Raw genomic sequence first — 70,842 nt, forward strand, 5'->3', positions numbered from 1 at the left:
GGACAACTTGGGTGTGCCGATGCATGCATGCATGTAGAAGTTGCCAGAGTAGTTTATAGTACTTGAGTCATGGTTACTGGTATGTTTGCCAGTATCTGCAGAACCATCTGTATGTACAAGTGGTGGATCCGAGGCTGTCAGGAGAGAGCATTTCCAAGCATTTCGAGTATGCGTGTACTCCAGAGTGATTACACGTTATGCATACACATCTAATAGTGTGTGTGTGTATGTGTGCGCGCACACACACATACATAGGTCATGCACACAAACATGCATCAGACCCTAGCATGCACATGTGCAGACACATGGTGAAGGCTGAGCTTAATATGTAACTGAGGTGTGTATTATGTCCAGGTTGTTTCTGATACTGGCTAAGTATCTGTGTCGGGTGGCATTGGTGAGGATTTATCGGCTTCTTTTCTGTGTGTTTACACACACACACACACATACACACACACACACACACACACGTTTGTGTGGATTTTCTCTGGATATTAGTGCTAATGGGAACAGGCAACTGTGTCTTAACCCTCATTTCTCTCCTCTGAAGACAATGACTCTTTCCTCATTCCACTGACCCTCAGGCAGACAGAGAGAGAGAGAGAGAGAGAGAGAGAGAGAGAGAGAGAGAGAGAGAGAGAGAGAGAGAGAGAGAGAGAGAGAGAGAGAGAGAGAACCCCCCACTGGATGGTCTCAGCCCCCAACACAGGTAGAGAGATTCCATTTAGACAACAAGCAGATACTAGAAGAAGAGAACCCAGGAGCCTGTAATTAGCTTCTTTCCATTCCTTCTGCTCTCTTCCTCTAGCTGCTAATATTCCACTGGGCAGTAGGAGCATCTGGCTAACAGCTGCCATAAGATGCAGTCAGAATTTTAATGTAGATACGCCATCCTAGACAAGTCAGTGAACTGTATCGACTGTATTTCTCTTTCTGAGAAGTGGGAAGAATAATAATGATCTCACCTGCACCTGTCGTCCTTCCCATAGACATTCACCCATTAGACACTTAGGAAGCTATCAAGGTATGCAGAGACTCGTTATTAATATTACATAAATTTATAATTTCTAATGATAATAAATGAAATACTAATAACATATCTCATATAAAGCATTATATGTTATATAACATAAAATAGATAATGATATAAAGAGATGTGTTAATGAGTTCAATGTTTATTCAACAAAATTTAAAAATTAAATTACAATTATTTATTTATGGTGTTTACATGTGTGTGGAAGACAGTGGGTCTCAGGCTGGACATGCCTAGATGGTAGGCATGAGACCATGAGAGCCAACTCACCCTCCTGTGTGGTCTCCATGAAAGGGTACCAATTTCTTCTGAAGTATTAACTTCAGAGGCATAGTTTTAGTCTGTCTTGAGCCATAGCTTCCTGTCACTTGGAAAGAACCTGCTTGTGACAAGAGACAGTGGCATTCCCACCTAAGAAGAATTGGACGGTACAGAGAGCTGTGACTACTTTATTAAAGCCTTTGTTCTGATACTTGTAATAGTTGTGATAAAAGTCCCATTCTCTTATTCTTTATCTTTAAACTAGCTTCAATGAGTTCCTGTCAGCCACTATAGAGGGAGACCCACCTCAGTATCCTCTCAAGCCTAGCTCAAGCCTTCCTCTTGTAGACAGTTCCTTTAACACAGGATTGTATGGACAAAAAGCTTTATTTGAATTATTCACTGATAAATTATTAGCTGACCTGAGACTGGGTCCCCACAATCTCTCCGTGCTTCTCTTCCGATCTCTAATGATGTTGTGTTCATAGTCTGACATGTTGTAGGGGGAGCAACACATCATAGACATTAGCCACAGTGTGAATCAGTCTCCAGCCTGCTCACCTGAAACATCACCGTCTAAAGCCCTTCTCAGTTGCCCCGCCCATTGGCTAGAGTCATGTACTGATTTGTGTGCCTCTTGCTTACATTGGGTAGGTAGGTCTAGGCTGCATTTAAGTCTTTAGTTAGACTCACTAAGGAGGAAAGTTCCTGCAAAAGAATTTAGGCCAACATCCCCATTCCATGCACAATGCCAGAAAGCATGGACTGTTAGAGGCTTTGATAGTTGTGGAGCGGAAATAAAATCCAACATCTTTTGACTTACACCCATAGCTAAAACATGGTCCCCTCTCTTTGCCCTTTCAACCCCTCTCTTACTCCACTCTTGGCACGAAAGTGTCTACAAACCATCATTGAATCATTGCAAAAGTTAGCAGCCAAGAACCAAGGACTCAGATGTTTATTTTCAGTACAGTGCTTAGTGAAGTTCTCCAGAATGAGGTCATTCTAGATGGGGTGTCAATAATGAAGCAAGGTTGGGGAGACAGCTGTTGTGGACATGCTGCCACTCTATGGGCTTCTGAGTTGGTGGGCCTGGGGACTTGTGCCCAAGGTTGTGATGTTATTTGATGGAACAGATCAAGTTAAAAGACCATGAGGTTGAAGCACACACTAGCTACTTAACGTTACTTAGGATGAAACAAGACAGTCAGCCAGCCCCAAAGGAAGTGTGAAGATTTAAACTACACATAAATTTTGTTATGAACATAGCAGTTCTGTTTCCAGGAATTTGTTCTGGAAGTATTTTGTATGTGTTCAGACCTGTTTGAACTAATAAAGAACTTTAAACACTTAGGTAGCACGTTAAATAAATCAGTACACACTTGTACAAACAAAAGTTCACAAAAGCAAAACCCAGAAGGGAACACAAAAGATTCCATATGATTGTGTTGGCGCATACCTTTGCCTCAGCACTCAGGAGGTTGAAACAGGAGGATCGTGAGTTTGAGTACAGCCTGGGCTATCAAATGTTGTTTAAGAAAAATTACTCATGGCCCGGCGGTGGTCGTGCACACCTTTAATCCCAGCACTTGGGAGGCAGAGGCAGGCGGATCTCTGTGAGTTCGAGGCCAGCCTGGTCTACAAGAGCTAGCTCCAGGACAGGCTCCAAAGCTACAGAGAAACCCTGTCTCGAGAAACAGAAAAAAAAATACTCACAAAATGAACCTTATTCCCTAGGGAGAGGAGCTGGAAAACTGGAGACAGGCACATTTATTTTCCACTGCGTGTCTTAGAACGATGTGCACTTGAAAGCCGTGGGAGGGTTTCACTAATTTAGCACCATGCTTTCTGATAAAGTAGAAATAAAGCCCCGCGTGGCAGTTCTTGCAGAGTTTTCCTTTGCTATTATGGATGGGCTGGATCTGTGGGTGTGGCCGGGAGTTCAGAAAATTAGCAGTGAACTCCCTACAATGACACACTTTATTTAGGGAAATAGTGGAAATGGAAGTTTGTTCTTCCATGCCATAGCAGAAAGGAATGAGGCACAGTGATGGGTCTTTCCTAGGTTACCTTAGTGACCCCTTGACCCTGGGCACAAGTTTCTCTACTAGTGCATGGACAGAGTAGTTTCTGTGGGAAGGGGAAGAAGAAACAGAGGGAGTCTCTAGAGCAGAGTGGTTTCAGGAAAGCTGAAGCTTTAAAGGGGCTGGAACTCCGGCAGAAATGAAATTAGACCAAAATAAACACCACATGCAAGTCTTCAACAGGAAGTGGCCAGAAAAGCTCCAATCAGATTCCAGATGTAATTTGCAGGGTTGTGACTGGAGAAATTCATTTTTGAATCAGATAAAAGAAAGGAAGGAAGGAATAAAGAAGGAAGGAAGAAAAGAAAGAAGGAAGGAAAGAAAGAAAGAAGGAAGGAAGGAAGGAAAGAAAGAAAGAAAGAAGGAAAGAAAAAGAAAGAGAGAGAGAGAGAGAGAGAGAGAGAGAGAGAGAGAGAGAGAGAGAGAGAGAAGAAAAGACCTTTGAGACGGCTTCTCAAATGCATGGCTCAGAAACCAAAAAGCTGAGCATCACTAACTCACGCCTGTAGTCCCAGCACCTGTGAGGATGATACAGGAAGACTGCTAGGAGTTTGGGGCAAGCCTGGGCTACACAGAGGTGGCCCAGTGAGACCAGGTCACAAAACTGAACAGACACATTGCTTGAAGGAGGGCCTCAGATTGCTTCGCAGATCAAGCTCCGAGGTATGGGCAGGACTCGCCACAGGACTGCCAGTGTAACCATGGGAGAGAATAGGGAGAGTAAAGTCTCCATCTCTGCCCTGTGGCTTGGAGAAAAGAGCAGAAACCGCAGATAAGGAAGTGGGATGTGAATGAGCTGTAGACTCGACCTGAGCTCTGCTTGAGGCTGTGTGTATCTGGAGGAGGTCTGTGCACTTAAGTAGCACTCAGAAGAGACGTCTGCATGTTAGGTCTACTCTCCTCACACCTGGCAGATGTATCTGCCCACAGCCAACTACATACGTGTGCATACTCATCTCTTTAGTGATTTCTAACTTCCATGCCATGGGGACGGAGAACCGAACTTGGGACCTGGGATGGGTGCAAAGTGCCACATGTGTGAGTTATACGGTAAAAGGAAAACAAGTTCTTATTTTTTTTAAAGGTCAAAAGAAAAACCAGTTTAAAAACCAGAGTCTTGCTATGTAGCCCTGTCTGACCTTGAGCCTGAGCAATATGTGATTCTACTGAACACCAGCTGGTCCATTTCATTAATGACATTACGCAGAGTAGACCTAAGGTGGTAGCAAGTAGCCTCCCTGTTTTAGTAAAAATCGTGTGAATCAGAGAACCAAACTTGCTGACATTTCTGATGTTCTAATACTCTGCAGCGTATCGCCAGAGCCATCTCACAGCAGAAAGCAAGCTACTATTCCTCCTTACCTACCATGGTGGTGAAGCACAATGATTGATAGCCTTTGGCCCTTCGGAGTGGTATTTAGCCAACCCATTTACCAAGTAATCCATAATCCAGAGACCAGAGCGTCAAAGGCTTTGAAGCAAGTCTAGCTTCAGTGCTAGCTGCTCTGCCCTCTGGAGCTTTAGACCCAGCAGGTCCGATGATGTGCGAATGAACAAATAGAGATTCTGTATAGAGCCTTGGCAAATGCCAACCGAGGAATTAAAACCTCCAGAGCTTTGGAGAGAGAATCCACACTCTGAGAAATAGCTCATGGTCTACTGTCAAGTCTTGTGAAGACCAAGCCCTTTACCATGGGACTGGATGCAATTTGATCCAACTGGTCATAAACTGGATTAGTGGACACAAAACGAAGGTGACAGGGATGAAGATGTGCTGGCTTCCTTGTGCCACTGAACCAATAGCCAAAGAGCAGGGGCACTTTACTGGCTGCAGTGCCTTTGATTACTGTGTTATCTACTTTTCTATTGCTGTGGCAAAACACCATAACCAAGACAGCTTATAGAAAGAAGGGTTAAGGGGCTAGAGAGACTGCTCAGTAGGCTGCTCTTCCAGAGGTCCTGAGTTCAATTCCCAGCAACCACATGGTGGATCATAACCACCTCTAGTGGAATCTGATGACCTCTTCCGGCATAAAGTTGTATATTCAGATAGATTACTCATATACATAAAATACATAAATAAATCTTTATTAAAGAAAAAAAAGGAAGGGTTCATTCGGGTTTACAGTTCCAGAGACATAGATGTCTGATACCATCACAGTAGGGAAGCCTGCCAGGAAGCAGGCTTGTCAGCCCGGCAACTCACATGAAGTGGAAAGAAGAATATTCAAAATGGCACAAATCTGTGAGCACTTAAAACCTGCCCCAATGACATACGTCCTCCAGCAAAACCACCCCTCCTAACCCTCACCAAACAGGGCTACTGGAGACCAATCATTCAATTGCCAGAGGCTATGGGAGACATTTCTCACACTATCAGCCACAGTTATACTGCTCCACAAAGGAAGCAAGGAAGACTATGTGTAGGATATAAGTGGATAAAGACTTCTCAGAGTGTCTATGTGCAGTAGGAAATGATGGCTAGAAATAGTAATTCTTGAGCTGGGTATGGTGACACACACTTAACCTATAACCCCAGCACTTAGCAGGCAGACAGGAAGGTTAAGAGTTTGAATAAAACCTTTGCAAGGAGAACTTGCCAGCCCAAAGTAAAACAATTATAGAACCAAAACAAAGTCCTTGCCAATCTGAATGTCTTTTCATTTTTATACCTAACTGTTCTAGCTAGTTCCTCTGAGCATGATGTTGAGTAGCTACCTTTGCCATTCTCTCTTCTTATGGGAAAGGTTTTCTCTTATCCCTTATTATCGTGTTAGCTAAGGTTATTCATAAATGCTCATCATGAAGTTAAGGAAATTTACTACTTCTAGTTTTGGGATATTTTTCATTAAACAGTGTTGAATTTTTCTCAAATACTTTCCCTTTGCCTACTGAGCTAATCATATGTTTTATTTCTTTTATCAATATGTTAAATTACACTGATTTTCACCTTGAACCACTCTCGCATTCTCAGAATAAATTCTACTTGCTCATAGAGTATAATCTTTATTATGTAGCAAGATTCAGTTTGCTGGTATTCTTTTGAGGTATCTTATGGTCATGTTCTTAAAGAACATTGGTCTGATATTTTCTTGTAATATATGTTGGCTATATTAACTTGCATTCTTTCTTCTTTCACATTTTTTTATTTTGTAAAAGATGGGTCTTCTTTTAATATTTGGCAGAATTATCAGATGATAGTCAAGCAATCCTGTCCTGAACTTTTTTCTATTGGGATTCTTTGATTTACTATTTTGGTTCACATGTGTTCATAACCTGGTTTGAATGAAATATCCCCCACAGTCTCAGACAATTGACCATTTAGTCTCTAGTTGATGGTGCTCTTTGGGGAGGTTTAGGGAGAACGGTATTTGTTTGAGGAGGTATGTCATTGGAGGTGGGCTTTGAAAGCTAAAAGACTTGATCTATCTTGAGTTCACTCTGTTTCCTGCTTGCAGTTTAAGGTGTGTATGTACTCTCAGCTTCTGCTGCTCCTGCTGCTATCTCTGCTTGCTGCCACACTTTCCTGATACTACAAGTTCTTATTCCTCTGGATCTACAAGCCCATGAACCCTTCCTTCTATAAGTTGCCTTGGTTTTGGTGTTTTATTCACAGCAGCTACAGAAAAGTTACCAATGCATTCTCAAATATTCATGTATTGGAGGCTTGGTTCTCAGTGGGGGAATTTTTAACAGGTGGGGACTTAGGAAGAAGTCACCGATGGCCCCTCCTTACCATGTCCTTGATTTCTCTCTCACTGCATGACCATCCCCCTTAACACATGGTCTACCACTGTGCTACTATCTGCAATAGGGCCCTCACCAAGGCTGCCAAAGCTATGCCACACACTCCTGAAAAATCTGATAAATGCTCTCTATTTGTTAAAGTTTGCTCAGATTTTTTACTTTTTCTTGAATCAGTTTTGGGAATATAAGTCCTGCAGGAGAATTTCCCCATTTCTTTTAGGTTATCAAATGTGTTGTTTATAATTATTGTTCATAGCATTTGTGGAAGCATTTAAAATTTTTTCAAGGTTCATAATAATGTCCTCTTAATTCCCGACTTTGGGGTTTTTATGACTATGATATGCTAGATAAAGGTATGCCATTTTTATTGATCTCATGTGTGTGTTACATGCACATGAGTATGTAGGTGCATGCACCCATGGCTGTACATGTCAAGGCCTGCCTGAGGAGGACATAGAGTGTTTTTGTCTATCACTCTTTGTCTTATTAGGTCTTTTACTGAACCAGAAGTTTGCTGCTTTGGTGAGGCTGGCTGGTCAGTAAGCTCTCGGGATCCACCTGTCTCCAATCCCTAGTACTAGGCTTACAGGCAGGTGCACCCGTGGTGACCTTTTCATAAGGGTCATGGGGATTTGAACTCAGGTCCTTACACTTGCAAAGCATGTGCTCATACCCACAGAGTCATCTCCTTAGCTCCTTATCGATCTTTTCAAAGGACCAACTCTTGGGTTATTCATTTTTCTCTATTTTGCTTACTTCTGCCATTATCTTTTTTCTTCCTTCTTGCTTTGATTAGTTTCATTTCTGAAGGTGCAAGTCCAGGTTATAAGCTGGGTGAGGGGGGGAGGGTGAGGTGGTTTAGTTGTGTGCAGTCCTGACCACCCAAGTTCAATGTGATTCCAGGAACCCAAGTGAAGGTGGAACTGACTTCGCAAAGTTGTCCTCTGACATGAACACATGTGCCATGTCACATGTGCATGCACAAGCTCACACATCATATATACACACGATAAGAATGAACACATAAAGCTTAAAGTGTGTAAAGTAAAATATGGGAAATCAGGTTCTTAAAATGTAGGTAGGGCTTTTGCTAGAAAGTCATAATACATAGAGTTGGAATATTTCCACTCAAACTGATGGTTTATCAAAAAAATCCCCAAATATCACAAACCAACTGCCTAGTTCTTATTATAGCTAGGAAAATGTCTTTAAATTGCTGGTGCCACAAAGACATAATAATTAAGCAAATGAAATATGACTTCTTTGGGAGGAAACATGAAAAGGTTCTACAGGGAAAATTTCTAGAAGAGCTTCATTTTATAGAGGAGAAAACCGAGGTCCAGAATAAGTAATAGTTGCCCCAAACCACAAAACCAAATTGGAATAAAAATTTACCCATTACTCATTCAGAATATTGGGAACCAAACAGCTGAGTTGGGTCTCTGGATGGTTTGCGGTGGGAAGTAGCCTCCAACACAGAGAATGTGTGGCCTCAGGAAGTGGAAGGGGGAAAACTGAGCATTTAGCAGCTGGAGCAACAAGATGGAGATCTTTTTCCTTTGGCTGTTGGCTGCATTTTCTGGCACCTTCTCAGCCTAATTAGCAAAACTGATTAATGGAAGATTTAGGCATATCCTGGTACTTTAGCCTGCCCAGCATCTTCCATATTTATTCCAGGGAAAGCACTGGGACTGAGTCTCATTAAAAGAAGACCACAGGGACCCACTGAAGTGGCCAGAAAATAAATATCTCAAAGAAAATAAGGGGACTATGATGAAAAGCAGCAAGCAAATCAATGAATGTTGAGCAGGTCAAAATGAGACAATCAATTGGCCAGTCCTCTTTTTTAAAAATTACATTTATTTATTTAATTTGGGGGGCGCGTGTGGGCTGCAGTGAACTTGTGGAGGTCAGAGTCGGTTTTCTTCTTTCACCCCGTGGATCCTAGGGATCAAACTGGTCCTCGGGCTCGATGGCAAGTGTCCTTACCTGCTGAGCCACCTCCCTCCTCTCTTCTACTCCTCTCCACTAGAGTTGTCTTCTTTTTGGTTAACATGTCTATAGCAAGGGAGTCACTAAGCCAAGAATCAAATCTAGCTCTGAATCAGAATAGGACTTGTGATTAATTTGTAGAGCAAAAGGAAGGAACCCTGGGTCTCTTTAGTCTCAGAAGCTAAAAGTACAAAAGACAGCAAATTACAATACAGCTTCATACTGGCATTCAGATTCAGGTAGATGCTGAAAGCCTCAAATTCACCTTTCTCATTGTTTTCTAAGTATTAAAGTCAAGCTTAACACCATCTTTCTATAGCTTAGTGACCAAAAGTGTGTACAATAAATATCTAGAGGCTATGCTTTTTTTAAAAGACTTTTTTAAACTTTTTTTTTATTTATTGTGTATACAGTGTTCTGCCTGCATATGTGCCTGTAGGCCAGAAGAGGGCACCAAATATCATTACAAATGGTTGTGAGCCACCATGTGGTTGCTGAGAATTGAACTCAGGACCTTTGGTAAAGATTTATTCATTAATTATGTATTCAGCATCTGCCTGCATGTATTCCTGCAGGCCAGAAGAGGGCACCAGATCTCAGCATAGATGGTTGTGAGCCACCATGTGGTTGCTGGGAATTGAACTCAGGACCTCTGGAAGAGCAGTCAGTGCTCTTAACCTCTGAGCCATCTCTCAGCCTCCTAGAGGCTATGCTTTTAATTGAATTTTAATCCAGGTATCATGAAGTCTTTACTTTAGAAGTGTATATCTGTTTGTTTTTGATCCCCATCGGCTTATGACTGAATACGAACATGGTCAAGCCCTTAAGCATGGTTTGGAGCTAATTGGCCCCACCAGAATTATATCTGGCAAGTTTGAGACATCAGAAGTCCAGGGTGGGAATTATAAATTTAAGTTAATAACCTTTGTCTTTTTAAAGAAAGAGATTTATTACTTTTGGAATTACATATGAATTTGTATGTATGTATATTATAAATTATGTCTACATGTGTGTGTGTGCGTGCCCATGAGTAGCAAATGCCTGCGTGGAGGCCAGAGGCTTGGCTCCTCTGGAACTGAAGTTGCAGATGGTTGTGAGTCTCCTCGTGTGGGTACTGGGAATTGAACTTAGATCCTCTGTAAGAACAATACACACCCTTAACTGCTGGGTCTTCAGCCCCTAATGACTTTTTTTTTTTTTATCAATGTTTAATGTCACATTTGTGCTATCTCAGCATGTTCGCTTCCTCCCAAACCTGCAGGCAGTGACACCTACTGGTTATAAGCTATGATATCTGGCTGAGCTACTTATGTATGGAAAAGATCAGAAAAGAACATATACGACTGATCTGTGCCAATACACATATTATTATGGGAAATTTATTTGCTACTGGTTTTTAAAACTTTTTCTTTTTAATGTGGAGGTGTTCTGTGCATGTGTGAATGCCTCATGTATGTAGGCCATCTTGTTTGTAATTTATTCTCTGGTCACTCAAAACGGTTGAGCGGTCTCAGCAAAAGGCACACAAGGAGAGGTGTGATGTGAAGAAGTCAGGGTGAACGAGCAAGGGTCGGGACAGCCATCTAGGCCAGGGCACACTGGTCCATAGCAACTGCCTGCGTAGGAATGGGGTCCCTGCATCTTCCTGCAGAACTGTTAACTAGAATCTCAGTGAGCCACAGGAAGCCTCAGCGGGCTTGCTGACTTGGAGCACGGAAGTAATCAAGGACACAGACTGACTAATGTATCAGGGTATTTATCAGTATTATAGTGCGTACAGCATGGGAGACAAGGGAAGAGACACCGAGACTAATCCCAAAGGGTGCACTTAGAAGCAAGTGTTACATAAGGCATTCCGCCTTCTACAGCATTACCTCATAATCTGTAATGCTATTGGGAAGTTGATTAGTCTCCCAATAACAACCCTCATGGAGAAGGAAAGGGTTGCTGTCAGTTTGTTCTTAATTGTGGGAGAGCCTCTCTTTCTCCTTGGCTCAGTTTCTAGCTTATCATACCATAGTCATTGTTCTGGTGTTTATTTATTTTTTTAAAATAATATGTATTTAGTTTCAGTTATGTGTATGTACGAGTACATGTGTTGTGAGTCCAGGTACCTCTGGGAGTCAGAAGCACTGGCTACCCCTGAAGCTAGAGTTATAGGCAATTGTAAACTACCTGATGCGGGTACTGGGAACTGAACTCAGGTCCTGTGTAAGAGCAGTACATATTCTAGGTGGGCGGTGGTGGCGCATGCCTCTAATCCCAGCAATCAGGAGGCAGAGGCAGGCAGATCTCTGTGAGTTCGAGGCCAGCCTGGTCTAGTTCCAGGACAAGCTCCAAAGCTACAGAGAAACCCTGGCTCGAAAAACAAACAAACAAACAAAAAACAAAAACAAAACAAAAAAAGTAGTACATAGTCTTAACAACTGGGCCATATCTTCAACATCCTTATTTATTTTTATTTTATGTGTGTGCGCACGTGCATGCGTGTATGTGTGTCTGCTTGTCTGTACATGTAGCATGTGTGTGTAGGTGTTCAGGACGCCCAGAAGAGGGCATCCGATCCTCTGTAATTGCGCTTACAGGTGCTCTGAGCTGCCCAGTGCTGGTGCTGGGGATAGAACCAGGCCCTGTGCAAGAGCAGCAAATGCACTTAAGAGCTGAGCTATCTCTCCCGCTTCTTATTTTTCTTTGTAAGTAATTTATTTCTTTACTTGGTTTTGAGAAAGGGTCTCATGAAGCTGGTCTTGAAGTTACAGTGTAGTTATGTATTTGATAAAAAAGTTACATATGTACAAATCTTTTGTACCAGCCAGGCTGTGGTACTTAACCTCCTCTGCTGTTTGTACTCCTTATTTTCATACCAGATTTTCATACACCTTACTAAAAGTAGCCAAAGGTTTTCAACACAAAACTCAGTTTATCGAAAAGGAAAAATTTACACCTTTAATATTACAATGGTATTAAGAATATATTAAAATTTATATATTTTTAAAAATTATGGCTAGGTGTGGTGACATACACCTTTAATCCAAGCACTTGGGAGGTAGAGGCAGGTAGATCTCTGTGAGTTTGAAGCAAGCTTGGTCTACACCAAGAGTTCCAGGCCAGCCAGGGTTACATAGTGAGACCCTGTCTCAAAAGAGGCAAATAAAAAAGGAGCCAGGCAGTGGTGCCACATACCCTGAATCCCAGCACTTGGGAGGCAGAGGCATGTGGATCTCTATGAGTTCGAGGCCAGCCTGGTGCACAGAGTGACTTTAAGGACAGCCAGGGCTGCACAGAGAACCCTGTCTCAAAACAAAACAAAATTTAAAAAAAGCAAAAACAAAAAACCCAAAGACAGACAAAAACCAACCAAATAACAAAAAACAACCCTCAACTAAAAACAAAAATTAAAAAAAACAAACAAACAAGAAAAACAACACACACACACACACACACACACACACACACACACACGTGCCAGCTCACAGTGCCTCCTGCTACTCTTGGAGCTTCATTTCAATGATGTCTAACAAGTGAGGAAAAAACCCAGAAAGATGGCTGCCTCTGCTTGGGGCAAGGAACAGCAAAGAACTGAACAGAATGCAGGGCTTATATAGAGCATCTTGTGGGAAGGGGGTTGAAACTTTTGGGGGTGAAGCTTTTAAAGATTGGTGGGGCTTCAAAACCAGAGGTTGGGCTTTTTACTCTGTAGGATGGGGGATTGGGTCCCGCAATAAGGGCAGTTAGAGTGTTCTGTGGGTGGAACCTGGCAGCTGGAGGTGCTGGGGGAGGGGCCTGGCCACCAATGTGACTCAAGGGGCTTACAAACAGAGCATCCCTTAGTTTTTGTAGGCAGTGTCTTGGTGACAAGCACATGAGGATCCAACAATGACCACGACATGAGGCACCTCTTTTTCACATGGGCAACCAATTCCGAATTTTCTCCTAGAAAAGAGGAGGCACCATCAGTACACACGGAACCACACATGTCAAGTGCCAGGTTGTGCTTCAGAAAGAAATCTCTGAGGAGACGGGACACGTTCGCCCCTTTCATGGGTAACTGCAAATGTCACAGAACAGGAACTCCTGCGGTTTCTCCCCCTTTTACACATCACAGGAACGTCATCAGCTGGCTGCAGTCATCCCTGTCAGCTGCCTCAGCAAGCTGAATGCCCACCTTCAGAGGACTAGCTCTGAGCCCTTCTAGAACTTGCTGTACAAAGTCCTGGCTCATTTAATCAATTCTAGATGAATCCCATCCTTGAACAAAAAAACAGTTGCTGAAGATGCTTCTGGGCATGAGGCCTAGAACGATTGGGTGCTATCCCGAGCGCACAAGGTTTGCCTAATTATCCAGCTACGGTGTGAGCACCTGGGCTTCTCCTGGGCACACAGATATGCAGATTGATGTGATGCCTGCCAGCAAGGCGCTCTCATGCGATCCAAGTGTTTTCAACTGACCAGATGGTGCTGGTATAGGCTTTGGGCCTACTGAGGTTATGCTGTGCAAATTCACCATGCCATCTTTTGAAACGGTCCTGACAGTTTTGATGGTGAGAGGTCAGCACTTGAAAATATGTTGTTACACAACACTGAGTGCCATTCACCTCCATTGTACAGGTGAAACCAGTGATGACGTGTGCTATCACCCGTTTGCATTCTTTTGACAACAGTATACAAAAGGTTCTCAGTGAATGTGCCAGAAACACCAATGGAATTGGAGTAAAATACATCCCTGAATTTATGTATTATGTAGTATGTATGTATGTATGTATGTATGTATTTTTTTTCGAGACAGGGGTTCTCTGCAGCTTTGGAGCCTGTCCTGGAACTAGCTCTTGTAGACCAAGCTGGTCTCGAACTCACAGAGATCCGCCTGCCTCATGCCTCCCGGAGTGCTGGGATTAAAGGCGTGTGCCACCACCTCCTGGCCTTACATCCCTGAATTTAAACAGAAGCCACATTACAGGTAGTCTGTCACTACATATTATTCTGCACGCATCAAGAAATGTCCCGGGGACTTGTCTGTTCAAAGTGAATCAAGACAGCATGGCATCTAACTCAACGCCAGCCACTTCGCTAGAGACAAATGCTTGGCATAAGTGATTAACCATAGGTCATACCTGGGAGATGTTTGGGCCTAGGCAAAATTATTAGTCCCTGAGTGCTTTGCCCAGCAAATTGTACTTATGACTTGATGTCTTTTCAGTAATGTTACACATGTTATTTGTTAAAATCTGATTATCTTCTAGGAAGGACCCTCTGTGACCATCTCTTCCATCTGTTCTGTTCCAAAGACTTCTGTCAAGAACCATGGAATAAGCTAGTTCCAGGACAGGCTCCCAAGCTACAGAGAAACCCTGTCTCGAAAAACCAAAACCAAACCAAAACAAAACAAAAAAGAACCATGGAATAGATAAAGAAAGCAGTCATCAAATACTCAAAGAAATGGCAGATTTTGACAAGTGGCTCATATTTTTTTGAACTTCATTAACTTTATTTTCATTGATGTAGGTGTGTCTTTTATCTATCTGTGATTTCCATGGTTAATAAAGAAACTGCCTTGGCCCATTTGATAGGCCAGCACTTAGACCGTGGGTGGGAGTAGCACAGGAACAGAATGCTGGGAAGTTAGTTCAGATGCCCCTGCCTTCTCACTCTCTGAGAACAATGCGAATGGAGCCAGCCCGCCCAGGTCATCAGACATGCTGAATCCTTCCCAGTAAGACACCACCTCGTGGTGCTACACACATTACTAATATGGGTTAAAGCAAGAGAGAGTTAGCCAGTAAGAGGCTAGAGCTAATGGGCCAGGCAGTGTTTAAGTGTGAATACAGTTTGTGTGTTGTTATTTCCGGGGCTAAGCAGCCGGGCGGGATGAAAAGCAGGGCCGCTCCTTATCACTACATTTCATGCGCATTGGTTTAATGATGTCAGATTCTCTTGAATTGGAGCTACAGACAGCTGCAAGCTGCCATGTGGGTGCTGGGAATTGAACCCAGGTCCTCTGGAGGAGCAGTCAGTGCTCTTAACCACTGAGCCATCTCACCAGCCCCGTGGCTCATATTTTTAATGAAGATTAAACAGGCATGTAAAGCTACTTGATCCCTGTTCAGTTTTGATTCCAACTAAGCAAGAATTTCAAATAGGTCTTTATGTCTAATGATGCCTGCTCTGTACAAAGGCAGGCTGTGCATTGGTTCAGGGTACCCTTGCTTTCTGGGTATAACATCCTGTCCACACATGAGAACAAAACCGAGAACTTATTATTGACACATCCAGATTAATTTTCATATGAGGACACCCTTAGTTACCATAGGGGGGTTTCACAGCACTTGTCCATATAAGGGACCCTCAAGAAAACGGTCAAACAGAAGCCGAGGCAACAGGCATAAAACAAGCAGCAATTGTTGAGATGCGGCTTAACCCAAGGACAGGGTGTAGAAGGCCAATGGGGGGATGCTGAGCTCCAATGACTCAATCACTGATATGGTGTTGCTAGACCCTCCTCTGGGGACTCTGATTCGTCTAGCTCTGGAGTGGGGGCCCAGAATCTGTATGTTAAATAAGCACATTTTCTAATCTTAGGATGAGAGCAGTGATCTACCATAAGAGACAATCATCATAAGCCCGGGAGCCCTCTTGTGTGCCCTGTACTATGACAGAAACTAAGGGATCTCTGGGAACTGCAGTGCATTCCTGGAATTCCAACCTCCCGCCGCAGACCCCCCACCCCCCCCACCACCCCATCCCACCACCCCCCCCATCCCCCCCCCCCCCCCCACCCACCCACACCCCGTCCCCCAGAAGTGATGGGACATCTGAAGACTGGGGGGCCAGCTTGGGCTACTAACAAAACACTATGACTGTCTTATTGACTTACACCCCCACCCAAACGCAGATTGAGTTCACTGACTCAAGTGGTGCTAGGCAGGTGCTCAACCATGGAACTATAGACCCAGTCCAGGTACTTGCTTCCAAGAAAAGAGTCTGCGCAAAATCATGTATAATGCTCATCTCTGTCAGCCTGGAAAAGGAGACTAGGTGGCAAGAATTTTCAAACCCTCGAAGATGAGCTTGCCTCCCAAGAAGCTTTCTTGTGTTTTAGGACCTCAAGGTGTGTCTGCCTGCTCCTTTGCAGTAATTAGGACAGCAATATTCTAAACACACTTAAACAGGAAGTGTGTCACCACAAGGGACTGCTGATCTGAACGGGTTTGATAATGGTATTGTGGTTGCGGTCAAGTTTTTGTTAGAGATAACAAAACAAGTTTTGCAAAACATCATTTTACAAGTGAAATGATGTCTGGAATTTCCTCTGCAATATGGTACCTCAGCACACTCACAAACACACAAAATGGTGTGGAGAAGTACAGTTGGCTTTCGTTTGGTAACTATGAAGTCAGATGATGGACACACGTCATTCTCACAGGTTTTATGCAGATGGAGTTTTCTGTAACATGACATACAATAACCCCAAAGCATCACCTGAAGACAACTACAGTTCACTTCCAAAGAGGTCTCCTGCCCATCTTCAGAGATCGGAAAAGTGCTGAATGAACGGCAAGGAAAAGCCCCGAGCTCCATTCCCAGTACTCCAAACTGAGCACGATGGGGCATACCTGTACCCCAGCATTCAGAAGGTGGAGGCAGGGGGATCAGGAGTTCAAGATCATACTCAGCTACAGTGTGTCTGAGGCCAGCATATTTATAGATAAATAAAAACATCACAAAATGAAATGTTTTTACACTTTTATGAAGCATTTATTGAGGCAAAAAAAAATCAGTTGAATGTGAATGTTCACATTATAGAAACATATGCGCACATTATGTTCAGCAAACTAAACTTGATTTTTATTGTATTGTATTGTATTGTATTGTATTGTATTGTATTGTATTGTATTGTATTTTTAAAGATAGGGTCTCAGCCTTGCAGTACTGGCACACACCCTTAATCCCAGCACTTGGGAGGCAGAGGCAGGTGGATCTCTGTGAGTTCAAGGCCAGACTGGTCTACAGTTCCAGGACAGCCAGGACTGTTACACGGAGAAACTATGTTTTGAAAACAAAAGACAAACAAAAAAAAAAACAACAGCAACAAAAAAATAGGGTCTTACTGTCCAGCCTTGGCCGGCCTGGAACTGTCCGTACAGACTTATCTACCACCCGAGGGTGTTGGAGAGGCAGAAAATGTAAGCATGGCTATAGCTAAAATCAGTAGCTACGACAGGAGTGGGAAAGTCGTCGCGGTCGAGAGCGTCTGAGGCATCTGCCTGAGAACTTGGCTTTGTCACTTGAAGACTGGGATTTTTAGATCCTCGTGCGGCTGGCAGTACCTATCTTCCGGGTCTGCGGGGCGGCATAATTAGAAGAACACAGGAAATAACTTAATTGCTTAGGCTCTCAAGTGCTAGCGAACTGAGGTCCTGCAGCCCGGCTGCAGTGTTAGGTGAGGTCGAGGATGCTCGGGAGCCAGTTCCAGGGTCCAGCTCTGTTCTAAATTAAGCCAGGAACCCAGGACCTCGGGACCTATCGGGTCTGCTCCCCAGCAGGAATCTAAAGGCATCGACCGCCTCTAGAGGCGCTAGCCCTCTCGCTACAGCGGGCCCAGAGTTTCAGGAACAGGGTGAGGCCGCTCCTGCACGCAGGCGCAGTGATGACTGGCTAAGGGTGAGGGCGGTGGAGGAGCGCGGGGTGGATTGGGGGTGGTCCTCGGGGCTTCAAGATACTTGTGCTTTGGCCTCCCTGGGTTTTAAAGATGTGAACTGTAGGGCCGACGGAATGCCTGGAGTAGAAAAGAAGGTGCAGTGAGGTTTGTATAGTTTCACCTTTCGACATTGGGAGAGCTTAGGTTTTGAGCGTGGCGATGATAAGGCTACGGTAATTGGCATGTTCTACTAGAAACAGCGAGGAAAAGAAAGCTTGCCTACTCCTAAACTGAACTCTGGCAAACGTGGCGCACTCCTTAGATTCATTCCACCGGGCTGAAGAGGCGCACTGGCGACTCTTGCAGAGGAACCCACATGGTGGCCCACGATTAACTCCAGTTGCAGGGAATCCAATTCCTCCTTCTAATTTCTATGGGCAAACACTCGGTGCACAGATACACGTGCAGGCAAAAATCCTCATACTTATGAAATAAATAAGTCTAAAAAAGCCATTAAAATTAGTAGTGCTACTTTCCTCAACAGCTGGCACCTGCCCTTCCCATGACTTACAACATGTGAGGGTGAGTGTTCTAGAATCAAACCATCTTGGAGGAAAGAAAATTTCAGTGTGTGTGTGTGTGTGTGTGTGTGTGTGTGTGTAAACTACCTATGTTGAGGTAGGGATAGAACCATTTTGGCCTTGAGATCTATTTGCAATATAGTGTTGTGTGCTTGTGTGGGCACATGGGCATGGCGTGTGTGTGTAGAGGTCAGAGAACAGCCAGTTCCTCGAGTGCTGCTCACTGGCCTGGTACTTGCACACTTGGCTGGGCTGTCTGGCCATCTGTCTGTCTGCCTCTCCAGGGCGGATATTACAAGGAGCACCTCTGTATCTGGCCAGCCTGCTTTTTTTCACTCTTTTATGTGGGCCCTGGAGCTCAAACTCACATCCTCAGGCCTGCAAGGCAAGCCCTTCTCTGACCGAGTGAATTTCCCAAGCCTGCACTGTAGTTTAGTCTCCATCTGAATACTGACGCCACTTGTAGCCAGGTATTTGGGAATTTGGTTCAGTTGCTTTTCCTCTGCCATGTCTGAGATGCTGACTTGACACTGTATCCTAGAAGTCAGTTTGGAACACATTTGTTGAGTCAGTGTACTCAGATTGTGTTCTCACAGTCCTACTGCGTCAGCATTGTCTCTGCCATGGGTTTATGTGAGGAAGGCTGAGGATCACAACAGTATCAGCTATGAATATGCCAGGAAGCTAACCTTAAGACGTCTTAAAGAACCTTCAGCTCAGTTTTTCTGCTCTTCAAATTACATCAAGCAAAATTACATCAAGTGATGCCTGCTGGGTATGTAGACTATAACTAGATGTCTACGGTATTTTGCAACTCTTACGAGGACCAGAATTAGATGACATACAGTAGTAAGAACAATGTCTTCTATCATAAAAGAAGGGCGTTTTATGTCTAAAAAAATTCATGTTCAGTGAGGTAGGTGTGAAGTAGTTGAGGCTGACCATTCCAAAGCTAAGCATTTTAGATGTAAGGTACAAGGAAATGCACGAAAACCCAAAATTTAACAACCAAGTGAAAAATAGATTTATTATTCAGATTATGGGGGGACACAGATATTTACATGCCTTATAGATTTCCTTCTGGTGATACAGACGAAGGCAGAATATTTGTTGTTATTTGAAACCAAGAAAATCCTAGAAGGCATTAAAATGAATAGAATGCTATAAAAAAACTGCAATTATTGAGTTAAATTACTAGTGATGTCACTCCTGGAGGTTAGGAACTGAGGAGCTCTGGCTGTAGGGCGAGGCCCTGCTTCCACCATGCTGCTGCTGTATAGAAGACCAGAGACTGCACACAGCTTGAGACCTAACTATGGAACAGGTGACTTCTATTTTTTCTTAAATTTGAGACCATCTTGCTTTGTAATCTAGGACAGCTTCAAATTCTTATTCATTGAGACAAAGTCTCACATAGTGTAGGCTGGTCTCAAGCTTGCTATGTAGCTGAGGGTGGCTCTGGCACAATCTCCTGCTAGGATTACAGGTGTGCACCACCACACTCGGCTGACCTTGAACTCTTGGTCCCCCTGACTCCGCCACTCTCAGGTGTTGGCATCACCGGCTTGAGCCACTGTGCCAGGCTCTCAAGGACACTCTTGCGAGGAAGACAGCCACGCTCTTTCCTAATCTAATTAGAATGAACGATGTTTAACCCTAACCCACAACTGTATGCTCTTTCTTGCTCGTTTCATTTCTTGACTGTGGAGAATGATTCTGAGACTTTGGAAAGCTTTATTAATGTCAAACAGCAGAAAGGAAGGACAAGGACTTTCTACCGAGAGTCAGGAAGGAGCTGGAATGAACATGCTGTGTAAGTATCCCATCCTGACTAGTTACTCCTGTCCCAGGAAAGAGGCCATGGGGTCATCTGGCCTCTGCCGTTTCATTCTGTAGGCCTCCATTTCCTCTTCAGTGGGCTCCCGGGTTTCATATATGCTGTTGTATGGCCGCTTCCGCTCATCTATCTGCATGATCTCCTTGACATGAAGAAGGCGGGCCTCCTCTGCATTCAGTGCCTGTAGTGAGAGGTGAAAACAAGCTCTCAAATCTCTATCCCATGGCTTTTGTTTAAAAGAACATGGAAGACTTCTTGGACTATGAAGGGCTCTATCAACCCCACACCGTCTGACTATCAACCCCACACCGTCTGGATACCAACCCGACACCGTCTTGAATACCAACCCCACACCGTCTGGATATTAACCCCACACCGTGTGACTATCAACCCCACACCGTCTGACTATCAACCCCACACCGTGTGAATACCAACCCCACACCGTGTGAATACCAACCCGACACCGTCTGACTATCAACCCCACACCGTGTGAATACCAACCCCACACCGTCTGACTATCAACCCCACACCGTGTGAATACCAACCCGACACCGTCTGACTATCAACCCCACACCGTCTGGATACCAACCCCACACCGTGTGAATACCAACCCCACACCGTCTGACTATCAACCCCACACTGTCTGGATACCAACCCCACACCGTGTGACTATCAACCCCACACCGTGTGACTATCAACCCCACACCGTGTGACTATCAACCCCACACCGTGTGACTATCAACCCCACACCGTGTGACTATCAACCCCACACTGTCTGGATATTAACCCCACACCGTGTGACTATCAACCCCACACCGTGTGACTATCAACCCCACACCGTGTGACTATCAACCCCACACCGTGTGAAAGAACACAGCAGTCAGTCGGCTCCTTTTACTGTGAAACTACAACTAGCTACTATTCGGCTCACTTGATAACTTTCATAGCACAAAATGTGGGATGACAGTTTTTAATCAGTTAAAGAAATTTGGTTGAGGGGCTGGTGATGGGCAAAGGCAGTTGTTGCTAAGCCTGATGGCGTGAGCTCAATCTCCAGAACCCAACAACGGAAGGAGGGGACCAGCTCCTGCCAGTTGTTGTCTGACCTCTGCAGAGGTGCATGTGGACACGCACACACCTGCCACTGCACTTTTAAACATCTGCAGGCAGGATGATAATGTCCCAGACCACAGATGGTGGCTCTTGCTATTTGTCACTTTTGCTTCTTAGACACCACAAAAAGTACCTTTTTCAGTTTCTCATGCTTCCTGTCCTCGTCGTCGCTGTCGGAGCTGCTCTTTCGGTGTTTCTTCTTCTTCTTTTTCTTCTTCTTTTCCTCTTTTAGTTTTTCCTGATGCAGCTGACAAGGAGAATAGAAACACCATATGAACACAGAGCTCTCGCACAAGTTTTAACATCCTATCCCTTGCCCCCCAGGATTTAACAGTCCCGAACAGAGGATTCCAGACCGACCTCCATGAGGGTCTGTGGTTTCTTCGCAGGTTCTTCTCCAGCTGTGTCACTTATAATACACTCCTCTGAATTCTGTGGGGAAGAAATAGCATTTGAGCTGAAGACTACAGTTAGAATTTGATACACAAGAAGATATGTTTTCTGCAGGGGTTTGGCTGTCTTCCACCTTTAAGAACTAGAGGACAAGGGCTGAGATGTAGCTTGGTTGCCAGAGTCCTTAAGTAGCCTGCAAAGCTCTGGCTCTGCCTCCAGAGCCTCTTAGAGCCAGGACTGAGCACTACCTGTAACCTCAGCATCTGGGAAGGTGGGGGCAGTCCAATCACAAATTCAAAGTCACCGTTGGCCAGAGTGGATTCACAGTTAGCTAAGCCTACATGAAACCCCAGCTCACTCACTTGGCATTCTCCTCCACAGAAAGGAAAACAAACTAGAGGATAGTTACTTACAACACTCTCCTTCCCCGCTTCTCCGGTGCAATAGGAGTACTTGAAGAATGAGTGACAACATTTGTATCCCCACCGGCCATCCTTCCAATAAGATCCCCAGATGTGCTGCAGAGAGAGACACAGAAGGTATTTGAAAAGCAGCTTGAAATTAGGGTCTTTCCTTGAGCAGTGGTGGCACATGCCTTTAATCCCAGCATTCAGGAGGCAGAGGCAGGTGGATCTATGTGAGTTCAAGGCCAGCCTGGTCTACAGAGTGAGTTCCAGGACAGCCAGAACTACACAGAGAAGCTCTGTCTTGAAAAACCTAGATAAAGCAGACTGGGAATGAAATGAGGAACTTTCCCATACTGTACTGAGAAGCAGAGGCAGGACTATTCAAGTAAAAGCCAGTCTGGGGCTACATGGTAAGACCATGTCTCAGCTCCCCCCACCCCCAAAAAAAACTATGAAAAAATTTAGTATACTTGATTTCTCTTAAGACAAGGTGTGGGGCATCCTAAGCCTACATTTTTACTGTTAATTAGTGGCTCTTGCTTAAGAGTGCACACACCCTTGTTAGACTCATTATGCTGACAGTTTGTAAGGCCTGTCTGGCTCATTCTGCTCTACACAGTACAGCTACTGTTAGATTTCTGAGCCTTGATGTATAAAAATCAGTTTGACTAGTTTAGGTATACAACAAACGGGGTCGAGGCTGTAGCTCAGTGGTAGAACACGGCTCAGCATGTATGAGACCTGAGTTCAATCCCCAGCACGAGGAAATACATAAACATGCTTTATGATGTAATGAATAATAAAACACCATCACCTACTACACATTCTTGTCAAAAGAGTTAGGTATTATTTAATCTAGACTTTAGACCGACATTTTTGTTTTAAGAAATGTAAGGGCCGGGCATGGTAATGTACACCTTTAATGCCAACACTCAGAGGCAGGCAGATCTGAGTTCAAGGCCAGCCTGGTCTACAGAGCAAGTTCCAGGGCAGCCAGGGCTACATAGAGAAACCCTGTGTCTTGGAGGTTGGGGATGTGTGTATGTGTGGGTAGAAAATCTCCAACAAATAATCAATACAGACTTAATCGAGCTTGACCAAAATACATATGTGTATAGATTTTCAGAGTACGAAAGGGGCCAGTGAGATGACTCGGAGGGTAGCTTGCCTAGGACACAGGCTGATGGGCTTGAGTGGATCCCTGCAAGTCACGTAAAAGTGAAAGGAGACAACCAACTCCACTAACTTAGCGCACACACACCCTGAGTAAAGCCAAATGAATTAAGGAGTTAATGTCGGTTTGAGGCACAACAGGGTAGCAGCACTGTCTAAAATTGTCATGTTTTTAGAGATGTATGATAGAGTGTTTATGAGTGAAATACTCTACCTGCAATTTCTAAATATTTCTGCCAAAAATTAGTAAATGCAGTATGTGTATTTATCTGCATGCTACTGTACATTCAAACCTAGACTAAGTATAAATAGTACAACAAACAAAAATGTTTTGGTTTTACATAAGCATGCAGGTGAATACAATAATATTTTTCATTTTTTTTACTTTTAGAAAAAAATTCATAAAACAAAGCCAAAATGCCAACACCAACAACAAAAAAGGAAAGCATTAGTTGGCCATGATATTATGTGAGGAACAGTATGGAGCTGAACACTGACCGTGTGGTTATTGATCTTCACGTCTTCCTCATACTTGGAGCAGGCGACAGCCCGCTCCTGGCCTTTAATGACTGTTCCATGCCTGGAGTACTCCACATAGTCTTCTGTCTGGGCCAACAGCAGCTCAGCTGGAGGAGCATCCAAGTGTTCTTGGCCACCATACTGAAAGGACAATGGGCATTATTAAATCCATTTTATAACTAAGCTTTTATATCAAATCTTTATGAAAGGGTTTACTTTCAAAGAGAATAAATGAACTTTTTTTTTTAAATAGCTTTCCTGATGAAACAGTGAAGAGCATCACGAATTCTTCCCATTTAAGTCAGGTGTTTCTACTGTTGCTTATCCGGGAATCCAAGTCGGTTTCAAGATGGCCGTGAGCCCCTTCCTTTAGGTCCATGTCTGATGTCCTTTGCCTCGTGGCTTAACTGGTTCTCTCATCAGGAGATGGAGCCAGTTTCTCCATCCCTGAATCTGCATGTGACTGTCACTTTCTTCCACCAATGGGAAGCTCACAATGTGACGAAAGCAAAGGTGTGCTTTGTGCACCGGGCCACACATTTTTTAGCTGTGCCCCAGAACTCTAAGAAAGTATTTTAGACAGCTGGGCTAGGCTGTGGGAAGACAAGACTATGTGAAGCAGTCTTGAGCAGTCAGGGGACCCAGCTGACATGAAGCAGTGTGAGAAATAACAAACATTTATCTTAAGTAGCACATCTTGAGGAGGGGGCCTGACTGCTGCAGAAGTCTATACCAGCTGAGTCAGCAGAAGGACAGGACTATGCCCATGGGTTAAAAAGGACTCTTTGGATGGCATACCATATTGAATGCTTCTTAAGCAAAAAGTAAAGTGGTTTTTTTAGCGGTACCTTTTCCAGGATGCTTTCTTTCTGCTGTTCCTTGAAGTCTTCCTTTTTGACCTTGAAGGACTTATAGAGCAGCTCTAGTTTTGTAGGATCTGCCTGGAGATGTACTTCAGATCCCTTGTCGTAGGCTTCCCAAGCAAACACTAGGGCAATTCAAAGTATCTCAATGAGTTGCTAGCTCACTGCATTTTTTTTTAAAAGCAAGCTTTAAGTAACTGCTAACAGTACTCCTCCTATCTTTTCTTTCTGCTGGCTTTTTCTTAAGAATTGCTTCAAACGTGTGGCAATCCTCCTGTCTCAGTCTCCTATATAGTAGGGTCATAGACATATGCCATCATGCATGTTTTTATAATGCTCAATTTCGGTTTTTTACCTTTATTTATCTGGGTGTGCAAATGTGTGTGATCACTTATGCCACAGAACATATGTCGGGTAAGAGAATAACTTGGTTCTCTCCATCCACCATGGAGACACTGGGGACAGAACTACCTGATGGCAGTCACCCCTAGCCACCTCGCTGGCTCTCAGCCCCAAAGTTCATATAAAATTCCCTGGTATAAAATTAATACTTACATTGTGTTTGAGCCATTGAAATGGTGTCTCCAGTGTATCTAACAAAGTTATCTCCAGCGTAACTCACTCTGTAAGCACAGATTTTAAAAAGTTCTCAGAAATTGTTCCCCATTAAGAAAAACTAATTCACAAAATCAAATTAGAAAGATTAGCGTTCCCTACTCTGAACTCTGTAAAGTTAAATGGATACTTACTCATCTGGATTCTTTCCTGCATTGGCATAGGGATTCTCTCTCATCGCTCTAGTTTTTGGATCATAATAAGCAGAATTTGGATCTAAATTTCTCAAATACTAGAAGAAAAAAACATTTAAAGACTGAATTAACATTTACTTATAACAATAAAGGGCTCAGCAGGGCAGAGGAGTGGGTTCTGAGCAACCCAACATCCATGTATGATTCCAGTACAGTAAAAAGCACATGCTACTGTCCTTTGGAGTGACACTAGTCACGGTAGCCAAACCGCACAGACACTGCACATGCGGAAGAAGGCGTGAAACACGATCTGTCAGCGCTACAGACTGACACGACTTACTTTTGCAATATCTTCACGAATCCTGAGATTCCGAACAGTAATGCGTCTCTTAGAGTCGAAATTCTGCCCAGGCATGTCAATATCATCTGCATATTTGTCTTCATCCTCGTCTTCACTGTTATGATCCTTTTCCTAAAAGGAAGAGTGGGGGAGGGCGGTGAGAAAACTAAGCAGAAAGTCACAGCACGGAGTTCTTGTTTTCCTTCCTCTTAAACAAAGCTTATCTGTGTGACTTAGGGCTACTTATATGACTACAACAACCACAGCCACCAAAACAAGTCAGAAAAGACAAGCGTGTCTTACCATCTGAGAATTGGGTTCCTCTTCTCCCCACTGATGTTTTGGAGAATTCTGCATCAGGAAAGCAGGAAAAACATCCACTTAATTTACTGATCGCTTAGCATTTTACAAACATATAAACGGGTGTAGTATAGGTGAGTGGGACAGTGCAAGCCTAGCGTGCACCAGGCCTTGGGTTTGATCTGTAGCACTGGAGGGCAGGATGGAAGGGAGGCTGCTTCACTTCAACTCAACAAGCTCTCAGACTTCTCACTTGTACTGAGCACATATATTCTGACACAAGTGTGCTATTGTGAACACTTAATTTTATTAGTGTCTACAAAACCAGAAAACAAACACATTTTATTGATCCAGAATGTCTTTCATGTGTATGTGTCTGTGTGTGTACACACACAGGTGTGTGCGTTCTCTTGGAGGTCAAAAGAGAACACTGGCTTGCTTGGAGCTGGGGTCAAAGGCAATTATAAACTGCCAGAGTGGGCACTGGGAACTGAACTCAAGCGCTCTTAACCACTGAGTCACCTCTCCAGCCTCCTGCTATAAAATTACAATCACACAAGGTAACAGAAGTTTAAGATGACCAAAAGCCCAACAAATACCCATTATATTTGTTTTAGTCATTAGCTGCATCATGTTAATTAAAACTGACTAGTTTTCTTTTTATTGATGTAGTATTGGGTCAGTGCATGTCACTCTGTACGTGTGAAGGTCAGAGGACAAGCCCGAGAAGTTAGTAATCTCCTTCTACCTTTATATGGGTTCCGGGCTTAAATCCAAGTTGCCAAGCTTGCACAGCAAGTTCCTTTTCCCATTGAGCATTCTTACTGGCCCCAAACCTCACTAGATTTTTAAAAAATCAAGTCCAAATAGAAAATGCTGTCAGGAAGTGGTATTTTGAAGGTAGAGCCCATAATTTCTCATAGGGAGTGGTACTATTAGGAGATGTGGCTTCGTTGGAGTGGGTATGGCTTTGTTTGCAGTTTCCTACACTCAGGATAGTCTTAGTCGACTTCCTGTTGCCTGCAAGATATAGGACTCTCAGCTATCTTTCTAATACCATGTTTGCCTGCATGCCACCATGCTCCCTGTCATGATAATGGACCAAACCTCTGAAACTGTGAGAGAGTCACCTCAATTAAATGTGTTCTTTATAAGAGTTGCCATGAGGGGCTAGAGAGGTGGCTCAGAGGTTTAGAGCACTGGTTCTTCTAGAGGTCCTGAGTTCAATTCCCAGCAACCATAACAGGTGGCTCACAACCATCTGTAATGAGATCTGGTTCCCTCTTGTGGCCTGCAGGCACACATGCAGACAGAACACTGTATACATAATAAATAAATCTTTAAAAAAAAAGAAAGAGAAAAAGAGTTGCTATGAGCTGTGCACACCTTCAGTCCCAGCACTTGGGAGGCAGAGACAGGCGGATCTCTGTGGGTTCGAGGCCAACCTGGTCTACAGAATGAGTTCCAGGACAGCCAGGGCTGTTACAGAGAAATCCTGTCTGGTGTTTCTTCACAGCAATAGAAACCCTAAGACAGGATGCTTGTAACCTGGGTTCAAACTCCATCACAGCACACATGTAAAGTCAGATAAAAAGAAACCTGGTATTATGAGTTTTTTTTCTGTGATGGTCTTCTATTTTTTTCATATATCACTAAATTATATGGTAGCTAATATTGTTACTGAGGTCTTAATAAATGCTATTTTAAGAGTGAAGGCCTGACACATGCAGTGCACCCCTGCAATCCCAGTGCTTAGGAGATGGAGACAGAAGCTCAGTTCCTCCCTAACCAAAGATGTGGGAAGTAGATTCTTGTTCTACATTTCATTACTTTCCTTTAAAGCAGTGGCTCTCACCCTTCCTGGTGCTGTGACTCTTTAGTACAGTTCCACATGTTTGGTGACCCCAACCATGAAATTATTTTTGTTGCTACTTTACAACTGTAATTTGGCTAATGTTGTGAATTTTAATATAATTATCTGTGTTTTCTGATGGTCTTAGGCGAGCCCTACAAAAGGGTCACTCAACCCCCACGAGGGTCATGACCCACAGGTCTTGAGAACCACTGTTTTAAAGCGTCTGAATATGAGCGTTTTGCCTGAATATCTCGTGTCTTTACTTACAGCTTGTTCCATTAATTTTCCAGAGGCTAACTCTTCTTGCAGTTTCTGAGCTTTCAATGTTCGTTTTGCCTAAAAAAAAAAAAAAAAGGAGACATTTAAATTTTATTTACAACATTTAAAGAGAGTGATTTTAGTGATTTCAGAAATGGTTTCAGACATTAGAGCACCAAGTGAAGGGCTTGTGGACAATTAGACTCTTGTGTGAGTGAGCCCTGATGTAAGAAGACCAGGTGACAGCACTGGTAAACTGCAGAGAGCGAGCCCTGGCAGCAGTGCGAGATGCTGCTGCCTCCAGCTATGGGCTGATTACTCTTGGGCAGGCTCATGTTACTACATATTTCAATGCTCCTGAAAACATGAGATCTAGATCTTTATGAGCAACTGCATGATCTTGCCAGGCATGGTGGCACATGTTCACAATACTAGCCTCTACTAGGTAGAGGCTCAGCACTACCCTTAGGTATATAATTATAGTCATAGGGAGTTCAAAGTCAGCCAGGTTACATATAACCCTTCAAAATAAAAAGCAAAACAAGATAGAAGCTGGCCCCAATAACAAAACTCATGATTTTAAATATAATCTGTAATAACTTAAGAAAAAAGTAGAATAGACTACTATTTTTAAGGAATTTGGCTAAGAAGGGAGAACCATTGTTTAAAAACAAAAACAGGAGCTGGAGAGATGACTCAGAGGTTAAGAGCATTGACTGCTCTTCCAGAGGTCCTGAGTTCAATTTCCAGCAACCACATGATGGCTCACAGCCACCTACGGTGAGTTCTGGTGCCCTCTTCTGATGTGCAGGCATATATGCTGATAGAACACTGTACATAATAAATAAATATTTAAAAAATATATTCTCTCTCTCTCTCACACACACACATCAAATATTTTTAAAAAAAAACAACAACTCAAAAACCTGAAGTTAGATTAAAATGCAGTTTCTGAACAGGTTATCTATTCTTCCATGGTATGTGGAGCACCATAAAGCAGTGTTAGACACACGCTGTGGTTTAGGGGCAAAGACCTCAGATCTTCAAAAAGTCAAAAGCAGCTAAGTCTGGTGCTGCACACCTTTGATCCTGGGACAGGATATTCTTAATCAGGAGACAGAGACAGGTGGATCTCTGAGTTGTAGGCTAGCCTGATCTGCACAGTGAGATCTACGCAAGCCAGGGTTACATAGTAAGACTTTGCCCCCAGATAGATAGATAGATAAATAGAAGATTTGGATGTCAGTCTGTTCTTACATGTCTAGTACCTTTGGTCACACTGGGACTAAAGAATAAAAAACTCAGGAAAGTGATGCCAGGCAGGTGTGGTGGCATTTGTCTTTAATTCCAGCATTTGGGAGACAAACTAACCTGGTATACACAGTAAGTTTCAGGACAGCAAGAACCATATAGAGAGACCCTGTCTCACGGGAAAGAGAGAAACTGCTGCCAAGCAGGGTACCACACTGTCTTCACCACTGAAGTAGACATGCTGCTATAAACATGGTGCCCCGAGACCCGGGAAAGCCTTGCCAGGTTAAAAAGCCTTGGATCTTCCCTAGCAAAGTAGAAAGGCAGTGAACTGGCTCACCAGGTCAACTTTGGCGTATTCCTCAACGATTTTCATGTGCTCTTCTGGGTTGTAACCGTTCCAGCGGTCCCTCTTCCCATCGTAGTCAAACATGAGCTGGGGCTGGATGTGCTCGTCTGGGGCGATGTTAGTGCCTGTGAACTTTGCTCCAACCCGCCTCGGCCTCTGAAAGACAGCAGCGCTTTTCCTAAGAACTTGCCAGCAGAGGGAGATTCCATGCAACTTTTACAGTCAGCTTGGACATACTGTGGGGTTTTAGTCTCTAAATTTAATTATCAGGCAGTCTTTGGGCAGGAAACTTTGACGATGCTGGACTCATTTCATGCAAATTACTTTTTATTTTGCTAAATTAATTTTAGGAAAACAGAAGATCTCTGACAAGGGGAAAACACAAGGCTTGCCAACAGTTTCCCAACATGCTCAGGGCTGATCATACCTCGAAGCAGTCTTTCTTCTTGTGTGTCATGGCCCCACAATTTTCACATGCCCCTTTGCGGTACTTGGTAGTTATAGAATTCTATTAAAGGACAGAGAAAAACAAAACAGACATCTTATTTATCAGTCATTTAGAAATAACTTTGGCTTTCACTATCTTGTGTACTGAATGATTTTATTTGTTAAAAAGAAAACCATGCAGTCTCCATGTTCTAATTTTAAGGATTTCAGTAATATAAAATTCATGTAAGAAGACTGTAACTAACATTGAAAACACTGTGAATTTCAACACCAGGGTCACAGAATTCCTCTCCACTTTAAACAGTCACATTAAAGGTCCCTAAGTTCTTCACACACACTCTCCACCCACAAAAGGACACACAGGCCACCACATACCTCCTTTACACCTCTCTTGTACCATTCCCCGGAGGAACTGAACTGCTTCTGTTTCTCTGGCTGCGGTCTCTGATGCTTTAATGTGGGCCTTTTTGATGGATCAATGTACCATGGAACCGAAGAGATGTACTGAGGAATATGAGGGTTGATATCTCTGTAATAAAATTTAAGTAAGATTGTAAAGCAGAATGTTTGAAAATGACATTTTAATCACAAAGGTAGCGGGCACAGAAGCCAGGAAGAGAAATCTTGCAGCGGGATGGGAGAGGGAAGATGGTTGCTATCTTCACTAACAGAAGAACTAAGGGTAAAGTTATCACAGTGAGGAGCAGTCTAATCAAGATGCTGAGACTCATGATACACTTGAATGGAGACAGAAGGATGATGGGAAGGGGTCAGAGAGCTCCGTCTATTCGAGCTAGGAGTCAAACTACTGTCTACAGCCAAGTGATTAAAATAATCACATAGGCATTATTATTCAGAGATGTGAAAAACTCAAAATGAAAAGATGTAAAAGTAGCTACTCTAGTCTGGGGAGTGAAAAAAGGTAAAAAAGGACAATTGCTATGCGTTATAAGCTCTTTAATATTACGTGATTACTAAACCATATACATATGAGTCTAATAAAACAAGAAAGAAGAATAAAAATTCTGTAACTAGTAAAGGGCAGTTTCCTGCCCAAGCAAAGGCTGAGCCCTGGTGCAGTGGGTATGGAGAAGGCTGAGCCTTGGTGCAGTGGGTATGGACTTGAACAGATCACGTAAGAAGCGACTTACTTTCCCTCTTCATCAACTTCCGCCGGAGCATTGCCCAGTTTTCTCTGCTCTTCTAGCTCCTTCTTCTTCCTCCAGTCTTCTCTGGTCATCTTCTTTGGCTCCTCCAAACTCATCTCCTTTGACCCCGAAAGGGGCGTGGCATTAACTGTATCTACGGCTACCGCCGACATGATGAACTGGCTTCCTCTAAAAAGGGAAGGAACTTTTTACAGCGAAGGAGGCCTTCAGGATATAGCCACGAGACCACTACACTGTGTGCTATTGATATACACTGTGAGTTTCATCAGGGTTTCTCTCTCCTTCCCTTTTTCCTCCCTCTGACTTTTCAAACTTTATGTGGTGGTGTGATCAAAACTGGGTCCTTGCACACACGAAACAGCATTGCCCAGTCTCACACGCTCTTATTCTTTCAAAGTGCCTGTAAAGGAGGGGTTCTTTACATGCTTAAATTACATTTTATTTGTTTTGTGTGTATGTGTGCGGAGGGTGGGGCAGGGATGGTGTATGCCATGACATGTATGGAAAGGTAAGAGGTCAACTAGTAGGAGCTGGATCTTCAATCACCCTGAGGGTCCCAAGGATGAAACTCAGGTCATGAGGCTTGGCAGCAGGTGCCTTTACCTGCTGAGCCATCTCACTGGTTCTAAGTGTCTCTTTCTCTTCCTCAAAGGGCTCTACAAAATGGGCATTGAAATGTACAACTTCAATCCCAGTACTTGGAAAGCAGAGGCCTGTGGATCCCTGGGAATTGGAGGCTAGCCTGTTCTATGTACACAAACTATATAGCTAAGGCTATATAGTGAGACCCCGAACAAAACAAAACAGTTTTTACATATTCTCAGCACCAGTTCTTTCAAAGCTCCAATTTACAAATGGAGAAAGCCATGCATATAAAATTTAAAATGTTGAAGACTTTAATACAGATATTCCTAAATTAGCCCTCCTGTGTGTCTTGAACTTTTCTACCACAGTCAAAAAAATACAGAGCTCATCACTGCTTCCCATCAAGGCCCAATGTCTTAACAATTACTAGTGTTTAGGGGCTGGGGATGAAACCTCCGTTGATAGAGCATTTGCCTAGCACGCAAGGTAGATCCTCAGTTCTGCAAGAACCAGGTGTACACCTGTGATCCAGCAATCTGGAGGTGAATATAGGATCAGAAGCTTTATAGGGAGTTCAAGACCAACCTATGCTACATAAGACCTTGTCAGAAAGAATATATAGATGGGTCGGTCAATATTCAGAAATGCCTAGCCCCCCAACCACATCACCTATATTCATAGGGTCTCTATTTCTACACCCTCTGCCCTCTTCACCCCCAGTCACTCTGACTTTGCTTCTGTTCCCAGCCATGCTAATGAAACCTACCACTACATTAACTCAATTAATATTAACCAATGTGCTAAACATCAACTGGACAGTTTTCAGTTCTGTTTTTTTCCTTTTGTCGTAGATTCTAATTCCTTGGCTTCCACAACATGTCTCTGGTTTCTCCTGTACTCCTTTTCTGTTCTGGACTCCTTTGTAGGCTCATCTATTTTTAGAGACTGACAAATTTATTTAGAGATTGGTTCCTTATGGTGCAGTCAGAGCTCACTCATCACCCTAACCAATACCAGCTTCCAAGGACTCTGGAGGAACAGTATCCCACTGCTGGGGCTCCACATTATTTCTCTGCTACAGAACTTTCACTGGATCTTCAAATCCACATAACCAACTGTGTTATGACATCTCTACCTAGAAGTCTCGGAGGTGCCCGTCCACAGCATGCCTTAAACTCCTGGCCCTCCCTGTGGAACCCAGGCTCCTTTCATTGACAGCTCTTCTATTTCAGCTTACTAAATATTTATGTATTTCAGCTTACTAACAATTATTCTTACTGTCTGAATAGCACTGCTATTTACCTACTCCTTTGATGTTGAATGTTTCCACTTTAGTACATGTTGTGATTTTTTGAGACTTGCCAGTCTCTTCTAATTCTGCCCAATTAATCTTTTTATATACTGCACAGTTTAATTTTTCAAAATACAAATCTGATCACACGCCCCATTGCTCAAGCTCAATATCTCTCCAAAGCAGTATGATCTCAGAGAAAAGTAATGCCAACAACATAAGTAATTCTTTGGTTTTGAGTAACAATATTAAAGAAATAAAAAGGGCCAATGGTGGTAAATGCCCATAACCCAGGAGGACTGTATCTGCAAGGCTACTCTGACACAAACATATACAAAAGGAAACAAATTCCTTTTTATAAAATATTTTTCCTTCTTTTTGTTTTTTGAGACAGGATTTCTCTGTGTAGCTGCGGCTGTCCTAGAACTCACTCTGTAGACCAGGCTAGCCTCAAAGTCACAGAGATCTGCCTGCCTCTGCCTCCCAAGCACTAGGACTAAAGGTGTGTGCCACCACCACCTGGCAAACATCTTAACTAAATATTCCCAACACAGTCTAATTTCAACTTCCAATAACCTAAAAGAAAAAAACCCGACTTAGCTTTAAAAGCTGTTATGGGTTTTAAACATGTTTAGACCAGTTACATTTCCCGTCTCAGCAGTCACTGGCAACTAGCGATTGTCACAGTGAACAGTGAACAGTCAAAGGATGCTGTCAGTCTTACTGTAGGGACCAATACAGCAGCCAAGGTCTAGCACCGGTTTCTAGCCTCACAACTAGCTGACTGACCCATCCTCACACCCCTACATCCCCCACAGATTTTCTAAGCCTTCCTCCTGCGGTCCATGGATATTTACACAACTCTTTGTCAATACTAAATGCTTAATGACTAGAAGTCAATGGTGCTGTTCAAAGCGTTCTCTTCTGTATTTGACCCACAATTTCATTTGTTTGTCCTGAGACAGGATATCCCACAATCTAGGCTGCCCCTGAACTCATTATGCAGCACAGGGTAAACTTCTGATCCTACTGACTCTAGCTCCCGAGTACTGGATTTGTAGGCATGTGCCACCAAAGTGCCTGCTTCTCTGTAGAAGTTTGTCTAAGGGGCAGGAGAGATGGCTCAGGAGCTAAGGGCACCTAATGCTCCCGGAGAGGATCATAGTTCAGCTCCCAGCACCTACATCAGGGGGCTCACAACTGTCTTGTAACTCTAGCTTCACAGGATCCAAGAAGACTGCGCATGTACTTACAAGGGCACATGCCCACACACCTACTTATACACATAATTAAAATAAAATAGAATTTAAAAATAAAAACAGAAGTATTAGAAATCGGTGGTCGCCTAAGTATACTGGGAGGCAAAAGTGGACACTCATAGATCTAATCACCTTCGTTTTGACAATTACCATTTCTTTAATTTACCAGACACACTGTCACCTAATCTTCACAGCAACCCTATTTTATGGCGAGGAAACAAGTCTGCGGAGGCTAATACTGCCAGCCAACAACACATCAGTGAGCGAGACAGGTCTCAAGTCCAAGGCTGACTTTATTGTGGGTTCTTTAAATCATGTTACACACCACAGGCCACTGGAGTGTAGGCCTGACACATTCAGGGTTAAGACAGACCGAAGTACTGTCAGTAGATTACACTGTTTTGCGGAGGGGCCTACAGGTGGGACCGGTGACGACTCAAACTCACTGAATGTAAAATAGACATTCTAATTTTACTCTCGCATCATCCGCTCCCCCCCCCCCCAAGATCATCCCCATTCACGAGAAAACTGAAGCTCAAAGCCTTTCTTTTGGGGACAGAAGCATCTTTTGGGGATTGGGTAAAAGCCGCTCAGGATGTCCGCCCCACTGTGACCAGAACTCTGTGCCCGCTGGACGCGAGGGTGGCGCCTGCGCCCTGGGCGGTAGTCACCCCCCCGCCCCCGGTCCGCGGTCCCACGGCGGCTCGTCACCGCGAGGACGCACTGCAGGGAATGCCCTCTCCTCGGAGTCCCCAGTTCGTCCCCTCAGTCTCGGAACCCTAACTTACCCAGTCCGGCCCAGAGTACGCCAAAACCATCCGCCACGAACGAAGCGAGCCGGTAATGTTTACTTCCGGGTTCCCTGCCTTTTTCCGGCAGACCAGCGATAACTTCCGGAAGAACGGCACATGCGCACTCCCAAGTCCTTGACCAGGGCTATTTTGTTGTTTTTTTTAAAGAAGCAGGCGGTTCACACAAGTAGTTCGTTATGCACCCTGCAGGAAGACGGTGGCAGTGCAGCTTTGTGCCCCGCGCAGGGAACTGTGTTCTACTTCTAGAACAGTAGAATTTTAGCAAAAAATATTTACTGAAAAAAACCAAAAAGGTAAGCGTAATGGCTCACGCCTTTAATCCCTGAGACACAGGCGGATCTTTGAATTCCAGGCCAGTGACATAATAAGATCCTCCCCAAACAAACTTAAATAGTCCCCCATAAAACAGAAACTATTCAACAAACTACTGGAAAACAGGAGATTTTAACGGACCTTTCTCTTTCTTTCTTTCTTTCTTTCTTTCTTTCTTTCTTTCTTTCTTTCTTTCTTCTTTCTTTCCTAATTATTTGGTTTCTTTTAGGTGTATGAGTTTACCTGAGTTTGTTCATCATTAGCATCAGATCCTCTGGAACTGGAAATGTGTACGTATATATCGGGAGCCACCATATAGATGCGGAGTACCCTACCCGGGATCCTTTGCAAGAACAGCAAGCTCTCTTGACTACTGAGTCATTCCCTGGAAATTTTTCTTTGTGCTGCCTTGTGTTTATTTACACTTCCCCCTCACATGAATTTCTCTTCAGATACAGATGAATGTAGCTAAGATCCCCACCTCAGGAGAAGGGTCCGAAGTTATAGATTGTGAAGATTTAATTCGGCAAGTCAAAGCCAAAGAGTGCTTCCTCAGAGGAATTACAGAACTTTCTGGGCAAGAAGGAAGAATTTTTCCTCAGGCTTGCTTGAGTTCTCAAGAAGATTCTAGAGGTACCAAGATAGCAGAGGTCATCTCTGGATGAGTGCTTTTTGTAAAAGGAGAAACATGTATTAGCTAAGAACTCTGTATTCTACAGAGGGTAGTTTACCAACCAATAGGGTACCTTATTCTCCAATAACAAACAGGAATCACAAAGCTCGTCTAGGGACATGGCTATTAAGAAAATGATGGCCTTGCCGGGCGGTGGTGGCGCACGCCTTTAATCCCAGCACTCGGGAGGCAGAGGCAGGCGGATCTCTGTGAGTTCGAGATCAGCCTGGTCTACAAGAGCTAGTTCCAGGACAGGCTCCAAAGCCACAGAGAAACCCTGTCTCGAAAAACCAAAAAAAAAAAAAAAAAAAAAAAAAAAAAAAAAAAAAGAAAGAAAGAAAGAAAATGATGGCCTTTTAAAGACAGGGTGGTTATATAATTTACTCTTGCAGTGGGACCTTGGAAAAGTGGCAATGGTTCCTGTCGGTGAGAAAGGGAGAAAACTTCTCAAGGAATTAGAAAGTGTCCATGCGGAAGCTGTGGGAATTATGGAATTATAGAGATTTCTTTTCAAAAGCAAAACTTTTGTGTGCTGGCGATTTAATAAGAAGCAGCAAAATTTAGAAGGAGATGCAAGGAGAAAACAGATTCGATTAAGGGGATAAAAGGAATAGGGCAGAGAAGGAACAGTAAGGGTGGGGGTGGGGACGGGGGTGTCGTCTTTATTCTCCTCCGCCTGGAGTTAGACTCTTCTTTTTCATGATTGGCATAGTGTTATGCTTTTAACAGGTGTAGAGTAAATACTTGTTGTGCAAATTTAAAGGGAACACAAGGTACATATTCATTAGGACCATCACCTTGCTTGAAAACAGCTTTAAGGAGGTGTAAAAAGATGGATCCCAGTGCAAATTCTTAACTGTACAGGTGAAAGGCAGTACTGTATTTTATAGTGTTACATAGCCCCCGCCCCCCAAAAAAAATTGGGGGGAAAATTTTCAAAATAAACATCCATTCCTTAAATTTTATCAGCACCAAAGTTTTTGCCTATAACATTTGAGAAAAACAAGGTGTATCCTCCACTTCTCTTTGAATATTTCTTTTTGTTTTGGAGACAAGGCCTCTTGGCAGGCTACGGGAGCTGTGTAAACCAGGCTGACCTCGAACTCACAGAGATCCACTTGCCTCAGCTTTCCAAGGGTAGGATTAAAGGTGTTGTGTTGCTATGCCCAGGAAACAAAGGAATCCCTATGTGTCTGGAGAGAGGGGAAGACTCTCAGTGAGATGCAGGATTTGGTTAGTGATTTGAAATTTTGCTTTTTGTTATTGTGCGAGACGGGGCCCCAGCTGTCCTGGAACTTGGTTTGTAGACCAGGCTGGCCTTGAACTCACAGGGATCTGCCTGCGTCTGCCTCCTGAGTGCTGGGATTAAAGGCGTTGCACTATATATATATATATATATATATATATATATATATATATATATATATGCTATTTTTGCTATTTTGTTCCTATGGAACTCACACAGCAGAGTCTCTTGTGGCTCCGTATGGCTTTCACTGTCATTTTGGAAAGAATCCAAATACCCAGCAGGAGGGAATGGGTGAAAATCCTAGGACATATATCCTATTATCATGAAATTTTAGAATGTTCTCAGGAATATACATACAAAACTACTGACATGGGAACTGACCCATCATTGTAGAGAGTGCTCAAACAGACTAAGGAATCTTTACTCCCATTAACTGTAATCAAACACACATAGAAAAAAGGGTGTAGGTAGGAAAAGGTTCCAATGATATTAACAGTGCTTATTTCAACCAGAAGACCTGGGTTCTCAAATGACCTCCATTTGTCTTCAAACCTGTCGAATTTCCACAATACTCAAAAATAAGCAGAAATAACTACTACTCTGGAGACACAGGCAGGTGGATTTCTGTAAGTTCAAGACCAGCCTGGTCTACATAGTGAGTTCCAGGGCAGCCAGGGTCCTCCGCAAGAGCAGCAAGTGCTCTTAATTGCTGAGCCATCTCTCCAGCCTTGGAGACTGTTTTGATATGGGCAGACCCAAACTATCTTCTCGTTGGTTTAGGGCCTCCGACTTTGACCTGAAGATTTAAGGTCTAGAAAAAGCCTCTTGGTTTCTCTAGTTTAAGATTTTGTGCACGTGTGTTCTGGATGAAGTTTGGTCTCTATTGATGCTTTTTAGCCTTTTTAGCCAGTAACTAACGTGTATGCCTGTCTCCTAGAGAATCCACTCTTTCTACTCTGATTTCAGCATTTCTGGGCTAGTGAGTTCCAGACAAACCTGAGCCGCGCAGTAAAAGACTGTCCTTAAACAAGCCAAAAACATAAAAAGTAAGCCTGGACTGGTAGTACAGTAATCCCAGCCCTTGGGAGACCGGAAGCAGGATCATCCACCACATAGTTAGTTCATGGACGGCCTGGGTCACATGAAACCCTGTTATAAAAAAGATTTTAATGTTTAAAGTGATGTTTAAAGATTTTTTTTTTATTGGGCCAGTGTCTTCTCGCAGGTCCACACCGTGGAAAACAAAAAGCCCATCAGTAGTTTTAGATAATGTAAGATCGTAGTTTTTTAATTTTTGGGAGAGAGAGGCAGGGGTATGTTTGTGTGGGGGGGAGGGCGGGGGGAGCGGTGGCTGAAAACTTCGGTTGCTCTTATTGGCTCTCAGACTCCAGGTCCCGCCTCCTCTCAGATGGACCAATTGAGGCGCGAGTTGTGTTTTAAACCGCGGTGTGCGGAATCGTTGGTGGCGCAGTCTTGGGTGAGTCTGGCTGTTAGGGTGTCGCGGGTGAGCTGGGGTGACGGGGGTGGGGTGGGGGGCGGGCAGACTGGAGGCCGAAGCAGGGTCGACCTGAGCCTCACTCGGCCCCGCGTTACTGGACACTCTTGGCGTGCTCGACCCGCGGCGACGCTGTTTTCATTTTCCTTCTTCCCCGCCTCCCTCTCCAGGGTTTCAAACAGCTTGTGGTCTCGAACTTGTTATGTCTCTGAGACCAGTCTTGATTATCTGGTCCTTATGTCTCCTCCCTAGCGCTGAGATTACAGCCCGAAGACAGTTTTGATGGGTGCCAACTTCAGCTGCCTTCTCTTTAGGAGTTTAGTATTTCTGACGCTGACTTGAAGAGTTAAGATCTGGATAAAGCCTGTTTGCTTCACCAGCTTAATTGTATTTTTTTTTTTTTTTTTGTGCACACGTACCCTTAGCCAATCTTGGTCTCTGTTGGTGCTTATCTCTTCATGCCTTCCCCAATCTGATATGTAAGTCTGTCCCCTAGAGTAATCCAGGATGGCTACTCTGTCCCCAATCTGATATGTAAGTCTGTCCCCTAGAGTAATCCAGGATGGCTACTCTGATCTTTGTTGATAAGGATAATGAAGAACCAGGCAGCCGTTTGGCATCCAAGGATGGGTTGAAGCTGGGGTCTGGTGGTAAGTATGGGCTGCCTTTGAATACACAGGTGTTGAGTGGGTAATTGGCGTGGCCTGGAGCCGGTAGCATTTAGTGTGCTTTGTGGCTGATTAGAGTCAGGTTTGTTATATTTTCATGCTTATTATCTTTTTTTCCCTTTTTCCTTCACGTTTTTCGAGACAGGGTTTCTCTATGTAACAGTCCTGACTCCCAAGTGCTGGAATTAAAAGCATGTGCCCCCACCGCCTGACATTATCTCTCTCCCCCCCCCCCCCCCCCCCCCACATGGTTTCTCTGTAGCTTTGGAGCCTGTCCTGTAACTAGCTCTTGTAGACCAGGCTGGTCTCAGATTCACAGAGATCTTCCTTTATTGCCTTAATGAGGTTATTTATGAGTGCGCTGCCGGGTGGTGGTGGCACATGCCTTTAATTCCAGCACTCTGGAGGCAGAGGCAGGCGGATTTCTGTGAGTTCCAGACTAGCCTGGTCTTCAAAAGCTAGTTCCAGGACAGGCTCCTTGTCTTGATAAACCAAAAAAAAAAAAAAAAAAAAAAAAGTGTACTAAACCACTGCCAACAATGAAGCATGGGTTTGTGGGTGAGAATTGGGTTAAGTTGCTGAGATATTTATATGGTCTAATCTTTAAGAACTTGTGTATGTTTGGGGGCATACATATTCCATGGGTGCCTGTGGAGGTCAGAAGACAACCTTTGGGCGTCAGTTCCCCTTACACCGTGTGGAATCTGGGGATTGAACTCAGGTGGTCAGGTATGGCATTTTTACCCACTGAGCCCCTAATATTCTTGTGATTATACTTTTTCTTTTTTAAAAATATTATGTATACAATATTCTGTCAGTGTGTATGCCTGCTGGCCAGAAGAGGGCACCAGACCTCATTACAGATGGTTGTGAGCCACCATGTGGTTGGTGGGAATTGAACTCAGGACCTTTGGAAGAGCAGGCAATGCTCTTAACCTCTGAGCCATCTCTCCAGCCCCCTACTTTTTCTTTTTCAACAGTCAAGGCGTTAGATGGGAAATTGCAGCTCTCAGTGCCTCAAGCTGGCAAAGTGTTTGGTGCTCCAGCTTTGCCTAAAGCCAACAGAAAGGCTTTGGGAACTGTCAACAGGGTTACAGAAAAGCCAGTGAAGACTAATAGGCCGCTCAAACAAAAACAGCCAGCTTCGACTGTAAAGAAGGTGAGTGTGGGATAGAAGATGACATGCGTGTACATGCTTTAGCACTAAAACAGGCTTGCTCTCATTCATATGTATATTGATGTGCGTGAATACTTCATGTGTGTGAGCACCCGAGGAGTCCAGAAGAGGGCGCTGGGTCCTTTGGAACTGGAGGTACAGGCAGTTGTGAGCTTCCTTACTTGGGTGCAAGGAACTGAATCCAGCCCCTTTGGAAAAGCAGCAAGTGCTCTTTTTTTTAAATTGATATTTATTGAGTTCTACATTTTTCTCTGCTCTCCTCCCTGCCTCTCCCCTCCCCCCTTCTACCCTCCCCCAAAGTCCCCATGCTCCCAATTTACTCAGGAGATCTTTTCTTTTTATACTTTCTACTTCCCATGTAGATTAGATCTATGTAAGTCTCTCTTAGTGTCCGTATTGTTGTCTAAGTTCTCTGGGATTGTGATTTGTAGGCTGACTTTCTTTGCTTTATATTTAAAAACTACCTATGTGTGAGTACATGTGATAATTGTCTTTCTGGGTCTGGGTTACCTCGCTCAAAGTGATGTTTTCTAGTTCCATCCATCTTCCTGCAAAATTCAAGCTGTCGTTATTTTTTTCTGCTGTGTAGTACTCCATTGTGTAAATGTACCACATTTTTCTTATCCATTCTTTGATGGAGGGGGATTTAGGTTGTTTCCAGGTTCTGGCTATGACAAACAACGCTGCTATGAACATAGTTGAGCACATGTCTTTGTGGCATGATTGAGCATCTTTGTATATATACCCAAAAGTGGTAATGCTGGGTCTTGAGGAAGGCTATTTCCTCATTTTCTGAGAAATTGCCACACTGACATCCAAAGGGGTTGTACCAACTTCCATTCCCACCAGCGATGCAGAAGTGTTTCCTTTTCCCCACAACCTCTCCAGCATAAGTTGTCATTAGTGTTTTTGATCTTGGTCATTCTTATAGGTATAAGATGGAATCTCAGAGTTGTTTTGATTTGCATTTCTCTGATGACTAAGGATGTTGAACATTTCCTTAAGTGTCTTTCAGCCATTTTAGATTCCTCTGTTGAGAGTTCTCTGTTTAGGTCTGTACTCCATTTTTTTTTATTGGATTATGTGATCTTTTGATGTCCAATTTCTTGAGTTCTTTGTATATTTTGGAGATCAGACCTCTGTCTGATGTGGGGTTAGGGAAGATCTTTTCCCATTCTGTAGGCTGTCATTTTGTCTTGTTGACCGTGTCCTTTGCTTTCCAGAAGCTTTTCAGTTTCAGGAGGTCCCATTTATTAATTGTTTCTCTCAGTGTCTGTGTTGCTGGGGTTATATTTAGGAAGTGGTTCCCTGTGCCAATGTGTTCAAGTGTACTTCCCATTCTCTTGAGGTTATTTTTTAGATCATTTTCTTCTGGTTCAACCATATTTGGTTGTCCAGGTCTTGCTGTTGTAGGGTCTTTAGGCTTTACTGGTGTTGTGTTGCTCTTTGCTGTGTAGCATGTATTCTTACCTTTTCTACTCATCTTTTCCTCTAATAGGTGTGGTTGGGGCTGTCTGAGATTCTGTTGAATCATCTTCTAGGTGCCAGTGAACCCAAAGCTCAGATGGTTGTTGCCCGTGGTACAGTCAGTGTCACCGTTCTAGCTACCCCGTTGGTTATTCCTGTGCCTGGAGGTCGCTCAGTGCTCCTGTGCTTTGCTCTGCTCCCTTGGAGATGACGGTGCTGCCAGCTGATTTTACTGTCGTGCAATGTCCTTGGCCTCTTCATAGCACTTGCTCAGGATTCACCCTGGATCCTTGCTTCTTCCGCAAGTGCTCTCTTAACCACTGAGCCGCCTCAAGCCCCACTGTAGCACGTAAAGATGCTGCGTAAAGATGGACTTCCTAGCTGGCTTTCTTCCGTAGAAGATGCATAGAAGTCCACAAACGGTGAACAGAGGAGAGTTGTGCTGTATACTCGTTCCCGTTGCTTAGCTTCCTTGGGTACAACGTAACTCGTAGAAGTAGCTAAAGCTGCCTTTGCCTCAGCCATCCTTAACAGCATCAGGAAGCAGCTGGTTCAAAGCCACTTAGCAGATGGGTGGAGCACTCAGCTGGGTTTGATGGACACCTGCCCTCTCACACTTGGGAAGCTGAAGCTGGAGGATGGGCTGACTGGAGGCCAGCCTGAGCTACTCCTCAGCCCCCCAATTCTGGCATACCCATAATGAGATCTAGAGCACCTGATTTCTGTTTTGGCCTACTGCTATTGTCTACCTAGTATTCTTCAGATGTTTTGAATGTTTTGCTGCTTCTTAATCCCATGTACTTAATAAACTTGTTAATATTAGCCATGAAAATGATTAAGGTAACAGTGGCAGAAAAACCACACTTTATAAGGTAAAATGACTTCAGCATTTTATGACATGGCTACTATTCTGGGATGCCTCAAGCCTGTCTTCTCTGCTGTTAGGTTTGAACAGCTGAGTAGATTAGTCTTGAGTTAACCCTGCTCAGTGTTGTTGGGAATATATGTGGATAGGTGCTAAAATTTCTGACTTAACTTAAAAAAAAAAAAACCTTAGTTTTTGTATGTGAATGTTTGACTGTATGGTATATAAGTGTACCATGTACCTGAGGAAGACGTAAAGGGACATTGCATCCTTTGAACTGGAGTTACAGATAGTTGTGGGTGCTGGGAACTGAACCTTGGTCCTCTGTAAGAGGAGCAAGCACTCTTAACCACTGAGTCACGTCTCCGGGCGTGTGTGTGTGTGTGTGTATGTGTGTATGGGGAGGGCAGGGCCTGCACATGTGATGGCATGCACGTCAAGGTTGGAGGGTAACTTCCGGGAGTCAGTTCTCTCTTTTGACTGAATCCTGAAAACAAGAATTGTGACTTGTTAGAAGATAGCATGGACCTGATAGGTGTGCAGTGTGACGCCGTCACTTGAGGAGCCTCCAACTTCTTGTTACCATGTAGGCGGCAAACTTTTCACAGCCGCTTATTCTCGTGGGTTCTCTAGGTCGCTGAGAAGCCAGCTAAGATACAAAGCTCTGTTTCTGCTTCTGATGACGCCTATCCAGAAATAGAAAAGTTCTTCCCCTTCAATCCTCTAGGTAAGGTCTTTGGGATGCCCTCGGCTTGAGATTCTCTTACCCTGTGACACCCTGTGACTGTATTGTGCAGCTCCAGGCTCTGAGGCTGTCTGACCTGGGTCACTTTGAGTAAGCCGACTTGCTCAGGTGGAATCACTTGCCAGGATATCGGCTTCGGTCAGGGGGAGAACAGGAGCAAAGATTTGAGGAAAATCAGAAGCTCCAGGTCATTGTTGTGTAAATTCAAGGACAGCTTGGTCTTCACAGTGAGTTCCAGGATAGCCAGGGCTACATAGAGACCCTGTCTCAAAAAGGTGTATTGTTTGATATCACTTCTGATGTCATCAGAAAGGCCAAGTATAGCTGGGCTTGGTGGTGCACGCCGTCAGTCTCTCTTGGCAGAGAGGCAAGTGGAACTCTGAGTTCAAGGCCAGCCAAGGCTCTGTACAGAGATCCTGTTTCAAACAAACAAAAAGAAAAGGCAAGTCTAAAAGCCTAAAGTAATGTAAGAGAAATTTTCAAATTAACGTCATGCTAACTATTGCAGGAGAGTGTTAACTATTCTAACCTTTTTATATTTCTGAATACTGTCATTGGCGACAAAACCTTTCTTGAAGGGCGATAGACTTCTTCATTCCTTGAGGTTCTGAGACAAATACTCTCTTTTCACATGAAAACCGTCTTCCAGGAAAAAACCCTGGCTTGGCCTACAACTCAGATCATGGCAAATCCCTTTTTTCTTCCTTCCTTCCTTTCTTTTTTTTTTAAATAATTTATTCAAATTTATTTTATATGCATTGGTGTGAAGGTATCAGAGCCCCTGGAACTGGAGTTATAGACAGTTGTGATCTGCTATCTGGGTGCTGGGAATTGAACCAGGTCCTCTGGAAGAGCAGCCAGTGCTCTTAACTGCTGAGCCATCTTTCCAGCCCCTGGCGAGTCCCTTTTCTGTGACATCAGTATGGTCACATTTTCTCCTGGTGTGCTGAAGTTCTCATTACAGAATCTTTGACAGAAAATAAGAATTGCTTTGTACCTCAGGGTGGCTTCACACTCATGGTGATGCTCCTTCATTAGCCTCCCAAGTGCTTGGATGATAGTCACGTGCTATCTGCCGTACTTCTATCACAAAGCCTATTAAAGAGACTTCAAGAGCTGTTACAATTATGCATTTTTTTTTTTTTTTTTTTTTTTTTTTTGGTTTTTCAAGACAGGGTTTCTCTGTAGTTTTGGAGCCTGTCCTGGAACTAGCTCTTGTAGACCAGGCTGGTCTGGAACTCAAAACGATCCACCTGCCTCTGCCTCCTGAGTGCTGGGATTAAAGGTGTGCACCACCACCGCCCGGCACAATTATACTTTTTGCTGAGTATGTTTACAGTAATATTGACGTTAAGGCAGTAACTTATTTAACTGAGTATTATTAAATTGGTTCTGTTTTGCGTAGTGGAGAAGAATATTTTGACATAATATACTTCACTGCCATTGCCCTGACCGGGCTGAGGGAGCTTTGTCCTGATGCCCGTTGCTTTCCTTGGTGACAGATTTTGAGAGTTTTGACCTGCCTGAGGAGCACCAGATTGCACATCTCCCCTTGAATGGAGTGCCTCTCATGGTCCTGAGTGAGGAAAGCATGGTCGAGAAGCTGCTGCACCTGGACCCCCCTTCGCCTCTGAAGACACCCTTTCTACCGTGGGAATCTGGTAAGTGAGCGTGCGCTCTCGGAAAGCTGTGAGCTTTGTTACCTGACACTTGCATTGCTGTGGGGACAACAGGCAAGCCTGTGTGTAGCTTCTGTCCCTTGGACTACCGGGGCAAAATTTCAGAATAATAAAACCTTTTTCCTCAGTCATTATGTTTTGATACCAAAAGAAATGGTTCTGGAGTCTGGTCAGCCTTTGGTTATAGCAGAAGATGAAATTTAACGTCCAGCTTCTTAGGCCATGAGTTGAAGTCTGTAGTAACTGTGATGAGGTGAACAATCCAGGTTCCATCCATGGCTAACAGAAGGCCAGACACCTATGTTGCAGTGTAGACCGGCAGCATCTTCTCCCTGCTGAAAGCTTAAGGCCTTAGTTGGAAGTGGTGGTCAGAAGACACCATCAGACCACCCGCTCTGATGACACAGGTGGTTGGTCCTATCTTAGCATTAGACTTAGACTTAACTTACGCTCTAAAGATCATGTATGTAGGTTCATATACTTTTAAGGCGTAGCCTACTTCTTGAGAAAGGTCAGCTTTGAGGCCACTGCCACATTTAAGAAATCTGCACGTTGTGTGATGTAGTACATTAATAAAAACTCAGAGGCAGAGATCTGGGGCTCAGCCTGAAGGTCAGAAAAACAAGCCAGTCAGCCACTGACTCTTGCCTCTACCTCAGTCTGAAATGGCGAACCTGCCTCCAGGAATCTCAGAATGAGACTGTGTGTCTGAGAGCTGTCTCTTCCTGTTTTATAATCCCCTCTAGGGCTGGGATTAAGGCCGTGCACCACTGGGATTAAAGGCATGCACAACCCGATTTCTATGGCAAATTAGTGTGGCTACTGGGAATACAGGTGTGTGTTATCACTGCCTGGTCTGTAAGGCTGACCAGTGGGGCTCTTTTACTCTCTGATCTTCAGGCAAGCTTTATTTACTAAAATACATATGAAAAGTCACTACAGTATGAGATTCATCAGCTAAATGAATTTAGGGTGGAAGTAGCAGCTCATGTTATGGACAGTGGCTACAGGATTGGCGGAAACCTAACGAGAAACCCCTCTCCCTCCAGGTCCACTGCAGTCTCCCTCCAGCCTTTGCTCCACCCTGGATGTAGAACTGCCGCCTGTTTGTTACGATGCCGACATTTAAACTCCTTATTCTTTTATAGTTCTTATGTATGTTGTATAATAAAGTATTTGTGTGTACGTGTGGGGCATGACTTCTTACTAGCTCACGAGTGATATTTCTTGGCATTAGAAGATACCCCTGTTTTCCTGCGAAAGTATCCCCTTCACCGTGTACTTCATTGCCTTTTCATGGCCATTAACTAGTGACAGTTATTAGATCTCTTAATTAGAAGAGCCACTTCCAGCTCATTAAGTATTTATCGTTAGGCATTCTTTACCACCAGTTCTATTTAGTGCTAATGATTTTAGGATTCAGTAGCCAGAGTTTGAAAGGCTCTAAATCTTCTGAGAACGCAGCTTCCTCGGCATCTTCAGTTAGGTACTTCGAAGATCATTGCAGATAATTGACTTACAGTAGGGTTCACTCCCCCCCTATAGGAATCAGTTGTTTATCCAATTGTGGGCATGAGTGTTTGATAAGCATTAATGCATCTGACATCTAAGTATGAGTGGAGCTGGTCGCTTTGCTTTTGAAGGGACTGTGTTTTGTCCACTGGTGCGGTATGCCAGTTTCTGTAGTGTGTGACAATTTTTGCAAAAAGCAGGGGCAGCAGGGGGTGTGTGGGGGGGGATACTAGTCCTGAGGAGGGAGGAGTCTCCTATCTCCGTAGCCATTTGAGGCTGAGTCTGTAGTTAATGGGCCTACTTCTCTGGCCGGGCCCTGACTGCTCAGGCCGCAAACCTGCCGGGGATTCTGTTCCCAGGCGCTGGCTTTGCTGCTGCTTATAAAGGTAGCTTTAACTAAATCTCTGATCTATTTATAAATAAGATTTGAGATTCAAAGGCTAGGTGTCTTCCCAAAGAAAGCATCCCTCTGCTCCACCAAACAAAAGCCTAAAAATAAAAAGATATTCCAGATCCCTCCCTACTTCTGGGGCCTCCCTTCCACCCATCTGCCCTCTGATGGTGTATGATTTACGTTCTGTCAACCAGCTGCCGACAGCCTCCTGGCCCAAGGTTAATTTTATTTAATGCAAATGCAAACTCAGGGTTCACAGGTGATGAGTGTAAAGTCTGAAGCTCCTCCTGGTTGTAGTGATCTCTGAATTACAGTCATGTCTGCATCAGCTCCGTCCTCAGCTTTAACTGGGTTCCAGCTCCTTGCCTTGTGAAATGGCACAGTTCCTCTCTCTGTACTTTGTGTTCTCTCTGGAAGAGCGGGTAAAGCAGCGAGCGTTTAGCCACGCCGCAGGGTGAATATCGCGCTGTCCTAATCTTATCCACCAGTTAAATTAGTCCACTTGAGTTTAGCCCCTCCCAACTTTTCCAGAAAATGCTTGGACCGAAGCTAGATTCTTTGCCAAATACAACACAAGAAGCCTTTAGTTTCCTCTAACCGTGGGGGCAGTCCTGGTGTCCATCTTTCTAGCCGCATCCTGGTCTTCTGAACTACCAGAATGATCCATTAAGCTGTGCTTGAGGAAGCTAGGGGCTTCCTCAGCCTGCATCTCCAGACTCTTCCTGTTTTGTAGCACGAACATGTCCCCCAAGTCTATTAAGATCGCGTTGACAGGTTTAACAGCCATGACTCCGTGTCTTGGTGCCAGTTTTCAGTATTATAGTCTATCATAGTAGGGAAGGCAAGAAGCCACTCCAGGGAGTGGCTCCTGACTGGCAGCAGTTACATCTCTGGATCAGAAAGCAGAAAAAAAAAGACTGTGCTTTTGTGTTTCTCGGTCTTCTGTCAATCCAGGACCCCAGCAGAGAGGGTGGAGCCGTCTACATTCCCGAGCTGGTGGTCTCTCAGGTTAATCTCTTCAAACACCCTCGGTTACACTGCACCGATGCCATAGGCATTTCTTAATCCAGCTGACAAAACTGCCCTGAGAGGCCCCCTGTGTGGTCTGCCTTTGGACGCACAACCCTGTGCACCTCAGAGAACAGGGTAGATGAGGGGCTCCCACCACATCTGGATCTTCAGTCAGGCTCCATGGCCTAGGCTAGTGTAGCAGGTGTCCCACATTGTGTTCTGGACTTGGAAGCAGGTAGCAATCTTAAATTCAGGTAAATCCCAAATCCTACAACAGGATGGGAAGAGATACCATACTCTTTGCCATGCTCCCCTGCAGCCTCTTTTCTACCATGCTTTGTCGGTGATGCCAGGGTGGTTCCACAGTTTCTGCAGCCTAAGCTGCAGAAACTTAGGCTCATCTGGGGTAAGAGATATTTCCAAGATTCCAATCTTCGCTGCTTTATATGACTGCAGGAAGGGAGGAACTCCCCTGCAACCATGGACACAGCTTTTTGTCTTCTCACGTCCCCAGAAGCTGGCTCACTTCAGTCCTTCCTCTCATTGTGGTTGTTGCTCACAGGGCCGGCATCTCTGAGAGCCCAAAGCTAACTTAAATTTTTAGTTTATGTGTGTGTGTGCAAGGCTGAGGACAACTTGTGGGAGTCTCTTCTCTGTCTTCATACCACGAGTTCCTGGGATAAGGCTCAGGTTTGGCAGCAAGAGGCTGCCGAGTCATCTCGCCAGCCCTAACACTGACTTTTGAATAGGCAGACCTGCTCCTCCTGTCCAGCCAGAGTAAACTCTGGCCAAGGGTGTTCTTGTTAGTCTCCAAGTCTCTCTTACCAGACCCAGATAAACCATCAGTTAGTGGACTGGTTTACAATGGGAAGAAGAGCATAGTGTCCTTTGTCCTTGTGCTTGTGGCTCCCAGGAGGACTCACGCCTTTTGAAGAGGCCTCTTTTTCCTGTAAGATCAGTTTGGGATTGACGGTTCACTTTTCACAACACAGTGGAGTGAACTGCAGGCCCTCTAGTGTGCAGAGTGGGAGGGGGTTGCCACGGTGATGGCGTGAACCATCTCCTCACCTCAAGGTTGCTTCCTGCTGCTGTGGGAGCTGCCTGCCCTTGGCATCGCTGCTCAGAGATCAGGTTACAGCTGGCTCCTGGCTACCTGCACAGTTGCACCTGGACCCTAGGATGGGAAGCATTGTGTGGTTGGAACACTAACCAGAGGTGGAAGGCAAGGGTACCCGACTTGGGAGACATCTTCATTTTCCTGGGAAGACTGAATTGAACATTGTTCTGTATTCCTAGGTGGAAAATTTGGCATGTAGTTAGAGCACTACCTACAGCAGCTTGTCCCAGTCCCACCTTACAGCTGAGGCAGAGGGATGGGGGTGTCTGATGCTGACAGGAGTTGGGTAAAGAGAGAAATGATAGCAGAAACCTCACCTTGAAAGGGAGCCAAGAAACTGGAAACCAAGAAAGACGATATAAAGAGAGATGGCTCATCAGTTAGGAATGTGTGTTTTTCTAGTAAGTTGATCTTGGTTGCGGAACCCACATTGGCTCAGCTCACAGCTGCCTGTAACTCCAGTGCCAGGGGACCCGGATCTGACATTGTCTTCTGATCTCTGTGGGCACCTACACTCATGTGTACAAGCTCTCCTCCCCAGGTCATATAATTGTGGGATATTATTTTAAGATGCATTACATTTGTTTATGCTGTGGAACATTTGTTTAATGATGTGAAGATGTATTGTATTCTTTTATGTTGCAGTTGTTTAACTCCGTGAAGCTGTGCTACTTTGCCTGCCTAAAACACCTGATTGGTCTAGTAAAGAGCTGAATGGCCAATAGCAAGGCAGGAGAAAGGATAGGCAGGGCTGGCAGGTAGAATAAATAGGAGGAGAGATCTGGGAGGAGAGATAAGGAACAAGAAAGAGAGGAGAGGACGACTCCAGGGGCCAGTCACCCAGCTATACAGAAAGCTACAGAGTAAGAAGTAAAGGTATACAGAAATAGAAAAAGATAAAAGCCCAGAGGCAGAAGGTAGACAGGATAATTTAAGTCACAAAAAGCTGGATAGAAACAAGTCCAATCAAGGCTGGGCATTTTGTCTTACTCCTACCTTTTGGGGTCAGGGGTATTTTAAACAGTTGGAAATTAAATGCGGGCAAATTTTCAGTACCTACTGAAAAATTCCCTCCTGATACTTTCCTTAAAAAAAAAAAAAAAGAATGAATGAATAAGACTCCATGTATATTTATTTGGGAGCTGTGTGGCAGGCCACCCAAAATGTCAAAGAGTAAAAAGAGTAAAAACAGCCAACTACGCATTTAATTAAAAATAAACCTTAACAAAGCAGACAAAGTCACATAATGTGGGCATGCAAACTGGGGCTGTTGAACCTTATGGGGTATACTCGTGAAGTCTGATAATTGACCCTGACGGGTGCTGTGTAGCGCACTCTGGCTCTCGTAGTGAAATATGCCAGACTGGATAGCTCAAACCTTGGAGATTTATTCTCACTATTCTGGAGGTTAGGACTTGAAGACCCAGATGTGGGTTGGCTTGGTTCCTTTGGGGGCCTCTTTTCTCTCCTCGCAGAGAGGAGAGTTGTACCAGAATGGACTAACATGTACCCTGCGGGGGGGGGGGGGGATAATGGTACTGCCTAATGACTGAAATTTTAGGGTACAGGCAGGGCGTGTGGTCTGGAACTACAGCGAGGACCCAGGAAGACACCTTTGCCTCTGTTGTGGGTGGAGCAGAGATTCTGTCCGCTGATGCTCACGGAGAGGTGAAAGCTGATGAGTAAGGAAGACCTGGCATCTAGAGGACAACACAGCAATCTGAGTATGAGGTGGGTCCTGTAGAAAATGCTTACCTTCGTCTGCATCCTGTAGCTGATATAAAGACTAGGACCAAAGGCAACCTGGAGAGCAAAGAGTCCATTTACGTATTCCGATAACAATCTGTCACTGAGAAAAGCCAGGGCAGGAACTCAAGCAGGGCTGGAACCTGGAGGTAGGAACCAAAGTAGAGGCCATAAAAAGAATGCCTTGAGTTACTTACCTTCTCTGAGACTTAATTTCCTTATCTGTAGACTATGTTACTTTTCTTATTCAGTCACCCAGAGCAACAAGTGTACACCCAGGGCTGTACACTGATCATTTAAAAAAAATGCTAATTATTTTATCAAGGAAAGACTAAGATGGGGTTCTGTTTTGTGGGTGACCCTGTTAAGAGCTGTGAAGGTTGTATAATGGCGTTAAGTCACAACTCCTGCACCGAAGGGTCCTGTCACTCACAGAGCTGCCCAGATTTGTAGTCTGTACCTTGGGGTTGGATACCAAAACTGCCTGGACTTTATACTCTGACTTTGAACTTTGTCCACTGAAGAGACAACAAATTTTTACTTGTCCGTTTCAGGCATACTGTCATTTAAGTCAGTTGATTTTGCTTTTTTTTTTTTTGTTTGTTTGTTTGTTTGTTTGAGAACAACTGCCCAGGCTTTCTCTGCTCCGAAAGCGGAGCAGAGAAACCTGTCTTCTTGGGATAGCGTAATCGCGCCACTAGAGGGCGCCCTCCCTTTGTTGTTGCTCACCTGCTTTCCTGTCCGTATATAGTCTCAGCTGAGATGGACGCAGGATGGACATCTTATGCCTGTAAGGACTCTCTTAGCTTGATGACTGTGCCAAGTTTGCTTGAAAAATCTCTTTTTTGACACAGGGGCTCATATCGTCAAGGCGGACCTTAAATTTTCTGGGTAACTGAGGCTGTGCCTCGAACGCTTTGATCTTCTTGCCTCCTGCTGCCCGGAACTATAGCCACAGGTGTGTGTGTCACCTCACCCAGTCTAGCTATTCTTTTTTAATCAGCCATGTTTACTGAAATGTCTTTTAAGTAAAACTGGGGTGGCAGGACGAGCATAATTGCCACCGCCCAGCCTTTCCAGAATGTTCGTTTCTCACCAGGTCCATTACCAAGGGCGTTTCGTGTGCATCTCGCGGACTCACGGGGCCACGCCGTGTGTATTTGTACTGTACATGTATTTTGGCAGCTAGAATCTCAGGTTCTAGGTGGTCAAGTAATCTGCGATATCAGTCTTGAAAGGACATTTGACACTCTGAGCGGGTCTCCTCAGGGCCTTGTTCCCCAGGGCTGTAAAAGAAAAGCCCAGGATAGGCATTGTGTTTTGTTCTACGAGAGTGGTTCCCAGGGCTTTCTGTATCAAATATTTTGTGCTAAGTAAAATTTGGGCTTGCTCTTCGTGCTGAGCCGAACAGACCAGACCAAACTGATTTTGGAATTCAATCTCGGAATTCCTGCAGCCAATTAACTAAATTGCAACCGAGTTCCTGGCTGACGACTAAGGTGCAGCCAATTATTTTCTACATCTCAATTCCTTTCTCCTGTAAATGCTGTGTGCTCAAGTTGTTGGCTGGGGTTTTTAGAATCTGCTATGGTGTTGGGAGCTGCCCAGTGTGAGAATCCTGGGATGGGGGAGATAGCTCAGCCAGTAGAGTGTAAGGATTTGACTTCGAGACCCCCTCCCACCCTAGCTGGGCGTGGTGGCACGTCCTTAACCCGCAGTTGGGGATACGGTCAAGAAGAAACTATTCCACGAAGTATCAGGCTTGCTGCCAATACCAGTTACGACAGGATGCCAGTTCCCCAAATATACCACGAGGGGGCGGGATACCCCCTCCCACCCCTGTAAAGTGCTCCAATTCTGATTCTTTTTCTGTAGGTGACAAGCGGCCTCTGTTAGAGGACTTAGAGGTCCCCTGAGTGGTGAGGGGGTGAAGAGGGAAGGAAGTGAAGAGAGGAAGCTACAGAGCATAAAGATGACCCCCAAGTTAGTTTGATAGATTTCTAGTCACGTGGCACCCACCATGAGTTCAGTCATGTGCTTGACAGTTTTAATTTGGTTTCTGTCATTTGTTTGCAAGGTGATTATGTACTAACACATTGTGCTCTGATTGAAATAGCTTTTTAAAAAAGGCATGATAGCTATTGATCAGTATTCACTTAATTTTCTTTAAATAGACACAACTTTTGTTTAATCGAATACTACAGATGTTTAAATGGAAACTTTGTTCTTTATTTTTATGGTTTTTATTGAGCTATACATTTTTCTTTGCTACCCCTCTTTCCTCCCCCTCCCTTTCTGCCCTCTCCTATGACACCCATGCTTCCAGTTTACTCTGGAGATCTTGTCTTTTTTCTCCTTCCTATGTAGATCCATGTATGTCTCTCTTAGGGTCCTCTTTGTTGTCTAGGGTGTCTGGGGTTGTAGACTGTAAGTTGGTTCTTTTTCTTTGCTTTACATCTAGAAGTCACTTATGAGTGAGTACACATGATATTTGTCTTTCTGGGTCTGGGTTACCTTACTCAATATGTTTTTTTCTAGATCCAACCATTTGCATGCAAATTTCAAGATCTCATTATTTTCTATCGCTGTGTGAAATGGAAACTTCTAATGTATAAATGATGCATAGACATAAAATTTGCATCACTTGACATAATTAGAGGGTACAAAGAAAGAGATAGAGAGGGAGGGAGGGACGGGCGGGGGAACAGAAATAGTGTCATTGAATTCTTGCCGACCCTGGTCTCCTTCTTGCTAAAGCTCTGTCTGGGGAAAGATTCATCTGCATTAAGGGCGTGTCAGTAAAAAACCCTTACTGTCCTTAAAGTAGCCAGCAGGATGAACAGGCATGCAACAGCGATAGTTTTTCCCACTGTGTCAACTGACACTATTTAAAGTTTCATAAGATCTCGAACCGTTTCCCATGTCCTGTTCATAAAATCCATTTATCAGGGGGATAACGGGCTCCCTGGACTTGGAGTGTGGGGTCTTTTCTGTGCACATGCATCTCTGGGTCTCTTTACCTCACCCCCAAAATGAAGAGGTTGGAGTAGAGCTCCGAACTCTTGGATCTAGTAGTTCAGGATGCTTTCTTTGACAGCCTGGTTGTCATGGAAAGAGGTGACATCTTCTTGGTGACGTAGGAGCTATGACTGCCTGGTTGTCATGGAAAGAGGTGGCGTCTTCTTGGTGACGTAGGAGCTATGACTGCCTGGTTGTCATGGAAAGAGGTGGCGTCTTCTTGGTGACGTAGGAGCTATGACTGCCTGGTTGTCATGGAAAGAGGTGACGTCTTCTTGGTGACGTAGGAGCTATGACTGCCTGGTTGTCATGGAAAGAGGTGGCGTCTTCTTGGTGACGTAGGAGCTATGACTGCCTGGTTGTCATGGAAAGAGGTGGCATCTTCTTGGTGACGTAGGAGCTATGACTGCCTGGTTGTCATGGAAAGAGGTGGCGTCTTCTTGGTGACGTAGGAGCTATGACTGTCTGGCGAAAGCTGCAGCACCTCAAACACCATGGCTGGTACCCCATCTCCTGGGGGAATTTAAGTTCTAAGAAAACTGGAGGTTGGAGCTAGAAACGCAGAGTCTTGCTCTGCCTCCTACTAGTATTGTGGCTTGAACAAATGACTGATTGTACTAGCCAGTGTTTTCCTACATAGAAGGTCCAGGATTCAGTTGTGTTCACTATAGAGACTAAATCATCAGTATGCAGGTCAGCCGCTTACATGGCCTGGTGGGTTGGGCAGCGTTATTCCTGCCATTATGATAATTCCCAAGAATTTGTTTTGAAGAACAAAACTCAAAAGTCCTGGTAGTCCTCAGGGAAATTGATTGGTAGCCCAGTTCTTCATGGTTTTAAGTGGGCAAGTTGGAGTGAGTTTTATAAGCACCCCATCCCCATGGGATGCTTGGCCTAAGACAGGTGTATGAGTTGACACCAAGACGATTATGATGACATTCATGTAGCTTTGGTGGTAGTGTGAGGGACAGATACGTCTGTGTGGGTTTTAGGGCAGATTTATTCATATATTTTAAGCATGTATCTGTTTGTTTTGTACCCTTTGTATGCTTATGTGTATATGTGTATGCCACAGCATGGCTGTAGAAGCCAGAGGGCAACTTGTAGGAGCTGGTTCTCTTCTACTGTGTGGGTCCTGGCAATCAAGCTGAGGCTGCCAGGCGTGGCAGCAAGTGCTTTTACAAGCTGAGCTGCCTCACCAGCCCCAATATTTATTTTTTAGATAGGGTCTTGTATATCACGGGCTGGCCTGCAAACTTGCTATGTAACTGAGGACAATCCTGGACTTGTGTCCCCTGTCTCTATATCTCGAGTGCTGGGATTAAAGGTCTGCCACCAAGACTGGTTTATTTGAAGCTGAGAGCTGCTTGTGCTAGCCACACACTTCTACCAACCGCACAACAACTCCTGAAAAACATCAACAAACTTGTTTTGAAGCACTGGTTGGGTAACTGTGGTTTTCTAGCTCACATGTGTCCCAAGCGTCTGTCTGCTTCCTACCTGTAGGTGTTACTGCGAGGGTGTGTCTCTAGGGAAGAGCGGGAGAAACCGGACACAGTGCGAGTTTGTCCTACTGGTCCTTGGGTCGATCTCCACACAAAGGTGGGGGGTGGATGGGCTGAGTTAGCCGGCAGTGGAGGGCAGTGCCGGCACGTTCCCAGCCAGGTAGAAGTCTCCCAGCGAGTACCTCCTTTGGGCGGATGGTGCTCTGCTTTGGCCATAGGCTGTGGCTTTGGGCTTCCAGCTTCTCCCACCACTCATCAGAGCAGGGGCCAGGACCTCTAGTTTTTCTTCATTTTAAGTGAGAGAAGCGACCTTCTAGTGACTTTTAAATAAAAAAATCTCCCTGTTGTTCCTACAGATAGATCTTGGATCCTTTTGACTAAAGAGAAGATGCCAAGTATTATAAATAATTTTTATTTGTTCTTTCTAGACAGGGTCTTATTGTAGCCAAGGCTAGTTTTAGACTTGCTATATAGCTGAGACTGGCTTTGAACTCCTAATTTTCTTGTCTCTACCTTTTGAATGCTGGGACTATAGGCATACTATAAATTCTTCCTTCCTTTCTTCCTCCCTCTTTCCCTCCCTCCCTCCCTCCTTCCTTCCCTCCTTCCTTCCCTCCTTCCTTCCTTTACATAGGTTCTCAAGTAGCCTAGGCTGACCTTGAACTTGCTATCTACCCAAGGATGACCTTGAATTTGTGATCCTTCTACCTCTCCCTCCAAAAAGGTGGGGTTACCAGGATGTGTCACCATGCCTAGATGATACAGTGCTAGGGTTGGAAGCCAGGGCGTTGTGCCTGCTAGTGTCATGCCCATCCCACAGAGGCTCTTTTATTTTTATTTATTTATTTATCTGATTCTCTTAAAAATTTATTTATTTATTTATTTATTTAGTATACAATATTCTGTCTGTGTGTGTGCCTGCAGGCCAGAAGAGGGCACCAGACCCCATTACAGATGGTTGTGAGCCACCATGTGGTTGCTGGGAATTGAACTCAGGACTTTTGGAAGAGCGGGCTGCTCTTAACCTCTGAGCTATCTCTCCGGCCCTATTTTTATTTTATTTTTTTTTGAGACAGGGTTTCTCTTTGTAACAGCCCTGGCTGTCCTGGAACTCACTCTGTAAACCAGGCTGGCCTCGAACTAGAGATCTGCCTGCCTCTGCCTCCCAAGTGCTGGGATTAAAGGCATATGCCACAACCATCCAGATAGAAGTTCTTAATTATAGGCAACAGAAAGTGAGTGGCTCTGGCTGACTAACACAGAAGAGGAATTTCCTGAGAGCGAGACAGGTATGCAGAGAAATGCCAGCGCAGGAGAGAGAGGACAGCGACAGCAATGATTGGGTCAGACTGGTCAGCACCCTGGGGGGTGGCTTAGCACAGTGCTACTCTGGTACAGATGCCACTGCTATAGCCTGCGACGTAGGCAGGAAGTATTGGCTGTAGCTGTTGTTGTCACCTTAAAACGAATCCTCTAAGGGCCTCTTTGCACGCATGTATGGATTCACACAGAGCCAAGCGCTGAAGTATCCCAGTTGCAAGGCTTGTCAGAAAGTGAATAATGTTTTTAACTTCAATGGTGGGAAATGCTTTCTGTTTCCCTGAAAGGGTCTTGCATTGGGGAATTCCCTGAACAAATGTGCTGCTCTCCAAGGCCAAGAGGATTCTTTTAGGCTGTGGGATGTCTCATGAAACCAAGGGTGGTGGAGCTAGACCTCTGCACAAGAACTTGGCAGTCAGTAGAACTCTTCTCCAGGGTCAAGTCTGCTATTCTCAATCCAGGAGATGTGCTCAGGTGGAAGAACCATGTTCTCTCCTATGCCTCTCTATACAGCCTAGGCTGGCCTGGGACTGGTGATCACCCTGCCTCTGCTTCCCAAGCGCTTGGATTAGAGGTGTGCCCTAGTGTGCCTTTCTTTCCCCTTCCCTTTCCCTCTCCTTCCTTCCTCCCTTCCTTCTTTCTTACCGTCCTTCCATGCATGGTGCATGGGAACTCTCTCAGCGTGGTCACTGAGATATTTACTACGAGGACTGGTCTGTGCGCTCCTTGCCCCTGGATGAGTCTCTGCTGTTTACTCTTTTCTCCTCACCCTGTTCTGGGATCCTTTAGGAAGCTCAGTTGCCCTTCCTCACATCTTCCTGGGGCTGCTACCGCAATCACACAATGTTAGGCCTTCTTCGTTTCATGGATGGAGAGGCTGGGGATGGAGAAACTCAGAAGAAGAGTCTAGCTGTCCCGCTAAAGTCTTTGGGACATAGCGCTTAGAAGGTACTCAGCTTCTAGAAAGTTCTCAAGAGACGTTAGTGAAATCACTGGGATTTCTTTCTATCCAGAGTATATTCCTTTCTTCTTTGTCTTCCTTGGCTCCGCTATTATTGCTTTTCTCATTGCATCCGGGGGGAAACACTATAAGGCAGGAGGGGACCATTTGGCTCACAGTTTGAGGGAATACAGTCCATCATTTTGAGGAAGGTATGAGAGCAGAAGCAGTGGCCAGCTGGTAACACAGAACACACAGGAAACAGAGAGTAAACAGGAACTGGGGCCAGGCTGTAAATCCTCAAGGCTTGCCCACACTGGCTCACTTCCTCCAGGGAGGCTCCACCTCCTAAAAGTTCCACACCCTTTCCAAGTGCCACTGCCAGCTGGAGAACCAGTGTGAGAACACAGGCCTAGGGAGACATTCCACATTCAGGTCACAACTGTTCCTTCCCCCCCCCCCTTTCCAAACAGCGTACACTGAAGGCCTTCTATAAGCCCAGTGGCATTCTAAGAGCTGGGAGCTAAACATGGAATGGGCTCGGCAAGATTTTAACAGCGCTTTTGTTTCAATAGAAGCAGATGAACAAGATCATTCCGGATAGGCAGAGGAGCCACAAGAGTTGGATCTGTTGGGGAGCAGGGCTACTTTTGGGCAGAATATTGAGGGAGGGAGGATTGTAAGTTTCTTATGTTATCCATAAAATGATGTACTTTCACACACACACAAAAACCACACTGGGATAGTTAAGGAAGTATAGTGTAAATGCAAAGTAACCACTAAAATGTACAGCTGAGGAGACAGAGAAAAGCATTTCAATAACACTCAGGAGAGGCAGCCGTGAGATGGCTCAGCAGGTAGTTCACTTGTCTCCCAGGCAAGACAGCCCGAGTTCGACCCCTGAGACTGGGCTCTGGAGGGTGGGAGCCGAACAGAGAGGAGACTGCAGCTGCAGCCGCTCTGAGACAGGAAAGAGTTGGAATTTACCTGTAGCACACAGTGGAGGGCCATGGTGCACAGAGATGGGCCCGAGTGGAGGGAGTCAGGCAAGAAGACTTGGGTCAGTCAACGGGCTGCCCAGACTCAGGGTGAGATGAGAGAAGCTGTGCGACTGTTTCAATAGGGGAGGGTCATAACTAAAACTTATTTAAAAAGAAAACTCAAAATTGAGGGACATTCTTTAAGTCACACAAAGTCATGAGCCCAATTGGCCTTAAAATGCTCAGTCCAGGCTGGCATAGAACTGACGATCCCCCTGCCTTTGTCTCCCAAGTGCTTGGATCAGGGGTGTGACCTACTCCCTCCCTCCTTCCCTCTCTGCTTTCTTTCTTCCTCCTCTTTCTTTCTTTGCTTGCTCTTTAAAAAGTGTCCCACTCCTAAAAGAGAAGGACAAGCTGAGAATGAGTGTTCCGTTAAAGGGGTGATGGTAAACACGGGGTTCCGGTGTGGACTGGACTCTGGGACGGGAAAAGGGTGGTTTTTTTTTGCTGCTGTGAGGACCAGCCTCCAGCAGCTCAGGGATGGAGGGGAATCCAATGGAGTCAGGGGACTAATCACTCCATTAACTATTCTATCTGAGGGAGTAAAACTTAACTCTCTGGGGTCAGTAAAAAAGGGACCCCCCTACATATACCTCCAACATGTCAGGGTCTCACCTAGGGTGCTGATGATTGGCAAGCCTTCAGCAGGTCAGAGAAACTGAAGAGGAGATGCAGAGCAGGTGAGCTACTGGACAGACAAACAGACACATGAGGACTTTTCTGAGGGCCAAAGCTTAGCTCCTCATTTTATTATTCTCACTGTTGTGAGATTTGTCCTATTCTATTCCCTTTCTGTTCTCCCTGATGTTTTACTTCTGTCTCTCTTGATGTCTTCCTTCTAAATAACTTTATTTTTTCCCTTTCGGCTTCTATATCCCAGCAAAATCTTTCAAGCAGTGTAAAAAAATTACAATGTGGTCACATTCTATTTTTCAAGTGAATTATTACAATAAATGTAACTAAAAAACCAGCATGTTTTCCATATCTCTTACCTATTACAGGAGAAAAACAAGTTGTCCCAAGAACCTACATACATTTTTCATGTCCAAGCAAATTGTTATAGAGTAACAAAGTAAGCAAGGTATTTTTCTTGGCCAGTTTTTTTTTTTTTTTTTTTTTTTTTTTTTTTGCTGTCAGGCTACATTTTATGGTTGCAAAGAAAGGATCAATCACTTTATTATCTATCTCAAAAGGCAGTCTTATAAAAAAATCTAAAAAGAATCACAAACCTAAACTTTTATATATGAAAAAAATCAGTCAGCTCTACTTTAAATCCTTAGGGGGGGGTGCACACCCATTCATCAGCAGTTTTTATATCAGGAAGCTGAGGGCAGAAATGGGTACAAGGAATTAGCCATCACCCTTGACATCAAGCAATCCTAGTAGGAAAGGTTCATCAGTGAGCAATAGCTGGATACCTTGTTCCTACTCCCTGACCCCAGTGAGTCCCTTGCTCAGCTTTAAAAGTACGCCTTTAAATTGTTTTCCAAGAAGTTTTTCGTTTTTAACCTCAAGGCCATTAACAAAAACCATCTTAACCTAACCTTAAGTCATTCTTAAAGCTTGTTTTAGCTATGATGCACTCCGAAACCTGTGAGCACATCTGCCAACATTAAGATTAAAAGAACTTGAGTTGACTGGGCTTCTGGGACTGAACTGTTTCTCTTCATCATTAGCCTAAGCCACAGTCTTATGACTCCTCAAGAGCTGTACGATATTTCCTTGTTCTTATTTTCTATCCTCTGCAGCCCCTGCTTTATCGGGGTGGAGGCAACATGATATCTTCCTTTTACCTTTATTAGTTTCCCCACTAAGCTAAGCTCTATCACAATCCCTTACTCTATTTATTAAAGAATCCAATCATACAAATCCTATTTAAGCTAACTCTATTATTCTATCAAATCATTGCTTTTGTTAGATAGAGAAAATCATCTTCATACTGATCCACAGGTAAAACTGCCCAGTAGCACAGGCTATTCCCAGGAGACACCTTAAAGGCAGGGGGATCAACTCCCATCCAGTCACACCATGCCAGATATGGGGGCGGCGGGGGAGGGGGGGAGACGACAGCAATGGACGTGTGAAGACACAGCAGCAGTAAGAGACGTTCTGGGGCCGGAGCCCTCAGGGCCTGTCCGGGAATCACCCTTCAATGCTTGCGTGCTGGGGAGCTGATTGCTGAAGTCAAATGCTACCTTCTGCTCCTCTGAAGTGTCACCAGCATGGCTTAAAGAATGCTCTTGGGGCAAGTGCTGACTTAAGACTGCTTTTTTGGAAAAGAGGACTGAATGGTTGGAAAACTCCCCGAGCCCAGAAACACGGCCGGTTATGCAAGAGGTTGTTCTTGTTTAAGGAAGTGAGAGCCTGTAGTGCCTGGGTCACAGTCTCAGGAATTCAGGAAAAAACAAGGCTATGTAGAGTCAGTGTTAAAGTGAATACAGAATAAACGCGATGCAAGGGGAATAAACGCGATGCAAGGGGGTCCGTGTGAAAACGGAATTGAGTTTGCTACCATTCGCGTAACCTTCCCAGAGCTTGAGCCCCGATGTGGTTAGACTGTGTCCATTTGCAGCTCTTCTATCTCTCCATCTATGGGTTCAGGATCAGGTTACTCTTTTCTTTGTCTTGAGTTGAGCAGTGCGGTGGTTTGAATAAAAATGGGCCCCATAAACCCATAGGGAGTGGCACTATTAGGAGGCGTGGCCTTGTTGGAGTAGGTGTGGCCTTGTTGGAGGAAGTGCGTCCCTGGGGGCTGCCTTTCAGGCTAAGATGCTCAAGCCACGCCCAATATGGCAGTCTCTTCCTGCTGCTTTCAGGTCTGAATGTAGAACCCGCAGCTATTTCTCCGGCACCATGTCTGCCTGCACTCTGCCATGCTTCCTGCCATGACGACAATGGACTAAACACACGAAACTGTAAGCCAGGCCCAATTAAATGTTTTCCTTTACAAGAGCTGCTGTGGTCATGGTGAATCTTCTGAGCAATAGAAACCCTAAGTAAGACAATTAATTATTTATTTATATTTGTGTGTGTGTGTTTGTGCATGTGTGCGCGTGTGCACATGTGTGTGTGTGTATTTTGTGGCACAGCTTATGTAAGGTGAGAGGGTAACTTTGTGGAGCTGGGTCTCTTCTTCTATCTTCATGCCAGTCTCAGTGATGGAACTCAGGTCATCAGATTTTGGAGACAAGAATTTTACCTGCTGAGCCATCTCACCAGCCTGAGCTGTACATTTTAGTGGTTACTTTGCATTTACAGTATATTTCTTTAACTATCTAAGTGTACTTTTGAATGAAATTGTATCATTTTAGGTATAGCCTAAGAAACTTACAATTACTTTCATGCTTCCCTCCTGTGCCCATTATTATCTTCATATTTTTGCTTTTTAATATCTTACGAAGCTCTATATTTTATTGTCATTATTGTTTGTTTAGTGATCTCCTTCTCTGTGTGTGTGTGTTAAAGGTAAGTAGGATGATCCCAGGTTACATGGCTAGTTCAAGAGGTAAGCGTGGGTAAAGGCCAGGGAGACTGTTACATTGATAACATTTCCAGCCAGGCCTTACAAAGGAATCTTTGAAAGTTTCAGGAGCACACAGCTTTTCAGAGGTATATTTTTCTGTCTAGGTAACTGATAGCCCTATTTGGTTGACTTTTACAGGAGGGGATGATAGCATCATCCTTGTTCTTTAGCGGAAGGCCTTTGTTAGACCTTAAACAAGTGGAGATATTACAGGTGTAGATATTTATTCACTGTTGACCTCCTAGGCAGTCAGAATGTCATTTCCAGGGCATGGTATCCAGGGCCAGAGGTGACTCAGACCCCATGCTGATTACCAATAACCAGTTTTACAGTTTCAGGTCTCGACTTGAAAGCGGTAGTGCTCAACCTGTGGGTGGAGACCCATGGGGAGCGGGCAATGATCCTTTCACAGGGGTCTCCTAAGACCAACAGAAAGCAGATATTTCTCTTATGATTCATAATAGTAGCAAAATTACAGTTATGAAGTAGCACAAAATTAATTTTGTGGTTGGGGGTCAGCACAACATGAGGAACTGCATTAAATGGTTGCGGCATTAGTAAGGGTGAAAACCACTGTTTTAAAAACCTTGCTGATTATTATGAGAAACAGGTTTACCCCTGGAGACATCTAAGTCTGATCATTTCCAACTAGCTATGTAACAGCTGCCTCAAGGGCTGAGACCCTAGGAACATTTGAGTTGATCTGGCCACTTGTGGTTGAAATAGGACAAAGAATGGGGTTTAGACCATAGAATGGTCTTGATAACTCTCACACCTAAGCAAATGATCCGGATATTTTAAGTTGGGCTGATGCAGCACTATTTGAAGGTGGAACGACTGTAAATGAAAGGAGGTAAAATTGAGAGAAGAATTAAGCACAGAGGAGCAAGGACTAATAGAATCACCTCTCTGATTATAACAGGCGCAACTCATTTCTACTACGAAAGTGCAGAGATCCAGTTCAAGAGTTGTGAGCAAGAAGAGCTGGCTGGCATCTGGCACGCTTTGATTTTGTAAATCATTTAAGGCAGACGAGGCACTGGTGGGATTAGATATACACACTATACACAGTATTTGGCCTTGATAACGTTAGCATGATAGCAGTAACTCCCGTGTGGCCATGACGATATCTGAAGCCGTATAGTTTTGTGTTCCTGAGGTCAGAGGCAGTGTATCTTAAAGTCTAGTGTGTCCCGGTCCAGCAGTTTTGATAAATGTCCCACAGTCAGATGGTTCTGGACCAAGGTGTTGGTGAGACTTCTCAGGGCTACTCGCTGACGTTCAGTTTAAAAGCTCATCAAGTTCTAATAACCCCAAAGATGGGATTTTGAAAAAAGAAGCTTTTACTTTATCAGAAGGTTTTGTTATTCTTGTTGTCATTATTCCTCTTTAAGGATGCATATAGAAGTTTAGCCATAGGGCCATATCCAGAGCTGGGAAGTGGACAATAATCCATTTGTCCTCCAAAGGCTCTGGGTTATTTGCTAAGGACCTGGATGGCTTGAATACAGCTAAAGAGCCTTACACCTGGGAGTTAAGATGAATTCTAAGATAGTACCTTTAGGGGTAATAATTGGACCTTTAGATTTTGCCATACCCGCTGTTGGCCCAGGAATTTAAAGACATCATTAGGTGGTGTGAGGATTTGTTTAAGGAAGGAGGCCAGATATAAGAATATCAACTATGTATTGCAAGACCATTCCCTTACCTAAAGTTAAGCCATTTAGGTCTCTAGCTAGAGCCTGTCCGTAAAGTGTGGGAGCTGGCTCCAAAACCCAGTGAGTTTTCTATTCTGACCGTGCACACAGTCCATCCAAAGACAAAGATGAACTGAGGCCCAGATGCTCTGGGGGTATGCAGAAAGAAGGCTCCTTAAGATGTCGGGCAGTGATCATCACAAGACACAGAAGGGATTTGTGTATAGAGAACTAGGACTATGGGGTACACAGCTTCATGGCTCAATAGTCTCTGTTGAACTTCTTGGCCAACACTGGGATATTAAAGGGCAATTTGTGGGAAGTTAAAATCCCATAATAGAGAGACCACTGATTAGAAAATGAAGTCCTTCTCCCAGCTTCAGGCTGAAGAACAAATCATTAACAGTTAGGAAGAGCATGAGAATTCTGCTGCTGTCTGGCAGGCTGTGATTGCCCTACCTGGCATGTTAGTAACCAGTGCTTTGGGGCTAATGAGGGGGCCTCTAAGAACTAAATAGTTATTTTCCCCTTTTAAAAACAGAGACCAGCTCTTTCTGCTTTGTATTGTTACAAATAACTACACTTTTTGGAAAGCCTGGTGTGTGTTTAAGACCAAAGAAATGGGCAAAAGTTAACTTTTTTTTTTGTTAAGGTCAATCAATTGAGGTTCCTCAAGGGTTAATTTTAGTGACATGGTAAACAAGTCCCTTATTTTTTTTAAATATTTATTTTTATTATGTATATAATATTCTGTCTGTGTGTATGCCTGCAGGCCAGAAGAGGGCATCAGATCTCATTATAGATGGTTGTGAGCCACCATGTGGTTGCTGGGAATTGAACTCAGGACCTTTGGAAGAGCAGGCAATGCTCCTAACCGCTGAGCCATCTCTCCAGCCCAACAAGTCCCTTATTGACTTTAGTTTTCGCTCCACCAGTTTTGTTATCTTCTGAGGTGGGTCAGGGTCTCACTGACTATGGTACCCTTGGCACACTATTGACTCTCCTCTTCCAAGAAACTACATATGTTAGAGTCTAAACTAACCAAAAGTTCATGGCTTCTCCAATTGAGAAGATGTGAGACTTACTCAAGTTTCAAGATCCTTTGAATGGGGTCCAGTTTTCCAGTGGCACCTTCCTAACAAGGGGCAGGGCTGTCCTCTTGGCCCCTTTGGCACTGACCCATAGGTGTGGCTGGCCTTGACTATGTACTGGAGGGTAGCCTTGAACTTCCTGCTGATCTTCCTGCCTTCACTTTCCAATGACTGAGATTACAGGTACCGCCGTGTTTGAAACACTAGTTTGGAAGCATAAACAGTGGCTTAAAATTTAGTTGCTGTGTAACACTCAGATCAAGTTCAACAAAACCAACAGGGTTTGGATAAACCTGACTTTTAACAGTGGTTTTCAACTTGTGGGTCACAAGCCCCTTGGCAAATCTCTGTCTCCAAAAATATTTACCTTACAATTCATAACTGTAGCAAAATTACAGTTATGGAGTAGCCATGAAATAAGTTTGTGTTTGGGGTCACCACAACATGAAGAACTGTATTAAAGGGTCACAGCATCAGGAAGCTTGAGAACCCCTGGATTATTAGGACTGTTTTCTAAGTAGTTAAAGTCCTACAAACCCAGTAGATAATATTTGAAATTATTTTGATAAAATGTAAAATCCCCTTTTGGTAGGCCAATTTTTGGTAGCTGTTGCAAAGAATAGCAAACCTGATTTTTGTAGACAGGAAATTGGGTTCCAGTTCTGTATTAGTACATTGAATTCTGATGTTAGAAAGTTTTAATAATTTTGAATTATAGCCAATATAGTCACGGCCATACAATTTTTAAATTGTAACTTCTTGTGACATACTTTAACCTCCTGGCTTTGTCCTACTTTTTCCTCTTTCCATTTTGAAACAGTTCCTTCCTTAATTGTAGAGTCAAAATGTATTGCACCACATAACACCCCTTTATTCAAAAGCATTTTCTTTTTACCAGAAATACATTTCTATGCCCGTAACCTTTTCACACTTGCTGGTTTCTGTTTTACTTTCTTGTACAAAATTCTTCATGTAATTTGAGTTTTTCTTAAAAAGCCCTAAGACCTGCAATAGGACATAACTGACCTTTTTTTTCTTGTTTCTTACAAAATTCATGTAGCTGGAGGGTGGCCTTAAAACTTCAATCGGGGGCTGGAGAGATGGCTCAGAGGTTAAGAGCACTGGCTGCTCTTCCAGAGGTCCTGAGTTCAATTCCCAGCAACCACATGGAGGCTCGCAACCATCTGTACTGAGATCTGGCGCCCTCCTTTGGTGTGCGAGCATACATTGAGGCAGAATGTTGTATACATAATAAATAAATAAATCTTTAAAAAAATTTCAATCGGCAATTGTTGTTTATTTTACTCCAGCATCTGACTTAAGCCGCTTTGTTACATCATTTACTTAATCCTGGATCTTTAGGCCATTCATCTAGTTCTTCACATGAAACACACACACACACACACACACACACACACACACACACACACACACACACACCAGATCAAGTTCTTTCTTTCATTTAAAAATTTCCTTTATGTGTATTGGTGTTTGTATGTATAGGCTGCTATATTCACATCATACATGTGCAGTGCCTGAGGTGACCAGAAGGGGGTGATGGATTCTAAGAACTGGAGTTACAGACAGCTGTAATGTGGGCACTGAGAACAGAATCTGGGTCCTCTAGAAGAGCAGCCAGTGCTTTTACTACTAAGCCATCTCTCCAGCCCCAAGTTTTTTCTTTTCTAAAAGTTTGGAGATCCAATTTGTCCCAATTACAAAGGTTATATCTGAGAGAGGCATCAATGAGAGTGAGAGAAACTTACCTGTATAGAAGAGAAAGAAGGGGCTGGAGAGCTGGCTCAGCAGTTAAGAGTCACACTGCTCTACCAGAAATTCTCAGCAGATATATTGGGCAGCTCGCAGATGCCTGTATCTCCAGCTTCAAAAGATCCTACACTTTCTTCTGGCCTTCGCTGACAGCACCCTCAACCTATACACAAATACAAAGGAAATATTAAGAGGATGGAGAGATGGCTCAGTGGTTAAGCGTTCTTCTGCTACAGAGGACCCTCATTCTATTCCTAGCACCCACATAAAGCAGTCCTTGGGAGAAAACACCATCTTCATGTTACATAGAGTTTCAAAGTCTCTGCTTTGCCAGGACTGATGAGAATGGGTAAAACCTGCTAGATACCTAGCAGTTTCCAATTGTCAATATTTTTTAATGGTCTTTTTTGTCAATATTTGTTTTATTTTGTAGGAAAATGCATAGTGTCTTCTAAAATGTCTTTGCTACAGAACCCTTTATTAAGGGTGCACATTAGATGAGTTAGCAGCGGGATGTTGTTCTTATCCTTCCATTAAAGGTGAATTCTGTCATGGATATAGTGGCTTCCTTAAGAGAACCAAGGAATTAAAATTGTCAGCCAGTGATGTTGGGTTAGGCACTTGGCCACAAATCAGACAGTAAATCTATAGGAACAGTGATGATACCTGACATTCAGATTTGGAGTCTCTTGTTGCTGACAATATTCATCTGAGTAATATCAAGACAACTCTCTTAGTTAGGGTTTTATTGCTGTGAAGAGACACCATGACTACAGCAATTCTTTTTTTATTGATTTTTATTGAGCTCTACATTTTTCTCTGCTCCCCTTCCTGCCTCTCCCCTCCCCTTTAATCCTTTCTCAAGGTCCCCATGCTCCCAATTTACTCAGGAGATCTTGTCTTTTTTTTTTTCTCTCCATGTAGATTAGATCCATGTATGTCTCTCTTAGTGTCCACATTGTTGTCTAGGTTCTCTGGGATTGTGATTTGTACAATGGTTTTCTTTGCTTTATGTTTAGAAACCACTTATGAGGGCTGGAGAGATGGCTCAGAGGTTAAGAGCATTGCCTGTTCTTCCAAAGGTCCTGAGTTCAATTCCCAGCAACCACATGGTGGCTCACAACCATCTGTAATGGGGTCTGGTGCCCTCTTCTGGCCTGGAGGCATACACACAGAGAGAATACTGTATACAAAATAAAGAAAGAAATAAATATAAAAAAAAAAGAAACCACTTATGAGTGAGTATATGTGATAATTGTCTTTCTGGGTCTGGGTTACCTCACTCAGAATGACGTTTCTAGCTCCATCCATTTGCCTGCAAAATTCTGTTGTGTAGTACTCTATTGTGTAAATGTACCACATTTTCCTTATCCATTTTTCAGTCAAGGGTCATTAGGTTGTTTCCAGGTTCTGGCTATGACAAACAATGCTGCTATGAACATAGTTGAGCACATGTCCTTGTAGCACGATTGAGCATCCTTTGGATATATACCCAAAAGTGGTATTGCTGGGTCTTGAGAATGGTTGTTTCCTAATTTTCTGAGAAATTGCCAGACTGACATCCAAAGGGGCTATACCAGCTTGCACTTTCACCAACAATACAGGAGTGTTCCCTTTTCCCCACAACAACCTCTCCAGCATAAGTTGTCATCGGTGTTTTTGATCTTGGTTTTTCTTATAGGTGTAAGATGGAATCTCAGAGTTGTTTTGCATTTCTCTGATGGCTAAGGATGTTGAGCATTTTCTTAAGTGTCTTTCAGCCATTTTAGATTTCTCTGTTGAGAGTTCTCTGTTTAGGTCTGTAATCCATTTCTTATTGGATTATTTTTTCTTTTGATGATCAATTTCTTGAGTTCTTTGTATATTTTGGAGATTAGACCACTGTCTGACATGGGGTTGGTGAAGATCTCTTCCCATTCGGTAGGCTGTCATTTTATCTTGTTGACTATGCCATTTGCTTTACAGAAGCTTTTCAGTTTCAGGAGGTCCCATTTATTAATTGTTTATCTCAGTGTCTATGTTGCTGGGTTATATTTAAGAAGTGGTTCCCTGTGCCAATACATTCAAGTGTAATTCCCTCTTTCTCTTCTATAAGGTTCAGTGTGGCTGGCTTTATGTTGAAGTCTTTGATTCATTTGGACTTGAGTTTTGTGCATGGTGATAGATATGGATTTATTTTCATTCTTCTACATGTTGATAATCAGTTATTCTAGCAACATTTGTTAAATATGCTTTCTTTTTTCCATTTGATATCTTTTGCTTTTTTGTCAAAAATCAGGTGTTCAAAAGTGTGTAAATTAATATCTGGGTCTTCTATTTGGTTCCATTGGTCCTTCTGTCTGTTTTTATGCCAATACTAGGCTGTTTTCAGTACTGTAGCTCTGTAGTAGAGTTTGAAGTCAGAGATTGTGATGCCTTCAGTAGTTCCTTTACTGTACAAAATTGTTTTGGCTATCATGGGTTTTTTGCTTTTCCATATGAAGTTGAATACCATTCTTTCGATGTCTGTGAAGAATTTTGCTGGGATTTTGATGGGCATTGCATTGAATCTGTAGAATTTTTTGGTAAGGTTGTTATTTTTTCTATGTTAATTCTACCTACCCAAGAGCATGGGAGATCTTCCCACTTCTGGTGTCTTCTTTAATTTCTTTCTTCAAAGATTTAAAGTTCTTGCCATATAAGTCTTCCACTTGTTTGGTTAGAGTTACTCCAAGGTATTTTATGCTATTTGCGACTGTTGGGTAGGGTGTTGTTTCTCTGATTTCTTCTCCAGCCCTTTTATCATCTGTGTACAGGAGGGCTACTGATTTTTTTGAGTTAATCTTGTATCCTGCTACATTGCTGAAAGTGTTATGAGTTGTAGAAGTTCCATGGTAGAATTCTTGGGATCACTTATCTACACTATCATATCATCAGCAAACAGTGAGAGTCTAACTTCTTCTTTTCTGATTTGTATCCCCTTGATTTCCTTTTTTTGTTGTCTTATTGCTCTAGCTAGAACTTCAAGAACTATATTGAATAGATATGGAGAGAGTGGACAACCTTCTCTTGTTCCTGATTTCACTGGGATCACTGTGAGTTTCTCTCCATTTAGTTGGATGTAGGCTGTTGGCTTGCTGTATATTGCCTTTATTATATTTAGGTATGTTCCTTGTATCTCTGATACAAGACCTTTATCATGAAGAGATATTACATTTTGTCGACAGCTTTTTAAGCATATATTGAGATATCATGTGGTTTTTATTTTTCAGTTTGTTTATATGGTAGATTACATTGACAGATTTTTATATGTTGAACCATCCCTGCATCTCTGGAATAAAGCCAACTTGATCATGGTGGATGATGGTTCTGATGTGTTCTTGGATTCAATTTGCCAGTATTTTATTTAGTATTTTTCCATCAATGTTTGTGAATGAGATTGGTCTGTAATTCTCTTTCTTAATATTGTCTTTCTGTGGTTTGGGTATCAGGGTAATTGTAGCCTCATAAAACGAGTTTGGCAATGTTCCCTCTGTTTCTATTGTG

The 70,842-nt window shown here is 43.8% G+C and overlaps 2 protein-coding genes and 1 long non-coding RNA gene across 6 annotated transcripts; 1 reads left to right on the forward strand and 2 right to left on the reverse strand.

Annotated features, from left to right (window-relative positions):
- Positions 1-19,333: 19,333 nt before the first annotated feature.
- Positions 19,334-35,388, reverse strand: Slu7 (SLU7 homolog, splicing factor). The gene is made up of 16 exons (XM_038328840.1): positions 35,280-35,388; positions 31,339-31,524; positions 30,563-30,716; positions 30,168-30,248; positions 29,732-29,896; positions 28,150-28,218; positions 26,031-26,078; positions 25,728-25,859; positions 25,388-25,485; positions 25,194-25,261; positions 24,624-24,763; positions 23,755-23,916; positions 22,090-22,194; positions 21,644-21,715; positions 21,417-21,530; positions 19,334-20,351 (listed from the first exon to the last, which is right to left on the reverse strand). Exons 2-16 carry the CDS (start codon positions 31,506-31,508, stop codon positions 20,169-20,171), a joined length of 1,761 nt encoding a protein of 586 aa, XP_038184768.1. The 5' UTR covers positions 31,509-31,524; positions 35,280-35,388; the 3' UTR covers positions 19,334-20,168.
- A 66-nt stretch (positions 35,389-35,454) lies between these two features.
- Pttg1 (PTTG1 regulator of sister chromatid separation, securin) lies at positions 35,455-46,818 on the forward strand. Of its 4 annotated transcripts, XM_038326604.1 has the most exons (9): positions 35,455-35,596; positions 35,845-35,905; positions 36,068-36,248; positions 38,922-39,014; positions 39,584-39,682; positions 40,681-40,859; positions 43,843-43,936; positions 45,457-45,615; positions 46,683-46,818. In XM_038326604.1, the coding sequence occupies exons 5-9, from the start codon at positions 39,595-39,597 to the stop codon at positions 46,760-46,762; spliced, it is 600 nt and encodes a 199-aa protein (XP_038182532.1). In that variant the 5' UTR covers positions 35,455-35,596; positions 35,845-35,905; positions 36,068-36,248; positions 38,922-39,014; positions 39,584-39,594; the 3' UTR covers positions 46,763-46,818. The 4 variants fall into 4 exon arrangements, with proteins under 4 accessions (XP_038182532.1, XP_038182533.1, XP_038182534.1 ...); XM_038326605.1 differs by lacking the exon at positions 36,068-36,248; XM_038326606.1 differs by lacking the exons at positions 35,455-35,596; positions 35,845-35,905; positions 36,068-36,248 and having other exon boundaries at positions 39,011-39,041.
- Positions 46,819-48,549: 1,731 nt separating this feature from the next.
- Positions 48,550-51,549, reverse strand: LOC119813600. The gene is made up of 3 exons (XR_005285200.1): positions 51,423-51,549; positions 49,619-49,842; positions 48,550-49,497 (listed from the first exon to the last, which is right to left on the reverse strand). It is a non-coding gene; the product is annotated as an uncharacterized LOC119813600 (long non-coding RNA).
- Between the last annotated feature and the right edge of the window lie 19,293 nt (positions 51,550-70,842).

The sequence above is a fragment of the Arvicola amphibius genome, chromosome 4 (genome assembly GCF_903992535.2).
Source record: "Arvicola amphibius chromosome 4, mArvAmp1.2, whole genome shotgun sequence".
Classification (NCBI taxonomy): domain Eukaryota; kingdom Metazoa; phylum Chordata; class Mammalia; order Rodentia; family Cricetidae; genus Arvicola; species Arvicola amphibius.

What these genes read in the sequence shown, in the direction of transcription:
- Slu7 (XM_038328840.1), bottom strand. Translation starts at nt 31,508, where the DNA reads ATGTCGGCGGTAGCCGTAGATACAGTTAATGCCACGCCCCTTTCGGGG. An exon ending in AGGAACCCAATTCTCAGATG is followed by an intron (nt 25,860 to 26,030) that starts GTAAGACACGCT and finishes TCTTCCTTTTAG; the next exon opens with GAAAAGGATCATAACAGTGA. An exon ending in TGAAGATCAATAACCACACG is followed by an intron (nt 22,195 to 23,754) that starts GTCAGTGTTCAG and finishes CTCTCTCTGCAG; the next exon opens with CACATCTGGGGATCTTATTG.
- Pttg1 (XM_038326604.1), top strand. Translation starts at nt 39,595, where the DNA reads ATGGCTACTCTGATCTTTGTTGATAAGGATAATGAAGAACCAGGCAGC. An exon ending in CAGCTTCGACTGTAAAGAAG is followed by an intron (nt 40,860 to 43,842) that starts GTGAGTGTGGGA and finishes TGGGTTCTCTAG; the next exon opens with GTCGCTGAGAAGCCAGCTAA. An exon ending in CTTTCTACCGTGGGAATCTG is followed by an intron (nt 45,616 to 46,682) that starts GTAAGTGAGCGT and finishes CTCTCCCTCCAG; the next exon opens with GTCCACTGCAGTCTCCCTCC.